The sequence below is a fragment of the Telopea speciosissima genome, chromosome 11, assembly GCF_018873765.1.
Source record: "Telopea speciosissima isolate NSW1024214 ecotype Mountain lineage chromosome 11, Tspe_v1, whole genome shotgun sequence".
Classification (NCBI taxonomy): Eukaryota; Viridiplantae; Streptophyta; class Magnoliopsida; order Proteales; family Proteaceae; genus Telopea; species Telopea speciosissima.
This window is the reverse complement of record NC_057926.1, coordinates 13,903,100-13,975,188: the sequence shown is the minus strand read 5'-3', so window position 1 is coordinate 13,975,188 and position 72,089 is coordinate 13,903,100. Positions and strand designations below refer to the sequence as shown.

General features: G+C 40.6%; 3 protein-coding genes and 1 pseudogene across 5 annotated transcripts; 2 read left to right on the top strand and 2 right to left on the bottom strand.

The window, feature by feature from the left end:
- Positions 1-20,748: 20,748 nt before the first annotated feature.
- Positions 20,749-23,988, top strand: LOC122646553 (probable alpha,alpha-trehalose-phosphate synthase [UDP-forming] 9). Its single transcript, XM_043840124.1, has 3 exons — positions 20,749-23,150; positions 23,265-23,538; positions 23,634-23,988. Exons 1-3 carry the CDS (start codon positions 21,139-21,141, stop codon positions 23,952-23,954), a joined length of 2,607 nt encoding a protein of 868 aa, XP_043696059.1. The 5' UTR covers positions 20,749-21,138; the 3' UTR covers positions 23,955-23,988.
- Positions 23,989-30,375: 6,387 nt separating this feature from the next.
- Positions 30,376-31,830, bottom strand: LOC122644796 (annotated as a pseudogene).
- A 7,536-nt stretch (positions 31,831-39,366) lies between these two features.
- Positions 39,367-40,333, top strand: LOC122644795 (ankyrin repeat-containing protein At5g02620-like). The gene is made up of 4 exons (XM_043838180.1): positions 39,367-39,523; positions 39,644-39,789; positions 39,900-40,238; positions 40,328-40,333. Exons 1-4 carry the CDS (start codon positions 39,367-39,369, stop codon positions 40,331-40,333), a joined length of 648 nt encoding a protein of 215 aa, XP_043694115.1.
- Positions 40,334-40,749: 416 nt separating this feature from the next.
- On the bottom strand, positions 40,750-69,859 carry LOC122646187 (cyclic nucleotide-gated ion channel 17-like). Of its 3 annotated transcripts, none has more exons than XM_043839683.1 (8): positions 69,689-69,859; positions 69,046-69,175; positions 68,327-68,942; positions 64,673-64,885; positions 64,188-64,492; positions 48,519-48,630; positions 46,547-46,783; positions 40,750-41,930 (listed from the first exon to the last, which is right to left on the bottom strand). In XM_043839683.1, exons 2-8 carry the CDS (start codon positions 69,072-69,074, stop codon positions 41,193-41,195), a joined length of 2,250 nt encoding a protein of 749 aa, XP_043695618.1. In that variant the 5' UTR covers positions 69,075-69,175; positions 69,689-69,859; the 3' UTR covers positions 40,750-41,192. The 3 variants fall into 3 exon arrangements, with proteins under 3 accessions (XP_043695618.1, XP_043695620.1, XP_043695619.1); XM_043839685.1 differs by having other exon boundaries at positions 69,046-69,079; positions 69,690-69,859; XM_043839684.1 differs by having other exon boundaries at positions 69,046-69,173; positions 69,692-69,859.
- Positions 69,860-72,089: the final 2,230 nt, after the last annotated feature.

Here is a 72,089-nt window from a genome sequence, read left to right as displayed (position 1 = left end):
TGTCCATAAAACACATAGAGGAATCTAGCCATCAAACAAAATAGTGCTCATATTTTCCAACTCAATTCCTCTCACCGGATACATACCAATTACCGTCCTTGAAAAGAGATTTTTTTATTATTTCGCATGCTAGGGCACCTAATTCCCTCTTTCTCTTACTTTGTAATCAAAGAAACGTATGCACAAAACCAAACTACCGCCATAATCAAAATTCACCAATTAAGCCCAATACCCCCCCACACACACTTAATTCATGTAGTGTCCTCAATGCACGCAAAAAATAAAGAAGAAGAAAAAGGGAGGAGATGAGGGGGCTTACCAGATATAACCAACAAAGAGGATCATTAAGAGTTATGAGCTCTACAAAAAATACTAGAGACAACAATAGAAATCTCAATCCATGGCCGGTAAATATAAAAAGAGCTTTAGAACCAGAAAATACTCAACCATGAATTTTAGTAAAGCGAGAAATGATATGGAAGTTAAGTACAAATGATAAATACCTAACAGGAAAATCTGTCCTCATGCGACAGTGAAAAATGAAGACAGTGAAAAATAGTCCATGTAGACAAGTCCTCCTATTCCCTCCCATAGTCAATGCAGAATGCATGTCATTATCGCATAAACCAACCAAGAATGGATCGTAGTAAGCATCAAAGGGATCATAAATATCAGTAACCTCATCAAGATAATCATAAAAAATGGGAGATTTACTCAAATCAATCCTAGCAATAAAACTATCCACCCATTGAAGAACTTGGTTAGCCAAATAAGGATCACGATAATATGTTTAAAGAGCACCATGACTAACATTGTCCTCCTCAATAAAATCATCAAACCTAGGAGGTTTGGACCAATCAACATATGGGACAGTTGAATCCTCAAAATGACAATCATCTGGGTTTTTCAAAGAGAGAGAGGGAGATCGAATTTCCTAGGTTTCTATGCTATCATAAAAATCTGATTCTAAATCAGTAGAAACACTAGGCTCACTAAGATCAGAAATTTCAGAAAAAAGTTGGACTTCCCTAGATGGCTCATCAAACTTCGCTCCACTAACATCTTCAGGAAACTCAATCTCAACAGATAAATCATCTTGAAAATCATCTTGTTGGGGGTGACTCTCATTAACTTCAAACTGGGGTGGTGGACTTTCAACATCATTAAACTGGGGATGGGCGGTTCATTCTGAACTGGAATTTGGTAACATGGATTAGGTTCAGGCTGACTAGGTAATGTACCCATTTCTTCTTCCTGTATCATGGTGATCAGTTGAGAGATTTGCTTCTCCATGTTGTTACTACTTTCTATGAAAAGGGTAATTTTTCTCTTAAGCTCACTCATTCTGGCCTCCTCACCCATTTTCTGAAACTCAAGGGGTTGGTGATATGGTTCAAGGAGAAGTGGTTCGTTGAGATTCAATGGAGGGTTGGGCATTGGAAGACCAAACTGACCATGATATTAGAAATTGGGTGGTCCAGCTTGGTTATTCCATTGATCCCACGAGAAATTGGGATGATCACTCCACCCCTGATTGTAAGTTCTAAAAGAATTGTACTAAAATAGAGGACTCACATTCTCATCACCATAGATACCCCCATAAAGATTAGGGCATTGTTCCATAACATGGATAGCCTAGGGATGTGACCAATTAAAATTTCCTGAAAGCCCATAGTTGGGTTGGGGAACAAAATTATACTGAGGTGGTGCAAAGTGGTTCTCTAACTCACTACTTTTGGCCGCCCTAGCCTATTTAAACGTTTCGCCCAAAATCATGTGTCCTAGCATGGTTCCACCTTTCCCCAAAAGTCATAGGTAGAAGTGTACCTCTCATTATTCCAGACATTCATAAACTAACCACCTATCCAAAATTGAGGTCTCCTTAAAACAATTTTTTTTTTAAAAAAAAAAGAGGAGAAAGAAAATAAATTAAAGCACTTCGAATTACTTAAAAATCAGAAAAATAAAGTGGTTAATAATCTCCCCGGCAACGGCGTCAAAAACTTGTTTGCAAGAAATAATAACTACAAGTGTACGGATCAATCGTAACTACAGGTCGAACTCAAGGAGATGTACGCCACTCTATTTTACTCACTTAAAAGCAATGCAAAGTGAACCAAATTAAAGTATTAGATTGAACTAATTAAATTAACGCATCCTAACTCACAAGCATCTAGCAAAATTATACATCTAAGGAATTGAATTGGGGTCCTAACACATAAGCATCTAACCTATCAAAACTAACGCAGACTGGAAGGAATAAATCGCAACCACACATCACAACTACATAATAAAAAAACAAAAGAAAGAGATTAGAGAGGGAGAATGAGACTAAGATATTAGAGATGTAAAACTCGAAGGTGCTTGAACTGGATTGAAATTGCTTGCTTCTACCACACTTGAAATGGCGCTATCAAATCTGAAATTAAAACAAAAATAATTAAATTAAAATCCTAACATAATGCATGATAATAATAGTGAATAAAAAATAAAAATCCTAAAAGCATGATTGAATTAGAGAGGTAGAGAATGAGAATGATAATAAAAATAATGAAAAATAAAAATTCCTAATAGAATGGAGGGATTAATGGAGATGAGAATACTAATAAAATAAAACTAGTAGAAGAAGAAAGAGGTAGAGAATAAAAAGAAGAAATTAGAAACTAGAAGAATTAAGAGGTTAAGAATAAGAAGAACATAAAAATAAAAATAAGGAATTGATACTCCCTTCTACCAAAGTTGAAAGTGCATGAATTAATTAGGCCTTGCATGAATGTAATTTGATGAAGCTTAAACACTTGATTAATGCTTGCATGGCTTCCTCTTCCAAGTCTTCTAAATCTTCTCACTAGAATTAAAAGCCTAGACTAGAAAGCTTTAAAACTAAACTAGAATTAAAATATTACAACCATATTGAAGACATAAAATTAAAGCATGAATCAAAAAGCATTACAACCATGGAATTGAAATCATGAAATCAAACTAGAACTTAGAAAGCAAAAAACTAGAAGAAGAGAAGAAGAAATTTCACTAATGAATTGAACTAAAAAATGCATAAAAATTGAACTAAAACTGAACTAGAACTAACTAAAAATCAACTAGTTACAATCCAAAGGGTAAGGGGTATTTATAGGGGGAAGGAAAGGAGAAGGAGGAAGAGAGAATAGGTAGGAGAAATATCCCCTTCTCCTTCCTTTACAGTAAAGCTTGAACCCCAAGAAAAAAGAAAAAAATAGAAAGTGAGAGAGATTAAAATCTTAGCTACAAAAACCTTCTATTTTTCAAAAAGTAACTTTCTATTTCTATCTTGTGTTTCTTTATCTTTGTAGGTGTCTTCTCCATGTCAGGTGATCAAGGTATCTTTGACTTTTCAACCTTCCATGGATGAGAGAATATTTTCCAAAAGAAATCTATCCATAGCACAATTCCAAAAGTGCTTTTGGAAAGTTGGAGGAAAGAGAGAGTGAGGGTGATGACTAGGATTCCCTTCAAGAATTAATTAAATTTCCATTTTGTCCTTCAAAAAACGTGGAGCATGGGATGCTTATATAGGCCTCACTTTTGTATTCCTTGTGAAAAATCACCCAAAATAGACCCAAATTTATTCCAATTTGGAGTTCGGGAGCCTAAGATATCTCAAGTTGAAGTTAGACTGCTCCAGAGCCTTCCAAATGGAATCTTTCAGCTAACAGAAAAGATAACTTTTGATAATTGCAATATGACCCCTTGAATCCAAACTTCCGCTTTACTTTGTCCCAGGCCTATTTTTGATAAGGGAGAAAGTTCTCTGTCCGAGAGTGTGGCCTACACCAGCACTCCCACGAGTCTATCTCTCTCCTCCCCATATGAAAAGACACCTTTGCCCCCTTGTTTTGAGGAGGAGAGAGATAGACACATGGGAATGCTGGCGTAGGCCACACTCCTAGACAAAAACTACTCCCCTTTTGATAATTACAAACAAACCCATGCATGCCATTTTCGCGCGTCATTATGGAAACGGCCATAACTTCTTCGTTTCAACTCAGAATCAAGTGTCATTTGAACCGTAGCGAAGCTGACTCGATGGACTACGCATCCATACTATTAACACCTCAAAATTATGCTAAGGGGCCCACTGTGCTCGTGTTCAAATTTGATTAATTGACGTGATTCTTTCAGTGCTCAATACAAACTTGATTTTCTTGACTATTGGGCGCTTCCGACTACTGCCAAACACCACTAAATAACTTAAAAATGGCTCTTTAGCATCATTTGCTCCATTTTCATAAGAATTCACCTAAGACCTGAAAACACAAACAAAAACCTAGAGTAGCTCTGTTCCAAGTATAAAAATGCATGCTTTATGGCCCTAAGATTTCGCACATAAATGTGCTCATCAAATCTTATGACCTTTCCATCCGCACCCTTCTTCTTCTTTAAGATCCATTTACATCCAATCGGCTTAACGCCAAGTGGTGGATCGACTAGAGTCCAGACCTTGTTAGAATGCATCGAATTGATTTCAGAGCGCATTGCCTCCACCCACCTAGTGGCATCAACATCCTTAAGATCCTCAGAGTAAGTTATCGGATCATTATCTGATTCAATCGACACCATGTGGAACTCTTCCACTGTTTGCTGCTCTTCAGTTAGAAGAGTAAGTCTGGTGGATGGTCTAATAGTCCTCCCACTGCATCGAGGTTCTTGAGGCGTTGGTATTTCAGTGGGTATGTCAATTGGTCTCACTTCTGGAAGTGAAGTTCCTGAGTTATCCAATAATTCTTTAATGATTATAGGTTCGGACCTCTAGGCCAACATTTCTTCCTCCAGAATTGTGACGTGTTTACTTAAAATGACCTTTTAGTTAACCGGGTCATAAAAGTAGTAACCTATCGTGCCTTTGGGGTAGCCTAAGAAAAAACATCTTGAAGTCCTAGATTCCAACTTGTCTGTCTGTTGCTTTCGCACATGTGCTATACAACCCCATACCCTAAGGTGTTGAATGCTGGGCTTACGCCCTTTCCACAACTCAAATGGTGTCTTAGCTACAAACTTGGATGGAACCCTATTCAAGATATAAATAGCCGTTTCTAAAGAGTACCCCTAGAAAGAGAGAGGTAGCTCACTATAAATAAGCATCCGGACCATATCCAATAGAGTCTGATTGGGTCATTCAGATACACCATTTTGTTGTGGTATTCCTGGATTAGTTAATTGACTAATTATCCCTTGCGATATGAGATATTCCTTAAATTCATTCGATAGATAGTCCCCTAAACTACAACACCACTGTCTCCTCTCAACATCAAGAAACTAATGGAGAAACTAGTGACCAAACTTGCCCCAGACCGAGTCAAAGTGTTACATCTGCACCCGGAATTGCTATTTAATTGTAATTTCTCTCTCTTGTGATGTGTAGATACTGCTGCCGTGTACGTTGGTGAGCTATTTTCACTTGTGGTCAAACCTAGCCACAAGATTGTTGATTAGTTCACAGACCTGCCTGTGGAAGAGAGGTTCCTCAATCGACAGTGGGAAAGATTTATTGATGGTGATTTTGTCGACCATCCTCCTAGCACAAGTCCCTGGAGTGAAGAGTATAGGAAGGCGTTTCCTATGTCCCCACACTTAGACACCTCCCTCAACGATGAGCTTAGCATTACAGTTGAAAAACTCTTCGGGATCACGAGAGACACGTCATGACAGTCGAGGGGTAAGATACTGCCCTTATGAATGTTAGTATACCCTCCCCTTGTTGGCCTTGAAATGTGGGCGAAAGCCCAATAAATTTCCTTAGGGTTCTATCCTTTACAACAGCGACAGAGTCACGAATGGACTCACAAGAGTGCTTTCGTCTGTGAGTCCGTCCATACTGTTTGAGGCTTTTGGGTGTTTTTCCTAGTGTGGGACCCGCAATTGTGTGTGCTATATAGGTGGACCCACTTGCCTATGGAGGCATTTAATTGAGTTTTGACTCTTAAAGGCCCAAGCCAAACAGGCCCTAAGTGGGAGCTTAGCTATAAAAGCACAGCCCAGCCATTTATGGCTTTTTCACTCTCTCTACCTACCCAAACCGTGAGAGCTTAGAGGGCATTGAAGCTGAAGGAGAAGGTGATTGGAGGGAGCTGTGGGGTGGAGGCCATTTATTGGTTCATCAAAGCTGGTTAGTACTCTCGCCTTCTCCCTCTCTTTCCATTTTCAAACCTGGAAATCCCTTGGGATCGATCCCAGCTTAGGGTTTCCTCTTAGAAACCCAATACCCCTCTTTAGTTCCCTAATTTGAGACCTACCTTTCCTCTCCCTTGATGCCTTCATGGCTTTAATGGCTTGAGCTGCTGCTCAATGCCTTAAGACCTAAATCTAGGGTTTGGGAAACCCTGAAGATGGTTCCAAACCCCATGAAATCCTCTAAGGCCCATGTAGGGCTAGGTGCTTGGGACCCTAACGAAACTTGGGACTCACCTCCCTAACCCTAAGAACCCTATGGTCTCATAAATGAAAGGATGGAGATGGAATTCCTCCCAAAACTCAAAGTGAGGTTCGACAGATGCACGAATAGATCCATCATTGTGGTTTCGTCCGTAGGTCCGTCCGGTATAACCTAGTTGACTGGTTGGGATGAAGCAAGGAACATATTCACTCAAGTGGTTCTGTCCGTAGCTCCGTTTGCTCTCGGGAAAGTCTCAGGGTCCGGATGGATGCACGAACGGATTCACTTGGAAGTTTCGTCCGTGAATCAGTCCCATCTATTTCCACTGAATGCTTAGACGGAGCTAGGAACGGACTCACCTAGTTGCCTCCATCTCTGCGTTCGTTCTTGCCGTCTTGACTTCAACTTCAAACTAACTATTGGGACCCCTCATGGGACCCCCTATACACTTGTAACTTTATCCTTATGCATCCTCAGACTTCATAACTTGTGTGGGAGTGCATTCATCGAGGCAAACTTTAGCAAACACCCCGAGCAATAAGAAAGCAAACTGTGAGTAGGTTTTGGGTGATGTTTGAGCTTGTATATATATATATATAAATCACTTGACTACTCTTATGCTTGCATCCATTCTTAACATGTTGCATTCTTGCATATAAACTATGTTGAATACGAATTTATGCAATGTGGATATATTTACTTTACGTTATTGTATCGAGTTACGATGCCGATATGCCGGTGCCAGAACCCCAGAAATGATTATGAGAATTATTGATTATCATCCTGCCCTGTATGCCCCGTGTCGTGCTGGTACCCGGGTACTAGATGGAATGGGATGTTGATGCATCCAGAGTACCTCTCCAGATGATAGGACTTGTATGTAATATATCTGTGGCTAGGATTTACTTTCCCATGCTACGACCCTTACCAACAGAGGTTTAGGTGTTGGGTGGTCGGGGCTCCTTATTGCTTGTGGGGGAGAGAGGCCAGGTCAAGGATAACTACTGATCATCGGGGTCTACCACTGGGTGGTCAGATGGCTTCTACTGGCATAGGCTCCCTGATGATAACTGAGGTTTCATTATGACGATAAGTTAAGTGACCCACAGTGTCTCCCGAGTTATCATAGTAGCATATACCCTGACTTAGATTGGTTGTTAGGTGAAAAATCTATTTAACATTACATTCATTATGGACTATGTGTGATTGTGTGTTTGTGCATTCCCCTTCCCCTCACTGCCTCAGTGGAGCTAACCCCATGTGTACACATTCTTTTAGATATTGATGCAGATGGTGGATATCTGGCCGATCTAGAGGCCTAGCCAGTGGACTACGATGGTATTGGGCACGGAGGGACCTGAGGCTATGCCGAAAGAAAACAGCCACAGCTGCCCCTATGATGATTGCGCCTACGGGCCGTGATATTGTTGGGGACAAATCCCCTTTTTGACTCTTTTGAGGCAATGTGCCCGTTATGAACAATTATCTATAATAACTTATTATTCTTTTGAGTAGTTACGTCATGGTCAGTAGGCAAACATTGTTAGACTATTATTGTATCACCTAGCCAGCGGAACATATAGTAACTGCTATTTATATCGCCTCCGCTCGTATTTGCTCTATTTTTTAATGGAATATTCCTTCCTTTCTATAATTTGTGATTTTTTTTTATGTATGTCCTTGACTGTTGACTATGGATTGGGACATTGTGTCATTGATTCTAGTAGGAAAGAGGATGATGCATGTCATCCTAGTCACCCCTTGACTGTGTTTCATTCCTAACTTTGGGATGAGGGCGTGACACAAAGCCCCCGAAGGTTTTACTAGCAATGCCCTCCTGGAGAGTTTTTAATCATCCCCCTCTTTCTAATAGTCCATTTAGTTTCAATAAAGACAAGCCCGTAGCTCAAAAACTCACCAACTTATCCTTACCCCAACATATTCACCAATGCCAGTAAAGTAAACGACAAAATAACAATCAAGGGTTTCCTTATAATTTAAAGCTATACATCCAAGTTCAGAATTTAGGAATCATGACTCCCCAATTCCACCCTAACACATGTTATTGAAAAGAATGAAACTAAAGTGTGAAAATAATAACTTTCATCAACATATCAATGCATAAAGTGAAGAATAATAGGGAAGATTGGACAAAATCTTCGCAATCACTTATCCAAGAATAATATCAATGAAAATTCAAGGTAAACTCTAAACAAAATCAGATTTTTATGCATCATCCAAAAGCATCATGCATTAGGTTATAATCATGAAGAATCATTCATAGACCTTCCTCATACTATCAACAAATAAGCATTGGATTCATTAGTCTATAAACATGACATTATTAAAATTTCTACACACACATATGTGAATTAAATCATAAGGAAATCATCATTCCTTGCAAGCAATCATGTGTGAACAATTTAATTGAGTCAAAATCATGAATGAAATATGTTTTTGGCATGATAAATCTCAATCTAAAACTAAATTCTAGATTTAAAACAATGTTTCAAAATAAATTTTATATGTAAGAAAAATATCAAGTATAATGGTTGAAGATGTACTCACCTTATGTGAAGCAACTAGGGTTTCTATAGGTAATATCAAATCAATGCTTCAATGGTGTTGATCTACCTCTTCCTAGTTCAAAATTACTTTAATGGAGTCCTATGAGTAAGGTAATGATGAAATAAACTTCAATATACTGCTTAGACTCGGATTTGGAAAACATAGATTTTTTACAAAAAGACCTATCTTCAGTAAATTAACAATATCTCTCTGCTCAGATTTTCAATTGGGCTGATTTAAGTTGGGTTACGAAGATAAAAGATGAGGCTATGTTTTATCATGAAATAAGATTTTTTCAATTCGGCTCCAAAAATGGTCAAAATTGGCCTTCAAGTGACTGTTTCTGCATAGTTTGGATCCCCTTCGTCTCCTTCCTTCTTCTTCTTCCTCTCTATAGTCCACGAATTTTTCTCTCTCCGTCTCTCTCTCTCTCTCACATTTATGATAAAGGGAATGGGGTTTGGAATTTGATTATGAGAATTTATTCCTAACAAGAGAGAAGGAGATGGGAAGAATTCGATTTAGTCTCTAACTAGATCTCTTCACTTTCCCTCCAACGAAAATATTTTAAAAGGAATCTTGACTTAAGGTTTCGAAAAGATTTAGATTTAGTAGTTTAATTTTAGTTAAATTCCTTCTCATTTTATTATTATTATTTTGTTCTTAGTTGCTTAGAACCGAAATCCTCCAATCCCTCTCATACATGGAACCTTCCTTGCTATCCCACATTCTCTTCTCTCTATTTTTCTTCTTTCACTCCAACTCCTTCTTTTTCTTTCCTTTTATATATATATATATATATATATTATTATTATTTAAATGTGGGAGAGTTCTCACATCTCCACGGTTTCCTAGTTAGCTAGCTGTGATGTGGGGCCCACCACAAGGTAAATTCGTTAAAATAAAACTTCTTAAATTCATCCAAAATGTCAGTAGTGGAAATTGAACCTAAGACCTAATAACTTGTTGAACTAAGGGTCCAACTATAGACTAGATTATTAGATGTGTATTACTTCCCAAATAAAATCATATATTCTTTTAACAAACCCTAATTCTACTCTTAGGCAAGGAATAATTCAAATTAAGGGTGCTACACTAGGGCACAGTACTTACCATGCATATATGTGTACACCTCCAACTAGTCCAAGCTCCTACATATCAACTTGCCCTAATCTTGTATTAGGTAAAAAGACCAAATTACCCCTAGTCCAAAATCATGGTATTATAACTACCCTTTGCCTCATATTGATTTACTAATAGATGCAACGGCCGGCCATGAAATGTTAAGTTTCATGGATGCCTATTCTGGATATAACTAGATTAGAATGTACAACCCTGATATCTTGAAGACTTCCTTCATTGCCAGAAGGGATACATACTGTTATACCCACATGCCCTTTGGGTTGTAAAACACAGAAGCCACCTATCAACGATTGGTGAACCACATCTTCAAAGGTCAAATAGGGCACAATATGGAAGTTTATGTAGATGATACGCTGATAAAAAGTTTGAAGGTAGCACACCATGTCACCGACCTAGAGGAGGCATTCCAAGTCTTGAGGGAAAGTAAAACGAAATTGAACCCAGTCAAATGCGCCTTTGGGGTTACCTCGGGAAAATTCCTCGATTTTATGGTATCAAGAAGGGGAATAGAGGCTAATCCGGCCAAAATCAAGGCTATACTAGAAATGCGCCCACCGGTCAGAGTCAATGACCTACAAGAACTACCAGGAAGAGTGGCGGCACTAGGGAGGTTTGTCTCGGCTTCTAGTGACCTGTGCCTTCCTTTCTTTAAGGCATTGAAAACAAAGTCCGGGAGAGACAGGCAAAGGGAACTACGTTAACTTTCGAGTGGACTGAGGAATGTCAGACAACGTTTTTGGATTTGAAAAAGTATCTGACCAACCCACCTCTCTTGACCAAACTGGAACCAGGGGACACTCTTCAACTCTATTTAGCAACTACCGCGGTAGCAGTGAGCGCAGTGTTAATTCTAGGAGATAGTCAGGTGCAAAGACCAATCTACTATGTCAGCAAGGTGCTCTTAGGTGCAGAAACCAGATACAACAATGTCGAGAAGTATGCTTATGCTCTGATAATGGGCGCACGGAAGTTAAGACCCTACTTTCAAGCCTATACCATAGAGGTAGTAACAAACCAGCCTTTGAAGAAAATTCTGCCCAAACACGACCATTTTGGACGACTGGTAGCCTGGTCGATAAAACTTGGAGAATTTGACATCCTCTACAAACCTCACGTCGCCATCAAGGCTCAAGCCCATACAGATTTTGTTGTCGAATGCACTTTTCCAGACGATGAGGGAACACTAAAGGACGGTGCTAGGGAGTTAGCAGAATCCTGGACCCTGTATCTGGATGGTTCATCCAGTAACAACGGATGTGGCGCAGGCCTAATATTGACAAGTCCGGGGGGATTCTTGGTACATTACATGCTAATATTTAAGTTCCAGACCACGATTAACGGAGCAGAGTATAAGGCTCTAATTGCTAGTTTGAATCTGGTAAAGAGTCTGATGATAAAGAACATCACTTTGCGAGGTGATTCTCAGTTAGTGGTTAATCAAGTGAACAGAGAATATGAAGCGAAGGAACCGCGCATGGCGCAATATCTAGGAAAGGTACCCAACCTAATTGATAGGTTTACTTGCTTTCAAATATTACAAGTGCCCCGAGCATAGAACACCTCTGTAGATGCGTTCTCTAGGCTAGCCACCTAGGAGTTTCAGGACCTAGGCCGAACAGTGTACATAGACATTCTCGGTACGCCGAGTATAGAAGAAACCGAGGACATACTACCCATTGAAGTCAACCTTGCTGGATGGATCCCCTCAAAGCCCATCTCTAAGGGGGCATACTCTCAACAAATAAAGAAGAAGCCAAAAAGACAAGAATGAGAGCAGTGTGGTACACAATGATCGGAGGAGTGCTATACAAGAAGGTGTACGCCATGCCCTACTTGAAGTGCCTCAGGCCATCCGAAGCAGAGTACGTTCTAAGGGAAATCCACACAGGCATTTGCAAATAACACTTGGGGGGCAAAGCATTGGCTCACAAGGTCGTCAGACAAGGATACTTTTGGCCATATCTACGAAAGGAAGCAATGAGTTTTGTACGCAAATGCATCAAATGCCAAACCTTTGCATCGATCATGTGACCATGGAGCTCACTTCCATCTCTAGTCTGTTACCTTTCGTACAGTGGGGGATGGACATTCTAGGCCCATTCCCAAAGGTGTCGGGAGGTAGGCAATTTGTAGTACTGGTAGTTGATTACTTTACCAAATGGGTGGAGGCAGAGGCCTTGGCATTCATTTCAGCTGCGAAAAGTATGAAGGTTCTTCCTCCATTCCATCATATACAGATATGGCATTCCAAGAATCTTTATCACGGATAATGGAAAGCAATTTGAGCAAAAGTATAAGGAGTTCAGTGACCAGTATGAGATTCATCTACGTAAGACCTCGGTGGCACATCCCCAATCTAACGATTTGGAAGAAGCCATGAACAAAATCCTACTGGATGGGATAAAAAAGAAGCTAGAGACAGCCAAAAGGTCATAGGCCGAGGAGCTCCCGAGCATTTTATGGATGTACCAAACAACCACAAGACTCGCAATAGATGAAACGTCATTTATGTTGACATATGGAGCCAAGGCAGTGATCCCTGTGGAAATAGGAGAAACTTCACTAAGGGTACAACCCTATGATCAACAAGCTAATGTTGAAGAAGTAAGAGCAAATTTGGACCTGTTGGAGGAAATTTGAGAGACAGCACGGGTAAGGAATGCTGCGCACCAACAACGGACAGCACACCATTATAATGCAAAGGTGAAACCAAGAATGTTTCACCAAGGAGACCTTGTACTTCGCAAAGTATAACCCTCTGATCTAAGAGCCATGGAAAAGTTAGCACCCAATTAGAAAGGACCATACAGAATCTCCAAACAAGTGGCACCAAGAGCTTACCATTTGGAAACTTTGGAGGGGATACCCATACCACGGTCTCCGAATTCAGAAAATTTGAGAAAATTCTATCAATAAAGGTCAGTCCTCATTTGTTTTAGATCAACTTGGGATTGTTTCAAAATGCTCATATTACCACATGCTTGTATTACTATAATCAATAAACGTATCTATATTTGTTCGTCATTTTTAAGGAGCAATGATTCATTTTTAGCAAACCTTACATGATATTATTTTTGATGTGCAAAATAATCCATGGTCATCCGACTATAATGGTGAGTTGCACTATAGTGGCGTTCCACAAAAATAATTCATGGTCATCCAACCATAATGGTGAGTTGCACCATAGTGACGTTCCACAAAAATAAATCATGGTCATCCAACGATAATGGTGAGTTACACCATAGTGGCGTTCCACAAAAATAATCCATGATCATTCGACCATAATGGTGAGTTGCACCATAGTGGTGTTCTACAAAAATAATCCATGATCATCCGACCATAATGGTGAGTTGCACCATAGTGGCGTTCCACAAAAATAATCCATGGTCATCCGACCATAAGGGTGAGTTGCACTATAGTGACGTTCTACAAAAATAAATCATGATCATCCGACCATAATGGTGACTTGCACCATAGTAGCGTTCCACAAAAATAATCTATGGTTATCCGACCATAATGGTGAGTTGCACCATAGTGGCGTTCCACAAAATTAATCCATGGTCATCCAACCATAATGGTGAGTTGCACCATAGTAGCGTTCCAAAAAAATAAATCGTGATCATCCGACCATAATGGTGAGTTGCACCATAGTGGCATTCCACAAAAATAATCTATGGTCATCCGGCCATAATGGTGAGTTGCACCATAGTGGCATTCCACAAACAATAAGTGACTTTCCAATCACAAATTGCAAGTTACACCACGGTGGAGCTTCAAAGTTAACAAATGTGTATCACTAGTATGGATGATATAATTGGTAGACCACGCCAAGAAGTTACGACAAAAGGAACCAAAGCAAAAGAAAAATAGAAGCGACAAGTCAAGTAACAAGAAGTTTTTTATTGACAAATACCAAGTTGTACAACAAATACATGATTATTTTTACAATAAGATGTATAAAATATAGAGCGTGGTCGACTATAGATTAACGGTTCTCTTATGCAACGAAAATGAAACAAGAGCGAGGTGCGCCTAAACCACAAACACGAAGAGCACCGATTTGACTCGCCAGAGAGGAGATCTGGAGGATAAGGGGAGTAGGGGCCAAGAAGCGAGAGACAAGTGTAGCTATAACATGAATGTCAGGCCGATTAAGATCAACCCTGACATTTATGATGCAATACACCGTGGCCCAAAGCGTTCCTGAGAAGCCTTGCAGGATTGCTTCGCCAAATGGGAATTACCATACCACCATCTTTGAGCTCCTCTAAAGACGGAATGAATCCCATGGGCGGCCCCTAACCCAACAAGAAATAAGGAGGTTGAAGACGATAAGGAAGAGGCCAGTTTAGGTCCTCCAGCACACTGCTTGTTCAAAATCTTCAGTCCTCAATCTTTGAGGAGTTTAGGGAAGGCAGGAAATAGCTCCCTCAAAACTCCCATCCTCTCTGTGATAACATGACTCTACTATGCATTGGTAAGGGCACACCATATAGAAAGGTAGCCCAATAGCTTGGAACACCAAAAAACACTATGTGTCGATTGAGAATCGAAGTTGTAAGGGCCAATGTCGATTGAAGATCAGAGCCAAAAACAACTTCACATAGCAGAGAATCAACATCCAAAGATAGGCATCCGGTGTAGCTATAGAGGCAATGGCAGTCGAAACACCAATGAAGTAAGAGTGCTTCAAGGGAAGTGCAGGACAAACACCAACAGAAGAGGTCCATGGCTTCCCTCCAAACGAAAAAAGCATAGAATGGTAAGGAAAGAGGAGGGAAGGAGTACTATTTAAGGAGGAACCGATGGCCCAGATCAAAAGGGAACCCCAAAAGGAGATACACGGATTTAAGGGGAATAATTGTTGAGATCCACGCGGCAAGCCCCTATTGCACCTACAATTTTCAAAAACTACGAAAGGGTTCGAAAAGGGAGGCGACGGTCTAGCTTCTACTTAAGTCCCATTAATGACGCAGTAAATGAAGCGTCGAAAGGGTTCGAGTGGGGAGACGACAGTTCAGCTTCTACATAAGTCCCATTAATGGTTCAGTAAGCAAAGCGTTAAGAAAGGCGCAAGCAATAAATGTCCGGCATTGAAAATTACAAACAGGATCATCTAAAAAAGATCTCCTAACCATAAAGGCAACTTTCACCAAAAATAAAGACGAACACCACAAGAAGAAATGATTTCCACCTAGCTAAGGCGAAGTATTAAGTATTATGAGCCAGACAAGTATTAAGCATCAAAAGGGATAAAAATTCCATAAATAAAACATGCCAGTTATTATTGCCAGGCCAGATACAATGAGTCAGTTACAAGTACAGACGCTTGAGACGTGGGGGATTAGGGGGCAATGGTCCTGGAACATGCTTAGGTGGGGGAAAGAAAGGCACCGAGACAAAAGTGGGGTCCAACCTCATCTCCTGCACGGGAATTCTGGGATCAAAGCCCAACTTGAACTTTGCCCACTTAAAGTGGGGGGCGGCTTTCCTTACCTTATCATATAGGCGCTGGGCACCTTCTAGAGCCTTATCTTCACAGAAGCGTTGGAAGACCGCCGATCTCACAAGATATTCGATGGTGAGGTTTTCCATGCATACTTTTCCACCCAGAGATAGTCAGCAATGTTATCTACAATATCTCGAGCGAAATTCAATCTTTCTAGAAAATCTTTCTCCCAACTTTCAAGTGACTTGTTGTAGTCTAGTTCATTCTCAAGGCGAGAGTTGAGCCTCCGTAGGGTAGCATTTACATTCGCATACATCGCTATCCGAGCCTAGAACTCCTTCTTTCGCTCTACAGCACCAGATTGTATGATACCAGGCAAGGAAAAATAACCCTATAGGCAAAACGCAAAGGTCATGATCGGATGATATGAAACTGAAGACGAGCATAGGATAACAAGGCCAAAAAATAATTGTTCTTCATTAAAAGCATATGAGGCAAATTACACTTGTAGATTAAACAAAAGAACATGCACAAAAAGCTAGAAACAGAAAGGAAAAGAGCTAAACTAAAGTGGAGTCCTTCGGATCCTAAGCATCCAAAGTAGGCACTGCTTCATCGGAGGTTAACAACGATGAGCTCCCATCTACCAGGTTGGTGCCCTGCTCGGTACCTTGCTCGAGAATTTTCTCTACCGCCTTGGTTTGTTCAGTAGCTTTAGTCTCGGTCTCCTCAACCACCACTGTCGAAGTAGAGCCCCCAACCTCGGTACTAGTCACTTGGGGAGTCATAGAAGGAGGATGCGACAGTGGGATCACCAATTGATCCCTAGTTGAAGTAGGGACATAGGCCTCCGACTTCAACCGGGGAAGCATTATTGCACCTCGGGTATGCTATCAAAATCAAAATCAAGCTGCTTCTCCTTCACTTGCTCCCAGATAGAGTGGGACACTTACAGATAAATCTTTGAGGCTGCCTTCAGATGCTCCCTGGGGTTGGCATCCGAGCTGAGATAAGCCTCCACTGCCTTAGCACTAGAGTCCTCCAATTTGGACTTCATGCTTACAATCTCCTTTTTCTGGTTCTTAACCAACTAATCCTTCTTACTTAGTTCTTCTTCAGTCCTCTTATTGGATAGAAGGAGAGCCTCCACTCGTTCCTCGGCGGTAGCAAGGTTTCCATCCGCCTCAGCATGAGCCTTCTCCATGACATTCTTTCCCTCCATCAATTCTTTCACCTCTGTAGCCAGAATATGGATCTGGTCGTTCCTATCAAGGCAGGTTCACTTCATCTCCCTACACTCCTTCTCCAGTTGGCTATACACTGAGGCAATCTTTCTCTTATGCTCCACCAACCTAAAAGCGAAAGCCAAAGCCTGGAATAGGGGAAAGTCAACAATAATCACCTAAAAGCCCCAATATCTCTAATAAGAGAAAGTGTTACCTCGTAAACCTCCACAAGGGGGGTATTCTTTACCGTATCATCATCCATATCCGAGAGTAAGTCCCGATCAACTGGAGGAATGCAAGTTAGCGCTAGATGCTCGGCAGACACAGCATCCCTAATCACCTTCTGGTCAATACGAACCAACCACTTGGGGACAAACAAATCCAAGCTCACCTTCTCCTTGCCCTTATCTTTCCCAGCAACTTCCAATAAGGGGGCATCCTCAAAGACTGTGTGAGAGTCTTGCTCCCATGCAGTATGGTCAGAGGAGGAAGGTACTTTCTTCTTGCTCGAGTGTTGATTCTGATTCTTGTGACCCCCAGAAGGCAGGGGGAGGACATTCTTCTTGGGTTATTTTCTGGGAAGATCCTTCTTCTGTTTGGTTGGAGCTTCCTTTCTTTTCTTCTTCTTGTCCAAAGGGGAAAGGATTATATCCCTGGTAACCTAGAGATCCTCTGTCTCCATGAAATTGGTAAGAGAACTCAAATCAAACTCCACTACACCGAACATTAAAGAAAGGGTTAGCACAACATAAAAACCAACAAGAAGAAGACAGTAAAAGGAGACGAATTTCAGGGGCGCTCACCCCTCTCCAACTCGAACATGTCTAGAGCATCAATAGTGTCCAGTTCCACAGGTGCCTGATTGCTCACCATCATTTCCAAAGTGGATAGGTCTCGGCATCAAGGATGAGGATCCTGTTTCGAGCAGAGGTGCTCGGATAACCCCATGAATTAGGAAACTTGGGTCCCACATACAAAGCCCAAAAGAATCTCTGCTTCCAACCATGTACGGAGATGGGGATTCTACCCATAATAGGAATGTCATGCTGACGAAAGTAATACCACCCGAGATGACCACTATTTGAATTCAATAAGAAACACCTAATGAACAGAGCTGGAGAGGGATGTTTGCCTAACCGGGTGCACCTAACGATGAAGGCTCCGACACATCTCCAACAGTTCGAAACCAATTGGCTAGGAGCAACCCCGTAATGCATAAGGAGATAAGAAACGAATATAGGAAGAGGATAATGGAGCCTGACCTCAAAAGAATCTAAGATGAGGCCAACCTCGTTAGGATGCTCAGTATTCAACCTATCCTCGGGAGAGGCGATCCTAAGGTCAACAGACTCCGGGATGGAATAAACTTCTCAGATCTCCACGGGGTCAAACACCGACAATGCTGAAGGAATCTCATCTACCCCTTTCCTTATGGTAGGATCAAGTTGGGCTTGGCGGATACGAAAAGCCTTTTTCCCCCGAGGAGCCGAGGGTTTCTTGGGAGAGGCACGGTTGGAAGTACCGACGGAAGCACTAGATGTACTCCACTGGACTAATACAGAAGCCCTAGCAACCATGGCACCCTCCATAGATGGCTAGGAGGAACCCCCTGGTTCTTCTCACACCTTCCCTATAATACAACTCCTCAGCCTCTTTAACAGGGAATCTACCTCTCGATTGGGCTCAGGAACCAGGGTTTTCTCAGATTTTGTCATCTCTAAAAATAAAAGGAAAAAAAGAGAGAGGAGAAAAAGATCAACTGAAGAAGTAAAGGGAAAGGAACTTACTTGAGCAAGAGAGATGCAGTTGGAGAAAGAAGAGACACAGAGCGGGATACCTTCAGAGATGAAGTGAAGTCAGAAAGTCGAGTGAAGTCAGGAAGTCGAGAGATCTTCAAGCAAGGAAACTCAAAGAGGAAGAAGAAGAAAAGCCACGGAAAGTTAGAACACTTTATACCTTAGGGGAAAAGAACCAAGGTTCTTAATCCAACCAACAATTTTGTTTGGACGGTCGAGATGTAAAGAAAAGATGGAACAAAGCACGTGTTTCGAGAATGAGGTAAGTTATCTCGACAAGGAAAATACCGGGAAAGCCAAAAATTTTAATTTGAACTTTATGACATCCCCTCAATTTTCCTCAAAAGGCGTAAAATCCGAAAGATATTTTAGACCCACGTGTGAACAGCGGCGAATGGCGGTGCAATTATAAAACAGTCCCAGGAGTGAAGTAGTCCCAAATGAGAAATACAAAAAGGAAAATGGATCTTATTCGGTACCCGGCTTCGCCAAGTATTAAAACTGATCATCATCAGAACATAATAAACAGGCAAAGACTGCAAATGACCGAGCATACAAGCCAAGGTGTCTCTGCGCGTGATGATCGGATAATTCTCCCCATACCTCACTCTAGGTAAGCGGAGTAGGGGGCAAATGATACACCACGTTTTATCTATCCAATCCCTGCTTGACACGTGGACCGACTTGGGTTACAAGTAACCGGCTTTCGGCCAAAAAAGCGAGGGCTACGGACGAGGCAGTTTTGCAGGACTAGACACGTCAGCAAAGTCAGTTGAGAACTTCCAAGTGGGTAAAAGCTGATAACCGTAATTCACGTGCAAGAAGATGGAAAATCCCGAGATCCGAGGGGAGAATCCCCCTTCTTGCAAGGGTTTCCTAATCCGAGCATACGGGGACCACCTTACCAGAAAGAAAAGCCCTCTGGCGGATCCAAGAAGTATCATAGGAAAGGAATTGGGAATGAACCTGTATAAATCGGGGTCCTTGCACCCATGTAATTCTTTCTTTGATCGATAATGAAATCAAGCAACCTTACATAATAGTCTTCGTTTTTCATAATCTTTTGTAGCCCAGACTAGCTCGAGAGTTGCAATGTTTGGGGATCTCTCCACGGACATTATTCTCTGTGCAACAGGTAGATAGATATATTGCTTTTAATTAGAAACGCGTCAAATGTTACTGTTATTGCTTGTATCGCACGTACAAGTACTTTGAAGAAATAACGAAACAGGAGAAGACGTGTGCATTCATGAATCCCCGCATGGAGCTAAACCAGAAAGAACAACCTTAGGTGGGGTGGGCTCCACGTGGCACGTATATATTGGAAAATACCTCCTCCGATAGAACCCCTATGAAAATATAAAAATAAAATTCTATGGATAAAGTGGGTCCCAGTGCGCCTTTGCACAGCCCTTTCGTCGCACGTCACTACGTGGCCCCAACTAGGGATGTTTGGATAACTATGTACCTAACGGTATCCAAATTCTTTAGTTTTTTTTTCTTATTTCTCTCCCTGGGTTCCCACGTGACTCCATTGCATGCGGTCCACGTCATCTTATCTGCCGAATTAATCCTACGTGGCACCCAACGTCCAATGTAACGTGTCTCTCTTTAACTCAAGTGCCACGAACTGGACCAACCACTCCCGCCGACCGAGAATGCGAGATTACGATCCAAAACTGACACGTGTCTATACTCCACACGCCACTGTAATTTTTTATTTTTTATCTTTCTTTCTTTCTTTTTTTTTTTTTTTTTTGGTGGAAGTAATTTTTGTCATTCTATTCTATTTTAATTGTCTCTGAAAATAAAGAAGGAAACAGCGTCTCGGAGAGGAAAGTAAATATATACAATCGTTATCCCTTATGTGCCAGCTGGAGTTTATCCAGGCGCTTGACCGGCGCGGCATCTACAGCTGTAGTTACCAATCCCGACACGTGTCCACTTCTACAATTTTTGACGATGTTCATCTCCTTCAAATTACCAAACCACCCCCACTCCGTGCTTTCATTGCATTTAATCGTTGCCGAGGACAATTCGTCATTCCAGAAATGTGAGACGGGTTATTACCGGTGACGGGTGACTAAACCAGCTTAGGTTTTCCTTGAATTTACGATGTTACCTCAGATAAGAAAGAGAGAGAGACAGAGCAGAGAAAGAAAAGATCAAGAAAAGCAGGTCTGGATGTATAGAAAGATCAGAAGAATCGGTAACAGATATAGTAGATGAGCGAGGACTTGCATTGATGATGATGGCGTCCTTTCGTTAAATTGGCACATAAAATAAACTTTCCTTGTTGATCAGGTTCTGTTCTTCTTTTGGTCTCCTCTGCCCATAGAACGGTTTTTTTATGGGTTTCTATCCTTGTCTGATGATTCTGATTCTTCTTTGGCCCATGGAAGTTTCGCTTCTTATCTGTAATACCCGTTTATAAGACACCCACGAAATTCTCAAACCCTAAAAAACCTAGACTACCCAGATTTCATTTTGGTCAGAAAGTTGGTCTTTTGGGTCTAGTTCTGTGTTTTTTGGAAGGAAAAGAAAGAGATGTTCTCTAGATCGTGCGCGAATTTGTTGAATTTGGTCTCTTCCCGGGAGGATTTCCCCAATATCGGCAGAAAAATGAACCGGCTTCCAAGGGTTATGACAGTTCCTGGGATAATCTCTGATTTTGACGACGATTATGACGATGAGGGTCTCAGTGATTGCGGGGGTTCGGATGTAGTCTCCTCTGTTTCGCAGGAACGGAGGATTATTGTTGCAAATCAGCTTCCCTTGAAAGCTCAGCGTGATTCGGAGAGAAAAAAATGGTCTTTTGAATGGGACAAGGACGCGCTTGTGTTGCAGCTCAAAGATGGGTTCTCGCCTGATGTCGAAGTTGTTTATGTTGGTTGCTTGAAGGTTGAGATCGATGTTTCAGAGCAAGACGAGGTAGCCCAGTTGCTTCTCGACAAGTTTCGGTGCGTCCCTACCTTTTTGCCTCCCGATATTCAGAATAAGTTCTATCATGGCTTCTGTAAGCAGCACTTATGGCCTCTGTTCCATTACATGTTGCCTATATCGCCTAGTCATGGAGCTCGTTTTGATCGGGTTCTGTGGCAGGCCTATGTATCTGCCAACAAGATTTTTGCGGACAAAGTAATGGAAGTGATAAACCCAGATGAGGATTATGTGTGGATTCATGATTATCATCTGATGGTGTTGCCCACCTTCTTGAGGAAACGCTTCCACCGAGTAAAGCTTGGGTTTTTCCTTCACAGCCCTTTTCCCTCTTCAGAGATATATAGAACTTTGCCTGTGAGGGATGAGATCCTTCGGGCTTTACTGAATTCTGATCTTATAGGTTTCCATACGTTTGATTATGCAAGGCATTTCTTGTCCTGCTGTAGTAGGATGTTGGGTCTAGATTATGAATCTAAGAGGGGTTACATTGGGCTCGAGTATTATGGCCGTACTGTGAGCATTAAGATTTTACCAGTTGGGATACACATGGGTCAGCTTGAGTCTGTTCTGTCACTCTCAGAGACTGCCGAGAAGGCTCGAGAGCTGAAAGAACGATTTGAAGGGAAGATTGTAATGTTGGGTGTGGATGATATGGATATGTTCAAGGGTATTAGTTTTAAGTTTCTTGCAATGGGGCAGCTCCTAGAACAGCACCCTGAACTGAAAGAGAAGGTGGTTTTGGTTCAGATTGCGAATCCTGCGAGGACTCAGGGTAAGGATGTTGAGGAAGTTCAAGATGAGACACATCTCATTGCAAAATCAATCAATGAGAAGTATGGAATACCCGGGTATGAGCCGATTGTCTTCATCAATGGTCCTGTTCCTACACTTGAGAAGGCTGCATATTATGCTATTTCTGAATGTTGTGTGGTGAATGCTGTAAGGGATGGAATGAATTTGGTCCCTTACAAGTACACCGTTTGCAGACAAGGTAGCCATGTTTTGGACAAGGCTTTGGGTATTGATGGATCAAACACCCCAAGGAAGAGCATTATTGTCGTGTCTGAGTTCATTGGATGCTCGCCCTCCCTTAGTGGTGCCATTCGGGTCAATCCATGGAATATTAGTGCGGTCTCTGAAGCCATGAATTTGGCAATCACCCTGCCAGAGGCTGAAAAGCATATGCGGCATGAGAAACACTATAAGTATATTAGCTCTCATGATGTTGGCTATTGGGCTCGGAGTTTCGATCAAGACTTAGAGAGAGCTTGCAGAGAGCATTTCCTCAGGAGGTGTTGGGGCATTGGGTTTGGTTTGGGCTTCAGGGTGGTTGCTTTGGGCCCTAATTTCAGGAAGCTTTCGGTTGAGCACATTGTCTCTGCATATAAGAGGACAAATAGCCGAGTGATCCTTTTGGACTATGATGGCACCATGATGCCACAAGCATCTATTGACAAGACTCCTAGCAATGAAGTCATTTCAGTCTTGAATAGCTTATGCTGTGATCCAAAGAATATTGTCTTCATTGTGAGTGGCAGAGGAAAGGATTCTCTAAGCAAATGGTTTTCTCCCTGTGAGAAGCTGGGTATTGCTGCTGAGCATGGCTACTTCACTAGGTAACTGCTAAATTTCTTTTCTTTTGAGGAGAGTAGATAAGGTCTAATAACTTAACTTCGCTTGCATGTTTTTCTTTTGTGACCCCAGAAAGTTTTCTGTTTCTCTTGTTGTAGATGGAGTAGGGATTCTGAATGGGAGTCTCCTTTATTAGTCACAGATTTTGATTGGAAAAAGATTGCTGAGCCTGTGATGGAACCCTACACGGAGACAACCGATGGATCTTATATTGAGCATAAGGACAGTGCACTGGTCTGGCACCATCAAGAAGCTGACCCTGATTTTGGTTCTTGCCAAGCAAAGGAGCTGCTCGATCACCTGGAGAGTGTGCTTGCAAATGAGCCTGTTGTCGTTAAAAGAGGTCAACATATTGTAGAAGTGAAACCTCAGGTAAGCATTAGTAACCTCCATCTCCTTGCCCACAAAGTGAAAATATTGATTTTTAATGAATAATTATAATGAAAGCTCCTCTCTGATAATTGCAGGGTGTAAGCAAGGGTATAGTTGTTGAGAACCTTATATCAACAATGTTGAGTCAGACGAAGCCACCAGATTTCGTGCTGTGCATAGGAGATGATCGGTCAGATGAAGACATGTTCGAGAGCATTGCGAGATCTGTCTCAAATCCATCCTTGCCTGCCATTGCCGAAGTGTTTGCCTGCACTGTCGGTCAGAAGCCGAGTAAGGCAAAATACTACCTCGATGATACTGTTGATGTCATCAAGCTGCTTCAAGGTCTTGCCACAGCAGCAGTGCAGCCACCAAAGTCTGCACATTTTCAGGTGTCCTTTGAAGGGTCTCTTTGAATTGTGATGGATTTGGTATCATCTGTTGTTTCAAGATGAGGGATGGGCTTCAAAGTTCAAAACAGAAGTCTACAGACTGACTTCTCTGTTGGAAGTAAAGGAATTGGTCTGATCAATTAACAAAGTTTCAATAGCTGCCTCCTTTGTACAGATAAGCATACATGATGAACAGGTCATTTGAAACCCAATACTGGAATTGAAGAACAGCAATGTTGGATAGAGGTTGACCTCTCAAATACCCTTATTTGAGATAGAATCTTTGAGCCATAAGCTCTGTTCTTCTTGTCGAGATTTGTGGTATGTCTTCAACCGAAGGTAAAACAGAGGATTGAGCAGACGTGTGACATCATGACTCCAGAGTTGGCAACTATAGATAATATCTAACCATCTGGTCTTCTTTTATATTCTTTTTCTTCTTTCATTACAATTACAATTTTTGAATTCTTATTACTCTCCCACCAATGGAAGTAGTGGATTCAACCCTTCACCACCCCTTCCCTAAAGAAAAGAAATCTGTAGGCAGAGGACAAAGCAAAACAAGATTATGCAATCAAAATAAAATGCAAGCATCTAGATCTGTATAGGGATATAAGATTTTTCAAACCACTCATATTTTTCTGTGACCTGGCATTTTGAATTTATAATGGTCAAATGTAGGGATATAAGATTTTTCAAACTACTCATACTTTTCTATGATCTGGCATTTTGAATTTATAATGGTTAAATCTTGCTGTAACGGTTCAGTTGTGCTATTGCAACCAGGCTTCAAAAGTTAGAAACAGCCTCTTCTGCTAAGTAGGTGGGTAAGCCTTGTGCACTGGATCATTTTTTTCTTTTTTAAAATCTTGGTGCAAGTCGGTGAAAATGAAATTGTAGTTTTATTATTTTTCCATGTTTAATATAAAACACTTCTTTGTATAGGGTGAATTTGTATCATTTCATACTTTCATACTTGTTCAAAAACATGTGAAACAATGATAAGTTTAGAACATAATGGTATGTCACTTTCAAATTATTTTGAATATTTTTTTAACCATTGTGTTAAAAGCTTTTGAGAATAAGACGATAATCAAGAAGTCTCTCTTCGCTCCTGCCCTGTGCGTGTGTTTTACCACTTTAGTGTAATCTGTGTTCTCTTTCTCTAGTTCTGTTGCTGAGCTAATCTCTTTTGCATTGCCTTAACACTATGGATGCCCCTTACAATGAACTCTTCATCAAAACACCCCCCGACTGTAGTACCTTTGCAAAAATTTTCAGTCCCATAACCATTTACCCAGTGCCTCGTCTCTCCCCTCTTCCACTCCACAGCTTGAACACCCTAATTCTCCCCCAGCCCTAGTGTCGGATGATGAGGATGATCCCTTTGTGGTTAGTGAAGAGGCTGAGAAAGAACTTGACCACAAATGGGAGTTCTGTCTGATAGGGCAAATTATTGTCTGCAAGCCATACCGTCATCAAGCAGTGACGGATGGACTCCTAAAGGCATGGAACCTGAAGTTGTTCCTCTGCATGGTGATCGTTTTCTGTTTCAATTTCGACATCTCCTGGATATGGCTAAAATCTTGATAGAAGGACCGTGGTTAGTTGGGGGTAACTTGATCGTTTTGGAGAAATGGAAGTCATCTAAAGACTAGGACTTCCGTCATACCCAGTTGCTAGTTTTGGATTTAGCTACATGATGTTTCACGTCAACTATTTACTCTTGAGTTGGCCTCTCAGTTAGGGACTAAGCTAGCTTCTCCTCTTCAGGTCATGTTATTCCAAGGAGACGGTGCACGAGTTCAATATCTCTCTTGTCTGGTTGTCATCAACATCACCAGGAAACTCAAAAATGTTATCAAGGTGAAAAGGGGGTCGGGTTTGGAGACAATAGTGCTGGTTAAATATGAACATTTGCCAAACTTCTACTATTTTTGTGGTCATATGGATCATGAGGTGAAGTGTTGTGTTTCTCTCTTCGATGGGGAGGTTTCTTATCGCACAGTACAATGGTTGTAATGATGCATCGTCATGTTTGCAATTTTCAATTTATCGGTTTGGCCCTAATCTACGTGGAATGACGCCTGACCCGCGACAACTGGAGAGAATGCCGTCGCTAGTTTTATCATCGATGGGGTGACCTCCAACAACAATGCTACGATTCAACCTGTGCATCCTACTGATAGTATGGCAATCACGACGCTACCATCTCTGAATGGAACTTCTCCATATTCCCGTAACTCCTCCGACACTAGTGACGGTTATGGTGCATCTCACAACCCATCTAGTTTGACTATACACGTGCCTCCAGGTCAGCTAGTCTTGACAAAAACCGTGAAGACGTCCATGCATCCCACTCCTTTGGCAGTTATGTCCTACCCCATGACTCCTACCATATTCAAACACCATCAAACCCCGGCACCCATCCTCATCCGCCCACTCTAAATAATCACGTAACTATGGATTTTTCCAACGTGGATATCCCTACCCTACTCCAAAACCCATATATATCCTCCCTCTTAGCCACTCTCCTTCCACATCTATCGGATTTTTCTCTAACTCCATCTTTCCTCCTCCACGTGGAATGCTAATACACACTCACCAATAACTTATCCAACAACCTCACTTCCCATGTTAACCACGGCCCTTCCTCTCTTGTGTTAGCAATCAAAGTGTAATCCAGCGGAAGCGAAAACAAGATCAAGGTATCGATGGGAGATGTCATTCAATAACAGAACAATACAGGGATTGATCATTACCTAGAGCCTCACAGATGCAAGACCTCCAGCCGATGATAGCCCTTTCTCGATCGTTGTAACAGCAGACTACAATCATGCTGGTGCTAAGGCTGACGGTCTTGCTACCAGTCTTTAATCGAAGGTCGTAACAACAGCTTCCTTACTCATCTGTTGGCTAGTTTCTCCACGAACTGCCTTTCCAACCTCGCCCTTGGTTGTCGTTGAGGTTCACCTGACCGATTTGGATCAAATCCAGGAGCATGATGCCTCGGTCTGACTTGCCTTGCAGGCCCTGAAGCCTGTGCAAACTTCGCTTCTGTACCACCTGGTTGATCATCCAACGAGGGGGCGTTGGCCTCTGCTTGAGGTTATTTTCAAATAGCTTCTTACAATGCACACAAACCCCCGATCACAACTGTTGGTTTGGCAGTTGCTCAATGGCTTCAAAGTCCACCCCTTTTTTCTTCTCTTTGGCCAAGTGTTGGAGATGCTTTAGCGTGACTAGCCGGTTCCTTCCTCTTAAGCAAGCGCAAGTTTGACAGGTTTGCATCTACCATGTTGACTGGCGGAAAAGGGTTCTCGGCCTTTTCCCTTGTCCGGAAACTTCAAGCGTCCGTCATCAATAGCTTTCTGCAATGCCATTCGAAGAACAATACATCCATTAGTGTTATGGGTAAACAAATTGTGCCATTCACAATACCTTTTGCCCTTGATCTCTTCGATCGAAGGTATATGATGTCCCTCGGACAGCTATTTATTTGTCTTTGAGGAGGTGATCGAAGATTGATTCAGCCTTGAATATGTCATAGGAATACCTAGTCCTACTATCTGAATTCCTGGCTGGAGTCGGCTTTGGCAGTGGGCTGGGACTCATCCGTTCACCAATCGGAGATAGAGCGTTGCACACATAAGGTTTTCCCGAAACGATTTCGACAATGCTAACCTCACATTCTTCATCGGCCTCAAAATCCGAAAGGTTGACAGAACTGGGATTAGCAGCCCCTAAAATCGCCAAAGCCGGCTGTTTGTAATAAGTCCATAGAGACGAGGCTCTTCAGTCTTCCTCTTCTCTGAGGAGTAACTCATAGCTAATTGCTTGGGCCATGAGTTGGCCGAGGTCTAGAAATTCCTGTCCAGCGAAGCGCTTTTACAGTTCAAAGGAAAACCCTCCCAGAGCCATTTTAGCGTACTCTGGCTCTTGCAAAACGATTGGGCACTTATATCGTGCCAGCTTGAACCTATTCACAAACTTGGCGACTGACTCGTTAGGCAATTGGCACATGCGTGTCAAGTCTGCTATTGTGACCGTAGGTTCAGTCCGGTAAAATTGAGCGTGGAATTGGTCTTCCATCTCGCACCAAGTTTGGAAGAATCGGCCGATAAGTTAATGTAGCAAGTGAATGCCGATCCGGTCATTGAGTTTGGGGACTACCTAAGCTTCATGACTTTGTTAGCCCCGAGGTTTTCACATTGGACAACAAACCTTGCTATGTGTTCGACAGTGGACATGTTGTCCTCTCCAGAGAACTTGGTGAACTCTGAAATTTTCAGATTGTGTCCAAAGTCCAACTGGTTATAATGCTCGGGGTATGGCTTTTTATACACCGGCTGGGTGATGGGCCGAAACAAGGGGTTGATCTGTTCTTGGATCAAGCGGGTCAAATCTACTTGGTTTACAAGTAACTGATTTGCTTGATCTGAAACAAACGGCTATCTTTGTTGGACTTCTGCTTGCCCCTCATTGGGGGATGGTGGGAAATGGCCGACATACGACCATTCAAGCTTTGGCAGGTTAATCCTAGGTACTGCCGGCCTTTGGTAAGAACTTGAATTTGCATGCCCAACACACTCTCCTCCCGCAGCTTGGGGGCTTGTTATGGGACTTGACATGGTGACCGGCACAGTTGGATTCCCAACTTGCACTGCCGATATAGGGACTCCATTCTTCTAAGGTGTGATCCTTGCTGCATCATTGAACGTACTGGCTGGCTGGACGAAGTAGCACAACCGGCTTGACTATAGGTGCCAGGATACCCAGTCTGAGCAGATGGCAAACCGTTTTTGGCCCCTGCCGTACTAGCCATCTGTACCACCGAGGTCTGGCCTATACGAAATTGGCTGGCCTGCAACGATCGTTGTTGGGCCAGAAACATCAAGATCAATTCTTCAAAACGAGCCTGGGTGCCGTTATAGACTTGAGCCATGGAAGCAACACTTGCTTTCATGTCCTCCATTCCGGTTTGTAGGTACCCTTGCGTTTCGGCGGTCGTACGGGCCTCCCCTACAGCAGCACAACCACATAAGGGGTAACAACATTGTCCAGCTATTCCTCTCCCTGTTCGACCAATTGATCAGCATTTCCACCATCAAATTTATCGGTTTCGCTATCTTTGTTACATAGACTGGCTCTGGTATCCACCATTGCTGTCGAGTGTCCCACCGGATATGCCAAAATTTTTGTGTTAGATTCTCTCGACCAACAAGTATGGCCGGAATGAAGATAGAACACCCTATTGCGTCACACCAATCTTGAGCTCTATTCGCGCTCCGGCAATCCGAGGACTTCTCAAAGACAGCAGAACAAAGAGAACTGGAAATAGATTGTAACTGCACTTTAAATCACTCGAAGTGAACAGTCTACAGTGCAAAGCATAAGAGTGCATAAAGCAACAAAAAATAAAACCTTAAGTTCACACCATTGTGAAGGAAAAGTAAAACAGTGCAAGAAAGTAAAGATAAGTAAATGCAGGTTTGATGTGTTTGATTGATCTTCTTCTTTCGCTTCTCCTGTTTATTTATATGGTAGAGGTAACTGTGAGAACGGTCTCATTACTTGTTAGCCACAATCCCAACCACGTTCAAGTTAGTGTATCACCCATGTCTTAATTGCTGAAAAACCGTCGTTGATGCTAACCTACCGCTTCTTGGCTGATGAATCCAACCTTGACCAGAAGGCGCAATGGTGTCCCGGTCATAGCCCCTTGGTCGAGTCCCAATATGGCCGAGTACTTCCGTTCGGCCTTGAAGGGGTTGAGCAAAATCTAGGTGTAAACACCAACATAGTTCAAGATATTCAAGCTCTTGTTGAATGCTTCTTCATTTCATTACATTCCAAGAGAGATTAACGTGGCTGACTCTCTCACTAGGAAGGCTTTGTTTTTAGTATGTGAGACAATGTGGCCATCTTCCACTCCATGAATTTCGGATTTATGTACCTCAGATTCCATGCGTTGGACTCGCCTTAATAAATAAGTTCACTTCTTAACCAAAAAACAAAAAAGATCAATAATCAAATTTTGGTGCATGCATTTTCCGGATAACTTCCATTCGTTTGTTAAGAGGTCTAAAAAGTGAGACATGGTTGTATTCCATGAACTCATTTAAATTCGAGCAAAAGCCTGAATCCTCACTCCAGAATTATATTACATCCATATTGATATCACCATCCTATGCTCCCGCCCCCCTTTTTTTATGGGAAACTTCAAACATATTTCCTTAAAAATATTATTTATTATGAGATATATTCCTTAAAAATATTATTTATGAGTATTAGTTCCTCTGCAATACGTAAAACACAATAAGGGATCATGCTCCAAATCCACTAAGAGGGTAAGCAAATGTTCTAATGTAGACTTGCTATCATAGGCAATTTAAAGCCACAAGCTTCAATATTTTTACAAACTTGACTTGCTATAAATTAGTACAAGGAAATAAATTTTATTAAAACTATATGACCTGTGAAAAATGAAAAAAAAAATAGAAATATGAGTACAATAGAGTATAGGCATTCATAAGTATTATGCCAACATCTCAATGAAGTGGTACCCGTGTATCCATCTTACTTGATGAAATAATAGATTTTATGGCCAGAGTTTGAAGTTCTAACCTCTGTAGTAAGATGGATACACAGGCAAATTGTACAGCCCTAATTAAAGGAGTCACTCATGAAGCATTACATATATTAGCATCTGCAAACCCAAAGGCAGAACAGGCTTCCATTTCCCTAACATCTTTCTTTTTCCCCTAGGTGGTTTTCAATTGGGGAGTTGGGGGGAAAGGGGGTGGGGAGCTCAAATGAGATTCATCCTGGACATCTATTTCTATGGTTGGAATTTTACCATTTGCAGAGTAAGTTAATCATCATCAACTTCGGTAAAGAAGTCGGGATCTTCAGGCTTCCGTATGGGAATCTCAACACCTTTGATTTTCTGACCTCCCCTCCTCATGTTTGCAGCAAACCTTAAAGCCAATATTGTTACAGCAAGGTTTGGTACTGTCTTAGATGGACTCTCCAAAGCAGCAGTAGAGCCTTCTCCCTCTTGTCCTGTCTCAACAAATGCTTGCGCATCTGATAAATATGAGAAAGACGAGGACTCCTGCATGTAGAGATCCTTTCCCATCTTCCTCCTTTTGAATTGACGCCAAGCAGCCTGTATGAAGCAAGCTGCCCATGTCCTCCAATGGTGAGAGTAAAAGAGGAAAGTGTGCTGCAACTTCTTACTGTGTAATCTCCTAAACTGGTTGGCTACAAACTTGAGATCTTCTGCTTGCAAGGCAAAAGCTTCCACTTCAGTAAGGGCTTTGACTGTCCTTGTGGAAGTAGGCAAGTTAACAGTGGATTTTGGAAGCAAAGCCCATGCAAGCAACTCCTCTCCACAAAAATTGCCGGGTCTTAAAGTCTTCGAATTAAAGAACCCTGTTCTCCCCCCATTGGTGGTAGAGCTTTCCAGTTTTCCCCGGATTATAAAGAGCATCTCACTTACAGGGTCACCTTCACGAACAATGTAAGTGCCTTCAGTACTTAGGGAAGATACAAGGCGCTCACATATGGCATCTAGTAATTGGTCGTCCATCTATGAGAAAAAGGGGACCTGCATACAGGAAATAAACAGGTTAAATTAGCAATTAAGGAAACAAGTTTAATTGATTCTTCCCATCTTCTCTATCACATCCTATTTCTTGTGGTTAGAAAGGAATCTCTATTGGGTGGAACAGTCCAATCCAAATCCCAACTCCATTAAAAATATCTCTCACTGGATTACTGATCTCAAGCAATACTATACCCCCATACCCGATTTCATCCACATACCCAATCCCCTTCATACCCCCTTAACTACCACTGATATACTTAACCGTGTCCCTGCTGAATCAGTAACCATAATGTGTGACGGAAGTTGCATTCAAGAAACTGGAGATGTAGGATGGGCAGTAGTCATTTTTATTAACAAACACTTTTTGTGTGCTTGTGCTGGTTTAGGTCGTCCAGGGTCAGCTCAGGAAACAGAAGCGCAAGGACTTCTAATCAGCCTTCAGCAGCTTCGAGAAGAACATGGCCCTACACTCAACATCTGGACTGACTGCAGTAATTTGATCTAGTGGCTCGCTCTCAACACAATGCAATGGTCATGGGAAATTTTTACTATTTTGTGGGACATTAAAAATCTTTTGACTGTATTCCCTGATATATGTATTATTAAACAGAATAGGGATTTTGTTCAGCTGGCTAATGATTTGGCTATTAAGGCCAGATCAACTAGGACCAATATGTACTTATCTAATATTTCTCTTCTCCAGTCGTTATAAAGTATCTCTCTCTACCAACAAAAAAGAAAAGGAGAAGTCATCCCCATATGAGACATGCACGTATGCTGCACATGCAGTGAACTTGAGATAAATATTATGATTGATCATCCAATACTAAAGTAAGGTCATAGCCATCACAAGAAAGATATAAAAGGACATATCTTGGGTATCCAATTGAATAGGAAAGATCCAAGCACAACTTCGGTATGCCAAATGCAAACAATCAGGTGGAAAAGTAAGCAAATGCATCTCAAGGAGCCAAACAGCTTCTTCCTATTTTCACATGTTGAGCAGGCATCGTTTGTTAAAAGGACTGTGAACAATCGGGGAAAGGTTCAACTACTCCAAACTAAAGTAAAATGGAACTTTTAGATGACACATTTACGTTGTCCAAGTCTATATTTGGTCAGCACATGTACTTGAGAAAAGTAAAATTATACTACAAACGGAAGCAGAATACAAGGCTGGCAGAAGAAATCTTCCAGTCCAACTGAACAAACCCAAGCTCCAGACAATATGCTAATCTCATTCTTTTGGACAGTAAAAGGAAACCCAAAAAATACACAAACAAAAATGATGGCACAACAGGTGAATGTCTTACGAATCAGTACGTTCCATCCCAAATACTGAAGGGGGTAAAACTGCACTTGGATATATTACAAACCAATAGGGTAACAACCCAAAGTAGCTGACAATAAGAGCCCATTTGGTAACACTTCGAAAGAACGTTTTTGGTGTTTTCTATGCTATTGGCATAGAAAAATGGAATCTACCGTTTGGTACGTCCAGTCTGTTTTTCTGTTTTATAAAATCAAACTGGGCAAAAAAAACAACCGAAAAACCTTTTTGAGTGTTGAAGTATTACCATTAGGGGCATTTTGGTATTTTCCTTTATTTATTATCAGTTCTGTAGTCTTTGTAGTGTCGTTTAGTTGTAAGGGCATTATTGTCCTTCTCTCAATATTATTTTTATTATAAATATAAGAGGGACAGACCTGCGGTAGAACATTCTATTCTAGCCGCAGGTTCTCTTCCACACTTTGAGACTTGCGTGTCTCTTCTCCTCTCTTCTTCTTTCTTTGGTTATTCTAGTATGGTTATAAGATTCTGATGTTCTAACATGGTATCAGAGCTTTTATAATCAGATTAGAAGTCCCTCCCACAATTTTCTGTTGATCTCCCTTTCACAATTTTCCCTTGTGGTGTGCAGCCACCTATTACTGCTTTTGCTATGAGTTAAAACCACTCCTTTCAATATTAACGGAGTGTTTTATCCCTGCCTACACTAATGGTGATTGCTGATTTGAAGATTCCATCATCTACAACCAAGGATTGCTGAAATTGATTTCAGGCAAAACCCTAAAAAAAATCGATCTCCTTTGTATGGCTGTTTTTGGAGTTATGCTGGTTGAAGATTGTGGAGCTATGGTTCCTAATTACTAAGTGCAATCGATTGCACTTCAAATTTCCTACCTATGCTGCATAATTGAAGTTGGTGCTATTCTTCCCAACACCCTCTTTTTGACCTCCCCTTGGTGTCCCTTCAAGGTTTGCCTTCTGGTTGTGCTACTGATTTGGTTCTTCTTGACTTTGTTGAAGACTCAAATATTATTGGAGTCAGTGGTTGGTGCTGGTCCTATCGATTGTTGCTGCCCTTATCGATTTTTTACGTAATCTTCTTATTATGGCTGATGCAAAGAATCCCACAGATAATGTAATGTTCAGATTACATCCATTAAACTTAACTATATTTCTTCTACTCCTCTGGCTCCAGACTCAAAGGACTACAATACCTGGGTGAAGGAGAATGCAATTATTTTAATTTGGTTGTGGAACAGCATGGAACCTGATAATGCTGCCAATGTCATGTTTCACACGACTACTAAGGGAGTGTGGGATGACTTGAAGGAGACATATTCTCAAGAAAAGAGTATGACACGTATTTTTTATCTTTATGAGAAGTTGTTCCAATTCCAACAGGCTGACAAATCTCTTCAGGAGTACTACAGTGCTTTTAAGGGAATTGTTGAAGAGCTGAATGTTTTTCAGTCCCTTACCACTAATATTGAAAAATTGAAGGCTCAACGTAATGAGTTTTTTGTCTCAAATTTTTTGGCTGGGTTGAGTCCTAATTTGAAGGTTGTGAAGGGTCACTTACTTGCTGGTGAATCGATTCCCACACTAAATGATACTCACTCTAGGCTGCAGCGCATTATACCTCCTAGTTCCAAACCAGACACTACTCCCAAGGAAAACTCAGCATTCACTACTAGTAGAGGCCGTGGCAGAGGTCGTGGTTCAAGGGGAAGTCATGGTGCTGGTGTTCGTGGCTCAGGTGGGCAACATATTGACAAAGCTGCCCGGCAATGCTCTTATTGTGGTTAATCCAATCACACTGCTGAGACGTGTTGGTCCAAGCATGGGAAACTAGAGTGGGCTCAACACTTGGCCAATCATGTAGCTCCTGAAGATGGTACAGACATGGTTACACCCAGTGATACTAAATCAGGTTCAGCCATGGCAGAATCCTCCACCTCCCTTTGTGATGAGGTTCATCAGCTGATGCGCCGCATAAAGAGTCTAGAGTCATCCACTTCCACTACTGGGGCATATACTTCCGCTGCCACATTGGCTCATGCAAGTACACCTGCTTTTCTTTCCACCACTTCCACACCTTGGATTATTGATTCAGGGGCTTCCACTCACATGACTGGTAAGTCATCTATTTTTAGTTCTATTTTATCCAATTCTCATACTCCACCTTTTATCTTTGCCAATGGCTCTTCTACACCAGTTACTGGGCATGGTACTGTTTGCCTTAACTCTAACCTTGTTCTTTCTTTTTTACTACATGTACCTCAATTTCCCCTAAGCCCACTTTCAGTTAGTCAACTCACTAAAAATTTGAATTGCTCAGTAACATATTTCTCATTTTTTTCAAGATCTTCACATGAGGAAAACGATTGGTGGAGGACGTGAGAAAGATAGCCCATATTATCTCTATGATGTTGCAACTACTATTGATGGAGAGTCGTCATTCCAATGGCATTGGCGGTTAGGACATTTGTCCTTGTCTAGGTTAAAAAATTTATTTCCACAATTTAAGTCTTTAGATATGTTAAAGTGTGAGAGCTGCGAGTTGGGTAAACATCATCGTGCTTCTTATCCATCTCGTATTGTGCCCTGTAGTCCTTCTCTATTTTCTTTGGTGCATTCAGATGTATGGGGTCCTTGTCGTGCAAGTAATAGACATGGTTTTCAGTATTTTGTCACCTTTTGTGGATGACCATTCCAGACTTACATAGTTATATCTTTTAAAGGATCGTTCTGAATTTTTACATGTATTTGCAATGAAATAAAAACCCAATTTAAAGCTTTATTCAAGTGTTTCATTCTGATAATGCCTTTGAATTTATTCAAAACGGAATTTCTTCCTTTTGTGTTGATAATGGCATGATTCACCAAACCAATTGTTCCTATACCCCTCAACAAAATAGGGTAGTGGAACGAAAGAATAGACATTTACTTGAGGTTGCCCGTGCTATTATGATTCATATGCAAGTAGCTAAACATTTTTGGTGTTATGCAGTTCTTATTGTTTGTTTCTTAATTAACCGAATGCCTTCTTTTGTGCTTGCCGATAAGTCTCCCTTCTTTGTTTTATTTACAAACTTAACGATTTTTAACTTACCACCTCGGCTTTTTGGATGTGTCTGTTTTGTTCATAACCTCCATCAACAAGGTGATAAGTTAGACCCTAGATTAACTAAGTGTGTTTTTTTTTGTTACTCCTGTACTCAGAAGGGATACCGGTTTTATGATCCCATTAGTCGGAGATAGCTTGTTAGTGCTGATGTCACCTTCTTTGAAGGTACCTCTTACTTCTCTGATCAGCCCACCTTTTCAGGTGATCCTTTAACTGTCTCTGACCCTCCTCCCATCCCTGTGGTGGTTCCTTTATCTAACCCTTCACTACAGGTGTATCAGTGTAAGAGGCATGTTGGGCAGCACAGTACAGATACTACTGGTCCATCTCCATCTCTTCCTGTACCATCCTCAACCTCTGGTGCGGATCCTAACTTACTTGCTCTTCTTGACTTACCAGCTGAACCAAATGACTTGCCAATTGCTACTCGTAACGGTAAACGGTCATGCACCCAAAAATCCTTAGTTGCATATCCCATTGGTAAGTTTGTGTCTCTCTCCCATCCTCCATCCTGTTACAATAGTTTTGCTCACTCTCTGTCTACTTATACCATTCCTCGCACCCACACTGAGGCCCTTGCTATTCCTGCTTGGAAGAAAGCCATGGATGTACAAATGGATGCCTTATTAACTCGTCATACATGGGAGTTTGTGGAGTTACCTCCTGGTAAAGACCTGGTGAAGTGTAGGTGGGTGTATTCTATTAAATATCATTTTGATGGTTCTGTTGAGCGGCTTAAAGCTCACCTCGTAGCTAAGGGATACACCCAGACTTATGGTGTTAACTACTTTGAGACTTTCTCTCCTGTGGCTTGTTTGAATTTAGTTCGCCTTCTTATTTCTATGGCTATAAACTTTGATTGGCCCTTGTTTCAACTAAACATACTTCCTCCAGGGTATGTTGCTCAGGGGCAGAATGGTGGATGTGTGTGTAGGTTGCACAAGGTTATTTATGGGCTGAAATAGTCCCCTCGGGTGTGGTTCAAAAGTTTAGTGCTATTGTGACTGGTTATGGTTATGGTTTTTCTCAGTGTTTTTCAGACCATTCTGTGTTTGGTCATCACCAAGGAGAGAAATTGGTTGTTCTTGTTGTCTATGTGGATGACATCATTGTCTCGAAAAATGATGAGAATGGTATTAAGGAGATAAATGATTATTTATGGCAGCATTTTCAGACTAAAGACTTGGGCCATCTTCACTTACTTTCTTGGGATTGAGGTTATTAGAAGCAAAAAGGGGATTAGCCTGTCTCAAAGAAGTCTATTTTAGATCTCTTGACTGATACTAGTATGCTTGCTGCAAAACCTGTGAATATTCCTATGGATCCAAATAAAAAATTTGGGATTAATGATGGTTAACCTCCTCAAAAGGTGCACTCCTACAGAAGCTTGATTGGAAAGTTAATATACTTGACTGTTACTAGACTAGACATATCATTTATTGTTGGTGTTCTCAGTCAATACATACAAATTTCCTTGTAAGTCTCATTGGGATGCAGTGATTCAGGTTTGTCGATATTTGAAGGGTGCTCCTGGAAAGGGGCTTATTTATCGTCCTAATAGACATATGGAGTTAGTTGCATACTCTGATGCAGATTAGGCAGGTTCTGCTATTGATCATCGGTCTATCACAGGGTATTGTACTTTTGTTGGCGGGAACCTGGTTACGTGGCAAAGCAAGAAACAGATCACGGTTGCCAGTCTAGTGCTAAAGCAGAGTATAGAGCTATGGCGCATACTACTGCTGAGTTGATGTGGATTCGGTCGTTGCTCCTTGAGATGGGTTTTCCAATCCCGATTCCTATGAAGATGTATTGTGACAATCACTCAGCCATACAATGCTAGTAATTTGGTCTTTCATGAGAGGACCAAAAATATTGAAGTGGATTGTCACTTCGTTCATAATGCTGTTTTGAAGAAGTTGATCAAGACACCATTTATTTCTTCGTCTGATCAGCTAGCTGATGTGTTTACCAAGCCCCTGTTTGCTCCTAGTTTTCATTCTTGTTGCAACAATCTACGCATGGGTGATGTATATACTTCAGCTTGAGGGGGAGTGTTGAAGTTTTAGCATTAGGGTATTTTGGTATTTTCCTTTATTTATTGTCAGTTCTGGAGTCTTTTGTAGTGTCTTTTAGTTGTAGGGGCATTATTATCCTTCTCTCAATATTATTTTTATTGTAAATATAAGAGGGACAGACCTATGGTAGAACATTCTGTTCTAGCCAAAGGTTCTCTCCCACACTTTGAGACTGGTGTGCCTCTTCTCCTCTATTCTTCTTTTCTATTTCTTCTTCTTTTCTTTGGTTATTCTAATCTGGTTATAAGATTCTGATGTTCTAACATTGAGAAACATCAAAAACTTTGTTTCTCAATTTTTAAAACGTTTTCATTGAAACAAAAAGGGATTCTCAGAAAATTGTGCCCGATAATTTCAGCTCCCTCATCTCCAAAAACTCACAGCCATCGTCTTCCCTACTGAAACCCAGCGAATGCATCACCTAGGTAGATCGAAGCTCCATTGATGCTTCCTATGTTTCTGTGAGATCCTTCGGCGAACTCAGGTAAGCCCTATGTCTTCTTCTTCTGCTGCTCATTCTTCTTTTTATTACTTTTTTTTTTCTTGCGATTTAGGTCTAACTTATGCTTAAATTTTGTATTTTGATTTTGTATAAACCCTAAATCCAAGAGATTGATCGTCTTCCCCAATGATAAAGTCCATAGACCTCATCTCCAAGACCGATCCAAGCTCGAGTTCACATCTTCTTACCACTCATAGGCCAATCGAAGCTCCACAGGTAAAAGCCCTCTCAGTTTACTCATGCTTCCTCATCTTTGTCTTCTTCTTCCTCTGCTTCTTCCTTTTTTTTTCCCTTTTTTTTCTTTCGATTTAGGTATGTGCTAATCAAATTTCCTCTAAAAAATCTTCTTTTTTCTGCTTTTTTTCTTCCAATCTGGGTCTCTGTTTGTTTGCGAAATGGTCCTTGTTGCTGACCCAGGTCAGCTTTCTTCTTCTTCCCAACCCAATTTCTATCTTTTGAATTATAATGTATGGAAGGAAAGCAAAATGCCAAAATCTTTCTTAGTTTTTTGGTTTCAGAATCAATAATCTGTTTTCTTAATACCAAACTCCGTCTTTGTTGTTCCGTACGTCCTTTTTCCTCCTGTTTCTGTTTGATGATGATAATCATCAAGGAGAAAATGGAAGAACTCAAGTGGGTAGTTAGTTATTTACCATTAAAACCCTTATCGTTGTTGTGACCAGGAGAAGATTGATTTTGTTTGCAGTGGTTGCCCCAACTGGAAAACGATTACAGGAATTGAAGGAATAGAATCCCTGGTATCCCATGTTCTCAGTTTCTGAAATGTTATGAACTATCTGTTCCGGGTGGATATAGAAATGATATAATGGATGCAGCAGAGTTTCTGTTTATCTGGGTTTTCCATGAAGTAGAGATTCTGGTATATAGAGGTCAAATATTAACAGAAGATAGTAATTCTTCTGCAATTGGGTCAATGGAGATGCCACACAGGAAGAAAATGACAAAACAATTGACTGGGAAACGTGAGAATACTCCCCTGCATTCGGCAGCACGGGCAGGGAACCTACCCGTGGTTATGGAAATTCTCACCGGGACCGGATAGGAAGCCCTGAACGAGTTGTTGTTCAAACAAAATCAATCAGGAGAAACAGCCCTTTATGTGGCTGCTGAATATGGTTATGCTGAAGTGGTGGAGATGATGATCAAGTACTATGATATTGTATCTGCAAGCATCAAGCCAGGAATGGTTATGATGCCTTTCACATTGCATCCAAGCAAGGGGACCTGGGTATATTCATCATTCAATTCTATATTATTTTCTTCTACTTTACTCTGATCTTGTTTTTCACTTATTGGGTATAAATATTTTCCTTTTCAACATATCACAATGTTGTGAAGGTTCTGTTTAAAGCCCTATCAGAGCTGTCTATGACTGTTGATCTATCAAATACCACAGCTTTGCATTCAGCTGCAGCACAAGGCCATATTGAGATGGTAAATTTCTTCTTGGAGGAAAGTAGTAACCTAGCCACCATAGCAAAAAGCAATGGGAAAATCCCCCTGCATTCTGCGGCAAGGAATGGGTATTTGGAGGTATTGAAGGCATTTCTAAGCAAAGAACCGGAGATTGCTGGAAGGAATGACAAGGGGCAAACAGCACTCCATATGGCAGTGAAAGGACTCAAACTTGAGCTGGTGGAGGAGCTTATCAAGACAGACCCTTCTTTGATCAACATGGTTGACACCAAGGGCAAATGCATGATTTTTATTTATTATTTATTATTTTTCTTTTTTTTTTCTTTTTTTTTTTTTTTTTTTTGCATTAGGTTTAAATTTAGTGTGAGATGGTATCCCGGATATTGTCATTATTTTTGGATGGTTATACATGATCATAGTGAATGTTTTATCTTTATTTTAAGTTTAGTCAAGTAATGGTATTATTGTAATGATCCATTAATTTGGTAAGAAGTGTTTCAGAACAGGTTTTACCAAACGAAATTGTGTTGTTTTTTTGTTCTAAAAACGTTTCTGGAACAAGTTTATCAAACACCATTGTAGAGGCCAAAAATGTGTTTTGAAAACAGAAATAAGGGATATATACTTGTGAGTATTAGTTCATCTGCAATACGTAAAACATAATAAGGGATCATGCTCCAAATCCGCTTAGAGGGTAAGCAAATGTTCTAAACTAGACTTGCTATCATAGGCAATTTAAAGCCACAAGCTTCAATATTTTTACAAACTTCACTTGCTATAAATTAGAAGGAAATAAATTTTATTAAAACTATATGACCTATGAAAAATGAAAAAAAATAGAAATATCAGTACAATAGAGTATAGGCATTCATAAGTATTATGCCAACATCTCAAGGAAGTGGTACCCGTGTATCCATCTTACTTGATGAAATAATAGATTTTATGGCCAGAGTTTGAAGTTCTAACCTGTGTAGTAAGATGGATACACAGGCAAATTGTACAACCCTTAATAAAGGCGAGTCACTCATGAAGCATTACATATATTAGCATCTGCAAACCCAAAGGCAAAACAGGCTTCCATCTCCCAAACATCTTTCTTTTTCCCCTAGATGGTTTTGAACTGGGGCGTTGGGGGGGAAGGGGGGGGGGGGCTCAAATGAGATTCATCCTGGACATCTATTTCTATGGTTGGAATTTTACCATTTGCAGAGTAAGTTAATCATCATCAGCTTCGGTAAAGAAGTCGGGATCTTCAGGCTTTCGTATGGGAATCTCAACACCCTTGATTTTCTGACCTCCCCTCCTCGTGTTTGCAGCAAACCTTGAAGCCAATATTGTTACAGCAAGGTTTGGTACTGTCTTGGAGGGACTCTCCAAAGCAACAGTAGAGCCTTCTCCCTCTTGTCCTGTCTCAACAAATGCTTGCGCATCTGATAAATATGAGAAAGACGAGGACTCCTGCATGTAGAGATCCTTTCCCATCTTCCTCCTTTTGAATTGACGCCAAGCAGCCTGTATGAAGCAGGCTGCCCATGTCCTCCAATGGTGAGAGTAAAAGCGAAAAGTGTGCTGCAACTTCTTACTGTGTAATCTCCTAAACTGGTTGGCTACAAACTTGAGATCTTCTGCTTGCAAGGCAAAAGCTTCCACTTCAGTAAGGGCTCTGACTGTCCTTGTGGAAGTAGGCAAGTTAACAGTGGATTTTGGAAGCAAAGCCCATGCAAGCAGCTCCTCGCCACAAAAATCACCGGGTCTTAAAGTAATCGAATTAAAGAACCCTGTTCTCCCCCCATTGGTGGTAGAGCTTTCCAGTTTTCCCCGGATTATAAAGAGCATCTCACTTACAGGGTCACCTTCACGAACAATGTAAGTGCCTTCAGTACTTAGGGAAGATACAAGGCGCTCACATATGGCATCTAGTAATTGGTCGTCCATCTGTGAGAAAAAGGGGACCTGCAAACAGGAAATAAACAGGTTAAATTAGCAATTACGGAAACAAGTTTAATTGATTCTTTCCATCTTCTCTATCACATGCTACTTCTTGTGGTTAGAAAGGAATCTCTGTTGGGTGGAACAGTCCAATCCAAATCCCAACTCCATTAAAAGTATCTCTCACTGGATTACTGATCCCAAGCAATACTATACCCCCATACCCGATTTCAGCCACATACCCAATCCCCTTCATACCCCCCTTAACTACCACTGATATACTTAACCGTGTCCCTTCTGAATCAGTAACCATAATGTGTGACAGAAGTTACATTCAAGAAACTGGGGATGCAGGATGGGCAGCAGTCATTTTTATTAACAAACACTTTTTCTGTGCTTGTGCTGGTTTAGGTCGTGCAGGGTCAGCTCAGGAAACAGAAGCGCAAGGACTTCTAATCGGCCTTCAACAACTTCGAGAAGAACATGGCCCTACACTCAACGTCTGGACTGACTGTAGTAATTTGATCCAGTGGCTCTCTCTCAACACAATGCAATGGCCATGGGAGATTTTTACTATTTTGTGAGACATTAAAAATCTTTTGACTTATTCCCTGATATATGTATTATTAAACAGAATAGGGATTTTGTTCATCTGGCTAATGATTTGGCTATTAAGGCCAGATCAACTAGGACCAATATGTACTTATCTGATATTTCTCTTCTCCAGTCATTATAAAGTATCTCTTTCTACCAACAAAAAAAAAAGAAAGAGAAGTCATCCCCATATGAGACATGCACATATGCTACACATGCAATGAACTTGAGATAAATATTATGATTGATCATCCAATACTAAAGTAAGGTCATAGCCATCACAAGAAAGATATAACCAAAGACATATCCTGGGTATCCAATTGAATAGGAAAGATCCAAGCACAACTTCAGTATGCCAAATGCAAACAATCAGGTGGAAAAGTAAACAAATGCATCTCAAGGAGCCAAACAGCTTCTTCCTATTTTCTTATGTTGAGCAGGCATTGTTTGTTAAAAGGACAGTGAACAACCAGGGAAAGGTTCAACTGCTCCAAACTAAAGTAAAATGGAACTTTTAGACGACACATTTACATTGTCCAAGTCTATATTTGGTTAGCACATGTACTTGAGAAAAGTAAAATTATACTACAAACGGAAGCAGAATACAAGGCTGGCAGAAGAAATCTTCTAGTCTAACTGAACAAACCCAAGCTCCAGACAATATGCTAATCTCATTCTTTTGGACAGTAAAAGGAAACCCGGAAAATACACAAACAAAAATGATGGCACAACAGGTGAACGTCTTACAAATCAGTACGATCCATCCCAGATACTGAAGGGGGTAAAACTGCACTTTGATATATTACAAACCAATAGGATAACAACCCAAAGTAGCTGACAATAAGAACCCGTTTGGTAACACTTCGGAAGAACGTTTCTGGTGTTTTCTATGCTACTGGCATAGAAAAACGGAATCTACCATTTGGTATGTCCAGTATGTTTTTCTGTTTAATGAAATCAAACCGGGCAAAAAAAAACAACCGAAAAACCTTTTTGAGTGTTGAAGTATTAGCATTAGGGGTATTTTGGTATTTTCCTTTATTTATTGTCAGTTCTGGAGTCTTTGTAGTGTTGTTTAGTTGTAGGGGCATTATTGTCCTTCTCTCAATATTATTTTTATTATAAATATAAGAGGAACAAACCTGCAGTTAAACATTCTGTTCTACCCGCAGGTTCCCTCCCACACTTTGAGACTTGCGTGTCTCTTCTCCTCTATTCTCCTTTTTCTATTTCTTCTTCTTTTCTTTGGTTATTCTAATCTGGTTATAAGATTCTGATGTTCTAACATTGAGAAACATCAAAAATTTTGTTTCTGACTTTTTAAAACGTTTTCATTGAAACAAAAAGAGGGATTCTCAGAAAATTGTGCCTGATAATTTCAGCTCCCTCATCTCCAAAAACTCACAGCCATCGTCTTCCCTACCGAAACCCAGCTAAGGCATCGCCTAGGTAGATCGAAGCTCCATTGATGCTTCCTATGTTTCTGTGAGATCCTTCGGCGAACTCAAGTAAGCCCTATGTCTTCTTCTTCTGCTGCTCATTCTTCTTTTTATTACTTTTTTTTTTTCTTGCGATTTAGGTCTGACTTATGCTTAAATTTTGTATTTTGATTTTGTAGAAACCCTAAATCAAAGAGATTGATCGTCTTCCCCAACGATAAAGTCCATAGACCTCATCTCCAAGACCGATCCAAGCTCGAGTTCACATCTTCTTACCACTCATAGGCCCATCGAAGCTCCACAGGTAAAAGCCCTCTCGGTTTACTCATGCTTCCTCATCTTCGTCTTCTTCCTCTGCTTCTTCCTTTTTCTTTCCCTTTTTTTCTTCCGATTTAGGTATGTGCTAATCAAATTTCCTCTAAAAAATCTTCTTTTTTTTGCTTTTTTCTTCCAATCTGGGTCTCTGTTTGTTTTGTGAAATGGTCCTTGTTGCTGACCCAGGTCAGCATTCTTCTTCTTCCCAACCCAATTTCTATCTTTTGAATTATAATGTATGAAAGGAAAGCAAAATGCCAAAATCTTTCTTAGTTTTTTTGTTTCAGAATCAATAATCTGTTTTTTTAATACCAAACTCCATCTTTGTTGTTCCTTACGTCCTTTTTCCTCCTGTTTCTGTTTGATGATGATAATCATCAAGGAGAAAATGGAAGAACTCAAGTGGATAGTTAGTTATTTACCATTAAAACCCTTATCGTTGTTGTGACCAGGAGAAGATTGATTTTGTTTGCAGTGGTTGCCCCAACTGGAAAACGATTACAGGAATTGAAGGAATAGAATCCCTGGTATCCCATGTTCTCAGTTTCTGAAATGTTATGAACTATCTGTTCCGGGTGGATATAGAAATGATATAATGGATGCAGCAGAGTTTCTGTTTATCTGGGTTTTCCATGAAGTAGAGATTCTGGTATATAGAGGTCAAATATTAACAGAAGATAGTAATTCTTCTGCAATTGGGTCAATGGAGATGCCACACAGGAAGAAAATGACAAAACAATTGACTGGGAAACGTGAGAATACTCCCCTGCATTCGGCAGCACGGGCAGGGAACCTATCCGTGGTTATGGAAATTCTCACCGGGACCGGATAGGAAGCCCTGAAGGAATTGTTGTTCAAACAAAATCAATCAGGAGAAACAGCCCTTTATGTGGCTGCTGAATATGGTTATGCTGATGTGGTGGAGATGATGATCAAGTACTATGATATTGTATCTACAAGCATCAAGCCAGGAATGGTTATGATGCCTTTCACATTGCAGCCAAGCAAGGGGACCTGGGTATATTCATCATTCAATTCTATATTATTTTCTTCTACTTTACTCTGATCTTGTTTTTCACTTATTGGGTATAAATATTTTTTCCTTTTCAGCATATCACAGATGTTGTGAAGGTTCTGTTTAAAGCCCTATCAGAGCTGTCTATGACTGTTGATCTATCAAATACCACAGCTTTGCATTCAGCTGCAGCATAAGGCCATATTGAGATGGTAAATTTCCTCTTGGAGGAAAGTAGTAACCTAGCCACCATAGCAAAAAGCAATGGGAAAATCACCCTGCATTCTGCGGCAAGGAATGGGCATTTGGAGGTATTGAAGGCACTTCTAAGCAAAGAACCTGAGATTGCTGGAAGGAATGACAAGGGGCAAACAGCACTCCATATGGCAGTGAAAGGACTCAAACTTGAGCTGGTGGAGGAGCTTATCAAGACAGACCCTTCTTTGATCAACATGGTTGACACCAAGGGCAAATGCATGATTTTTATTTTTTATTTTTTATTTTTTTTTGGCATTAGGTTTAAATTTTGTGTGAGATGGTATTCCGGATATTGTCATTAATTTTGGATGGTTATACATGATCATAGTGGATGTTTTATCTTAATTTCAAGTTTAGTCAAGTAATGGCATTTTTGTAATAATCCATTAATTTAGTAAGAAGTGTTTCAGAACAGGTTTTACCAAACGGAATTGTGTTGTTTTTTTGTTCTAAAAACGTTTCTGGAACAAGTTTACCAAACACCATTGTAGAGGCCAAAAACGTGTTTTCAAAACAGATATAGAAAATGATGAAGGTAAAAAACAAAGTATCTGAAACAGAAGAGTTACCAAACGGGATCTAAGTTATCTTATTCTTTTGAACATTTGACACCCACGATAGTTACAGTGCAGATGGTAACATTCAGCAAGCTGAACGGTACTGGTCGACAAGCACTCTGACGTATTCCATGAGTTTGAAATATGAAAAGAGCTCTCTAAGTATTGTTTTCATGTTTACCATGACTGGTGTTCCCTTTAAATATGGAGAACATCAGATGGATCCTGGTAAAGTTACAGATTTATAGAACTAGATAGTGAACCAGGGAAAGTGAATGGCAACAGGAGAGGTTCAGCAAGAGATTTAGCTAACCAAAACCTGGCCCACAGACAATTTAGGGGTTCGCAAGACAGAGTGGGGGACATACAGGAGATATCGTGAAGAAATTCATATGAAAAAGTATTTAAAGAAAAAGAGGTATACGATACAGGCTATAAATTAAGACCAGAGAATGATCATACCCGCCGAACAAGGTCCAAACATAGGTGGCGCTGGATGTCCCGACGAAGATCAGTTGGTAAAGCACAAAGGATAGCTTCTTCATCAACTCCTCGCGTTGCAAGCCACTTATATTGAATAAATTTCCGCACACGTTCTTGCAAATCTGGAGGGAGTTGGCGATGCCTCATCCACTCTTCAGTGTCCCGCCGTTTAAGTCTCCACTCCTCAAGCCTTGCCGTGATGGATTGCAAGTAGGTCTAGAATAGAAATGACAAGTCAAAGCACGTACAATATATAAGACCATAACAAATAAAAAAGTGGCAAGAAAAAAAGGAAAGGATTGATCATGCATTGCCAAGACCACTATTCAGTTGAATATAGATGTACCTAAGAACCTGTAAGAAGATCATACTGTACCAGTTTTCCCAGCAGAAATGAAAACACATTTAGCAGTGAAAACAAATAACTGAAGGAGATAGGACCATGGTTTAAAGTATCAGTCCGTAACGTATCATATCGGCCGATACGTATCGGTATCAGTTGGTATTGATACGTCTCTTTTTTTTTTTAAAACGTATTGTATCGAATGTATCGATATGTATCGACCGAATCGATACGTGTCGATACAATACGATACGGTCGATGTGTATCGATACGTATTGATACACTCGATACATACTAATATTACCGTTTGTTTGGGTTTTTAAATGTATCGATATGTATCGGTACATATCGATATATATCAGCCCATATTGATACGTATCGATACACATGCCTTTTTTCACATTTTACAGCAAACACGAACCAGAACCTCCAAAGGGTCGCACCACAAAATATGTCGGGTTGGGTCGGATCCACATCGCACTTGAATCCTTGGAATACAAGACATAATCAACACTTGAAGGGAAAGGTAGCTTTTTTTCAAAAAACTTGATCTTTTGCTTCAAATCTTACATTTAGTTCTTTTTTTCACTATGATTCAAGGAGAATAGGTTCAACTAACTATTAGATGCATGCTTTGTATACATTTGCAAAGAATTGAACTCAAATCCACCATTTTTCACCCAAAACCAAAAATGGCTTCCTTAAGGATCAGTATTATGCATATGTTCAATCAGTACATAACATCATCCTAGTTGTTCTTATTCTTGAAGACCCTTACAGACATGAGTTTGATCCACTCCGACATTCTTCTTGGCACTAGAGTGACTCTGCATGTAAGAAATCTCATCTTTTATAACATTTTCAAAGTGTCGCACTTGTCTGGCTATACATTATTCACAATTCTTAGTGTATATGCATGATATATGACATATATTGCTTGTTTATATTGTTTTTTGAGTCCAAAAGTGTATTTTCATGTGTATTTTAATCATTTTCATGCGTTTTTTAACCGATCGATACGTATCTCCGATACGTTACAATACGATATGATACGTCTCTTAAAATCGCCCGACCGATATGATACCTGATACCGATACTTTAAACCTTGGATAGGACTCCATTGTCTCAGTTCAGCATACAGCCAACTAAAGAAAGATGTGGAAGTTATTTTACTGAGATTTCAATCTTTCAAAACAACATTAGCAATCTTATAATTAATTAATTTTTTATACAAAGGGTAGTTTTATCAATTAAACAGTAAGATAGAATAGACAATATGGTTCATCATGAGCCTGCTTCCCACCCCCCAACTTCTTGGCTTCTGGTGCTGGGGGTGGTGATTATTTGACAACATTTATCGGTCCCACCATCCAAAAGCCAGCTTCTGGGTATTCAGAAGCAGAAGCTCCAGAAGCCCCAAAAGCTGTCCCAGACATGCACCAAGAATACATCTGTGCCACAATTCTAGCGATGACACAAATGCCCTTAATTAAACATGGAGAGCTACTGACATACAACCCCAGGAATCACAGAAGAGCTAAAAGATCTTAATTAAATAGTCACTTGAAATTTTAAATAGGAGCGAGAATATCACGCCTTATCGAATACCTGCATGTTCCCAATCAAATGGGCAAATAAGACCAGACCCACAATGACAATGAGTATAGCAAACGAATTCTCCCCAATAAACATGCTTGTAGACAAAGTCTGCCCATATGAACTGAAAAATAAGAAAGCAAATCAGATATATCACAATTCTAAATGAATATAAGTTAACCAAGTGGATTTCTTTTCTCCAGTGAGGATATACAAGCAGTTTTAAATTGGATAGAATGAAACTATCTATTTGACAGGACATGTGCTTCACTGGTCAACTCAAACCCTGACTCCAACCACTTGGGGTCAATTGGGGTCTATTCCACCACCCCACTTTATCTAGGGCATTCTTCTAAGAATCAGGATTCAGGACTGGATTGATCGCAGCTGATCCCAATCAGATTCACTGCATAAGTGTAAGGCCGACCAACTGTGTAGAATATGATAAAATGTGGACCCAGATAGACCTATACTTGAAACCATCATGATTCTAGGGCCATAACTACCAATAAAGATTCAAGTGGCAACAGGGTGGATTGGGGACAGTGGTCTCCAATGCCAAATCCAGCCCAATAAGATAGTTTGCTGTTGCATGCAAGGGACTTGCCAATTCCATTAAATAGCCAGGGTGGGGCCTTTGGGGCAAGGAGGGGTCAGTGGCAACTGGAGTTTCTCACATACCAAACCCGACCCAACGTGTAGAAGCCATGGCAAACCCAACAAATAGGAATGGGAGAAGGCAACTCTAGGATTTGAACCTCCCCATTGCCATCCCATTTATGTATACCTACTTAAACCATACACGTTTCACTAGTCAAACAAAATGCAGAAACATCAGAAAACTGCTTTTTAATTAGTGGCACAGCAGGGAACAATATCAAGATACATACCCTTTTATCCACATTGCAATAAAGTACCTACTATCAGTTATCATAAGTTTTATAGCAGACTCATTTCCAGTTGCACAGGCAAAGCAAAAGACGGTTCATACTTGAACTAGGAGTCCAAACTGAATGATGAAAATGGTATCTCAAACCTGTTCACTACATCTGACAATCAATATCCTAATCCCCCCCCCCCCCACAGAACAATTTAAGTTATAATAGATTTCAAGGAATAATAAATGGTATTAGATTTTTTCAGAACTTGGCATTTAGCCTCCAACAACCATTATCAAGATGTCCTACCTGTTTTGAATGCAAACGGAAATAAAAGTATGTAGTTGCTCTGTTTAGTCGAACAGAACTGATATAAAAAGCATTAGAAACTATCAGAACATCATGGTCTGTTGATGCATTTTATAGTGCCACAGGGGTATTTTTGTAATTACGTCCAGAACAGGTAATAAAATAAACAGATAAGATTGAGTAGTTACGCTTTTTAGTACTGATCTAATAATGTTACATGCTACCACAACATTACCAACAGTGTTCTTTCTTTCTTTTTCCAACCACTGCAATCGATTTATTCAGATTGGAGATCTGTGTTGGTATTGATTGGAAGGAACATCAAATCCAATCAGCTCTGGTTACAGTTCAGAGCAACCAATGATGGTCGCAAGGTGTTTGGTGAGTGCATGCTACTGAAGTTATACTGATGTAGTATTTCAACTGATAGAAGGAAGAGTGTTAAACCGTGGGATGGTTTTATGTGTGACACAACAGTGGGTGTCCCTCTATCGTGGATTGCTTTTGTTTTCTTTATTTCCTCTTTTTTAGTTAATCTAGGATTCTATGTTTAGTTGTTTATTTCTTATTTACTTGCTATTCTGATTTCCCAGTCGGAATAGGAAAGTTTCTGATGATTTGGGGAATTGTGACGTGTCAATGAGACACAGCCCACTCTTTATTTTTATAATAATAATATGTGAAGTATAAAGACACTAAAGCCCCTAGAGCAACACAAGATAAAACCTATGGACAATTATACCCTTGAACCCCATATTACAACACCCCCCCCTCAAGTTGGTGCATGGATGTCACACATGCCCAACTTGCACACAAGAGGACAAAACACTTAATTACTAAATCCCTTAGTAAAAACGTCAAAAAGTTGGTCTCCAGACTTGACAAACGGAATGCAAATCAGTCCTTGTTCCAGCTTCTCTTTGATGAAATGGCGATCACTCTAAACATGTTTGGTGCAATCATGCTGAATCGGATTGTGAGCAATACTAATTACTAATAGCAGATTTGTTGTCACAATAAAGCATCATAGGTAAAGATGTAGAAACAGCCAGGTCCTTCAATAATCCTTGGAACCACATTAACTTGCAAATGTCATGGGACATGGCACGGAAATCAGCTTTAGCACTTGACCTTACAACAACAGTTTGTTTCTTACTTCGTCAAATAACCAGGTTACCTCCAACAAAAGTGCAGTAACCGGATGTAGACCATCGATCATCAGGAGAGCTGGCCCGATCAGAGTCGGTAAAGGCTTTCCCCCCGCAGGTGATCATGAGGAGAGAAAAGAATTCCCTCTCCTGGGCAGACTTTAAGTACCGTAATATACGCATTACCGCTTTCCAATGTGATGTGTAAGGGTCATGCATGTATTGGCTAGCCATGCTAACCGCAAAAGCGATTTCTAATCGGGTATGGGAGAGATAGATCAACTTCCCAACCAACCATTGATACTACCCTTTATCCACAAGATCACCAGTCTTGCTAGAGAGTCAAACATTTGCTTCCAGAAGAGAATCTGAAGGTTTACACCCTAACATACCCGTTTCAGATAACAAATCCAAGGTGTATTTCCGTTGAGAGAGAAACACCCCTTTAGTAGAATGGGCAATCTCAATACCAAGAAAGTACCTCAATTGGCCAAGGTCCTTGATCTTAAATTCCTTCCCAAGATGCGATTTGAGATGAGTAATTTCCTCAGTGTCGCTGCAAATCACCACAATATCGTCCATATAAACAATAAGAACTGCAATCTTGGATCCAGATCGCTTGATGAAGAGAGTGTGATCAGGATTTCTTTGGGTGTAACCAAAAGATATCATTGCACCATGAAATCTCCCAAACCAAGCTCGAGGAGACTGCTTTAAACCGTACAAGACACGTTTCAACTTGCATACCTTCCCATGAGCCTTCTGAGTAGCAAAACCAGGAGGAACATCCAGGTATACCTCTTCTTCCAATTCACCATAGAGGAATGCATTTTTCACGTCCAGTTGTTGCAATTCCCATCCAAGGTTAATTGTATATGACAAGATCACACGGATAGTGTTCATCTTCACAACTGGGGCAAATGTTTCCTAGTAATCAAGCCATAGGTCTGCGTGAATCCCCTAGCAACCAACCTTGCCTTGTATCGATCCACAGTGTCATCTACATTTTGTTTTATTGCAAATACCCACTTACAACTCACAGTCTTCTTCTGAGGAGGAATATCAACTAAGTCCCAAGTACCATTCTTTTTCAAAGCCTGCATTTCTTCAACCATAGCTGCCTTCCACCGTGGGTCTTGAAGTGCCTCTTGCCAATTCCTAAGAAGAGAGACAGAGGACAAAGAAGATAAAAAGCACCGTATAATGGGGAAAGAGACTCATACGAAACCACCTGAGAAATAGGGTGTTGCGTACAAGTTCTAACCCCTTTGCGAACAGCAATGGGAAGATCGAGAGGATTATCTGAAATAATGGGAGAAGGAGACTTAGGAGAGGAATTACCAGGAGATGGTGGATCTGATGCAAGAGAATTTGGTTAACTAGGTAGGGTCGGTGCAGCTATGGTGGTGTCTATTTGCTTCTCATAAGCTCGGCAAGTATAAACAATAGGAGTTGGAACCACTACAATAGATTGAGGCTCCCCCTGGATAGAAGAGTACTCATTACTAACAAGAGGATACATATCATGCATATCAAGCATATCGTCACCAACCCATGCCCCTTGACGAGATGTCAGAGAGAAATAAGGTGCAACTTCATAAAAAATTACATCCATAGTCACATACATGTGCCGGGACGAACGATGGTAACATCGGTAGCCCTTCTAGGTAGGAGAATATCCCACGAACACACACTTTAATCCACGCAGTTCCAATTTATTGGGATTTTGGTGGTTCCTTGCATAGCACACACAGCCAAAATACCTTTAGTGGAATAGGTATTGGACCCCTGGAGAGCCTAACAGGAGACTGAAAGTCCAAAACACGAGTAGCCATTCGGTTGATCAGATAAGCAACAGTCAAGACAGCCTCACTCCAATATTGAGGTAGGATGCTCATTGCAAACAGGAGGGATCGAGCCACCTCTAGTAAATGACGGTTCTTACGTTCGCCAACCCATTCTAAACAGGAGTGTCTACATAACTCGTCTGGTGGATGATGCCCTGAGTTGTAAGATATGCCTAGAATGCACCATCCTTATACTCCAGCCCATTATCACTACTGAGAATTTTAATCTGGGCATTGAACTGGGTGCGAACAAGATTGTGAAATAATTGAAAGAACGAAAAAACTTCATTCTTGTGATGCAACAGGTAATTCCAAGTAACACAGGTGTGACAGTCGTTAAAGGAAACAAACCAGTTTTAACCAAAACAGAGATACAATGGGTAGGGCCCCACACATCCGAATGGATTAACATAAACGGAGAAACATTTCAAACATTTAAACTGGGATAAGAAGAACTGGTTTGTTTGGCTAAAATGCAAGCATCACAAAAAAGTTCCTTCGAATTACATTTAAAAAATAATGTGGGAAAAGCCATAACTAAAGTACCCACTAGGGAGTGACCTAAACGCCTATGACAAAAGAGCAAGTCAAGAGAAGCATCCAGAACTGAAGTGGAAACGGTCTGATGAGCTGTTGGAATATGTAATCCAGAATACCGTGGGGGTATTCTGGATTTCTGGTCCTTTTGGGGGTAGTTTAATTCTTATGTCATTCGTTTAAGTTGCTGCTCTGATAGAGTCAGCTAGTTAGGGATAATTATGTCTATTTCAGTCCCTTTGTAACTTTTTCCTCTATTATAAATAGAGGGGCTTACCTATCAATGAATCTAAGTCATTATTTTCTCTCATTCTCTTTTTCTAACCCATGGTTCTGCTAACATGGTATCAGAGCAGGCCTGATCTAGGTTAGAGAACAAGGAAAAACCCTCCTCCTTCTCTTCAATCGACTTCTCCCTCCTCTCTCTCTTTCTCGGCTTCTCCTTCTGTTTTTTTCTTCTTCTCATCCTTGTAAGGAGGCAGCACTAATGAGGTAATCAAAGCATCCAATGATTTAGTTGCTGCCCTCCTCCCATACTACCTTTTTCTATTAAAAAATTATGTTCGAAATCTGTTGGAACCATACCTGTGATATTGGAGCTTTCCAGAATTTTTTGGAGATCTGATTTCTATCACTAATGAGGGTTGATCCTCCATTGTTGGAGACTCCTATGCACCCTTTTCCAGCACCTTTCTACCCTATTCCATTGTCCTCCTTCCTTTTTTCTTTTTTCTCCATCTTTAATTAATCTTTCCAGCCTTGATACCCTAATCGATCTCAATTTGTCAAGGTTTTTCAAAACCCTGACTCCAATCAATTTTAGCATTTCTCTTTTCAGATGCAGCTAATTTTTTAGGGGTGATTCCCTACTATTATAAGCCCCACTCAACCTAAGTTTGGACCTTTTCTGATGGCTGGATTAGTTTTTACAGCAAAGCTTCCTTAACCTTCTAAGTTTACCTACTAAAAACCCTGACAAAACCCTAACTCCAATCGAATTTAGGGTTATAGATCTTAGCTTTTGCTGATTTTTAGAGGGCTGATTACTTCCATTACTAGGACCACTCAACCTCAATCTTGCACCTATCCAAGTTTTCTAGAAAACCCCTACCCCAATCGATCTCTATCTTTCAGGGTTTTCCAAAACCCTGACATTAATCGATTTTTTGGGTTAAGGTTACTTGCAGCTTCTGGAGTTTTTTGGAGGTGTTTTTACCATCAAGAGAGGCAATTTACTTCAATTATTCATGGCTTGAAGAACTTTTATACAAGATAGTTGCTGCCCTATTTTTTCTACACTTTTTGGTGTTTCTCCCACTTGAAGATCAAGTCTCAAACCCTACAAGAGATTGGGTGTTCGTATTGGAGATCCATTCAAGCAGTTGTGGACAGCATCTATGCCAAGACATCATCACTTTGACAAGTCATCATCAGTTTTTTGAAGCCCCCTACCCTCCAATCGATCTCAAGTTTCAGGGTTTTTTACAAAACCCTAACTATAATCGATCTAAGGGTTAGGGCAGTCCTCTCTTACTGATTTTTTTAGGAGTGTTTTATCACCATCAGAGGAGTACTCGACCCAAGTTTTAGCATCACTCATGGAGTTTTTAACAAAACTCAGGTTTCAACCTTATGGTCACCTTCTACATCAATCAACCTATTTATTTTCTAGTTCCTATAAGGCTGGCTGCATCACTTACTATTAGATCTGCTGAGTTATTATCTTATACTTGCTGGTTCTATTGAGCTTTACCACATACCTTGCTAGTTCTATTGATTGGCTTCTGTAAGCATAACTGGTTAACCTCTAACTGCTGCCTTTATGTGGAATACTGCTGCCCTGTTCTTGAGACTGAGTATCCTACTATTGGAGATCGAATTTCTTTCACATTATTGAAGAGTCGGATCTACTACCTTGGAGATTGGTTTCTATTTGGGATTACAACAGTGTGTTCCATGGTTATTGGTTGCGACTACGAATCTATTCAGTTGTGTGAAGCTTTTCTACAAGTTTATATCCAGTTTACTTTGAGAGCTTGATCCTAGCATTGTTCACTAATTAAGATCTGATCCAAGTTTTTTTGAAGTTTATTACATCAATTCTGCCCAGATATCTTCGTTAGTTCTATTTAGCATGTCGGAGTTTACAAATTGGAGATTAGCACATTGGTTCTTCCTTGTGAAGATCGATCAAGTTTTGAAGAATGGTGCCTTCTCCTTATAACAAATCAGACCTGTTTTTTTTATTTAATTCAGATCTGATCATTGGAGATTGATGTTTCGGAGTTAGTTTGATCGATTGAAGAAGGTTAAAGATTACTGTGTGTTGTTTTTTTGTCCATGGTTCTTTATCTCACTGCCCTTTTTCCTTACACATCTCCCATACCAAACCTTTGGCATTTACCAATAACCACTTTGGAAGTTTATGGTATAAACTACTTTGCCATTACTTCCTCATTTCCATTTAGCAACTTTGGAGAACTTTGGAAGGTTATCCTTTTACACTATCTCATTCATCATCTCTGTTATGCTCACGTGTACTACTACACGTGAGGGGGAGATTATGTACAATACACCTGCAGACATTGCAAAAGCAGAACTTGTAGGAACACTTGGTGCAAAACATAGAAGATCAGTGTTTCCACCATTTTCATTGGGTATCCTTTGTTATTGGGTTGAGTTTGCCTAAGGAGGAGATTGAAGTATTAAAGTATTGAAGATATTTGGTTGTTGCCTGCCTATTTGAGGATTTACAGTTGGGTTGATTATTTCCACTGCCTAATTCAGTTTATTCCGTTGCTTACTGCCCTAGTTCTACACTTCAAGATTTTATGTCACTATGACAATCTGAGATTCATCACTGGACAGCTATTGAAGATTGGTGAAAGTTTGTTGATCAAGTCTACCTAGTTTTTTTAAGATCAATTACTTCAAAGTTCTTGAAGGTTTATTTGGGAGCTTCATTCATCTGTCAAGCTGGACTCTACTGCAACTTAGTTTCTTCCCATTTTGTTCAAGTTGGGCATTAGTACCTTATATGCGCCAACTTGAGGGGGAGTATCAGCATTATTATGAAGTTTTTTTCTTATTAGTTCAAGCTGGAGCTTTTTTTTACTTATATGTATAATCCAGCTTGAAGGGGAGTGTTGGAATATGTAATCCAAAATACCACCATGGTATTCTGGTCCTTTTGGGGGTAGTTTAATTCTTATGTCATTAGTTTAAGTTGATGCTCTTATAGAGTCAGCTAGTTAGGGGTAATTATGTCTATTTCAGTCCCTTTGTAACTTTCCCCTCTATTTTATAATAGAGGGGCTTACCTGTCAATGAATCTAAGTCATTATTTTCTCCCATTCTCTCTTTCTAACCCACGGTTCTGCCAACATGAGCATGACGGTGAGATGGAGTAGCTTCGTCAAGCAAATAGAGACCACCATGAGCCCTACCAGAGCCAATCGTTTCCCTCGTTACCAAATCCTGAAAAAGACAAGAAGACGGGAAAAAAGACACTTTACAGTTAAGATCGGAAGTGAGACGACTAATGGAAATAAGATTGGTAATAAAATTAGGAACATGTAATACCAAATTTAATGGTATGGTAGGAGCACATGTGATGGATCCCTTCCCAGAGAGAGGAAAGAGAGCCATCAACAATGTGAAACTTGTCTTTACCAGAACAAGGGGAATATTTCAAGAAAAGACTGGCATTGCTAGTCACAAGATCAGAGGCCCTAGAGTCAATAATCCATGGACGGGCGGTAGTGGATGCACAATGACCAAAAAAATGTGTACCTGGAGATGCAGAATCCGAAGGTACAAACATGGAGGAAGAAGCGGAACCATTATTGGCAGAGGCAAAAGAATCCAATTTGGTTACCAAATGACGGAGAAGTTTAGTAAGTTCATCCTGAGAAGTGGCAGGGGCAGCACCAAGTGGAGGATCAATAACAGAAGTTTCAGTGTGATTTGTAGAAGGTTTCCCACGACCACGTCCTTTGTTAGAAGGGGCAGGGGGACACCCATGAAGCTTCCAACAAAATTCCTCAGTATGCCTCTCCTTCCCACAATAATCACATCTAGTTGGTTCTCGATGAGTACCAGAATGATCATTGGGAGGCTACAAGGGGGAACCAGAAAGAAGAGCCGATCGGTCCTAGGAAGGAGACGGAAGCATTGCAGCCCTACGGCAGTCCTCGAGCTTGAATTAGAGAGTAAGCCTATTCCAGAGTGGGAAAAGGATCTCTTCTAAGAACCTGGGCACGGAGTAGATCATACTCCACATTAAGTCTAGCATGGAAGTCATACACCCTGAACTTATCTTCACATTTCTTGAACTTGATCACATCTTCAGGGGTAGAGGTCTGGAAGGTATCATAGAAATCTAATTCCTGCCACAAACTAAGTAGCTTAGAGTAGTATTGGGACAGGCTGAGTTCCTTCTGCTTGGTCTCATGAAGTCTCTTGGGCGGTTCATAGACCTAAGCATCATTCCCAACCTGCGAATAAGTCTCTTGAGCAGCCTTCCAAATTTTGCAGACGTGTCTAACAGGAGATAACCACGAACAAGTTGAGGTTGCATGCTAGAGAGTAGATAACACATCACCAGGGAGTTAGAAGAACTCCACTTGTCTTATTCAAGACCTGTAGTGGTGGATTTTTTTTTTTTTTGGGTGAATAAGAAATTCATTACCAAGAAGAAAGGAAAATTAAAGGGCCCTCATAAGAAACCCCAGCATCAACTTTGCTGGCTAGGGGAAGAAAAGGAAACAGAGGAGAGACCCCAGGAGACAACACTGCAGTGGTGTATTTCTCCTTCATAACAGTGAGGTAACCCAAATACCCGCGGGAGTCGATGTTGAGATAACAGGATCATGACCACATCAAATAATTGCTTCCATCCAAACGGACGGAGCAAAAAGGGAAGGTAGGGAAGCCGTTATGGGAACCACGAACTTGCCCTTCCAAGTCCAAATGTAGCAGAAGAAAGAAATGAGACTAGATCATCAACAAAACTTAAAAAAATCCACAGGATAAAACACAAGCTTGTTAAATCATGACAACAAGCTGATCGAACAAAAAAAAGGAGGGAAAAAAGCCCTCAGTGGTGAAGAAAATCACTACCGAGGGTGGTGGATGAAAGGAGGCAGTGCTCCCTGCCTCTCAGTGACGTTAGAAGGGAGACCAAGGAGAGGGTGGGGGAAGATGTGGTGGCGGTGGTGAGGTGGTGGCAGTGCTAAGGGAAAATGAGAGAGAAAGAGAGAGGAGAAAGGCAGTGGCGGTGTTTGGGATTCCCTAGGTCGATTCTTCCTAGAGCTCTGGTAGCATGATGATTTGGGGAATTGTGACTTGTGTCAATGAGACACAGCACACTCTTTATTGGTAATAATAAGCTATGAAGTACAAAGACACTAAAGCCCCTAGGACAACACAAGATAAACCCTATGGACAATTATACCCTTGAACCCCATATTACAACAGTTTCTAATGTAATCAGCAACACTATGAATATAATGATAAGAGGGGGAGGCTAGCTATCAGTTGTTAGACTCTCTAGCAGCCTGCCCACTCTACTTTCTCAGTCTTCTTCTTCCTCATTGCTGGTTCTATACTCTGATATTATCACAAGGTATCAGAGCGATACAACTAGTAATCTCTCTCATTAAAATCCTGGTTTGACAGTCTATTCTCAGATTATTCTCGGTTCCTGATTGCAGCAACCATATGCTGCCTATCTGCTACAGATTGCCCTAGTCACTGATGATATGGAATTAAACAAGGGCACCTCTCTACCTATATACTGCTTTTTATGGAGATTCTGGATTTTAGACATCAAAATACACATTTACAAAGACTGCAGCTGGTGATTCCAAAGTTTATAAGTTCTATAATTACTCTCTGTCTAGTAATCAATTGAATGCACTTGTCTTGTCATCCTTTGTTCTCTTATACATTATATATTTTACATATTGCTTATTTATAGTGATTTATGCTTCAAAACTTTATTTTGCATATATTCTAAGCATTTCCATATGTTTCCCGAGTCCCTGACCATTTCCACATATATCTAGCGTATCTTGCGTCTCTCTGATATGATACATTATCTCTTAAATTCACACTTCCGATTAGATACCTGATATCAATACTTTAAACCTTGACTGAACTGCCATTCTTTTCAATTGTCGATCCGTGTGTTGCTTGGGTGGGTCCACAAGCGAACCCAACAGGATTATTTTGACCCAGGTTCTGCATCACATAGTCAGTTTGAACTCCTTCAACTAGGCTGTTCGATTGAGAGGAGGCTTTTTATGCCAGATAAAACACAGAACTGGACTTATTTTAGTGAAAATAAGCCTTGGGTTGAGTTATATTATATATATGTTGGGCTTTTAGTTCAATGGGTTTTCTTTGTAATAGGCCACTTTAATAGGCCTAAATTATGGGTAGGAGGTAAGAATACGGGATTTATTGTATTAGCTTAGTTTAAGTGTTTTATTTCATCAAGTAATTGTTATTTCCTTGGATGTTAAGGATAAGATAAAGTCTTGTATGAATAGAACTCCTATTCTTAAATTGGATAGAGTTTAATCATGTGGGACACTTATTCTAACTAGTCAAATAGAGTTTTATTATGGATAGAGTTTCCTATTTTTCAAGTACACTACCCTTTCTTATTGTAAGTTTACTTTTAGTTTCTATATATTGATGTAAGAACCATCGAGCTCCATATGATTTTGATGAATAAAGAGATGGCTTTCGCTGTTCATGGTCTGTGTGTGCTTCAACTACCCTATTGATGAGATTCTAATTCTGGTGGGTTTCCAGCAAGGCTCTATGAGAAGTCTGATCATATCCTCTTCCAAACCCTTTTCTTCACTGTTTAAGCTCCATCAATCAGGTCAGTATTTAATTTTCTGTTCTTCAGTTTCCAGCATAACTTTCTAAATTTGAAATTGTTATTTTCTGAAGGTTATAGATCTGAGAACACAAGTTTGCCTTCAGATTTAGACTTCAGACCTCATTCTAGACCATCCTACGGTTTAAAATTTTGATTTTGGTATTGACTTCTTAAAGTCCTACTTCAAGTGGGATACTTCATTTTACTTGGTTTGAAGATCAGATTCAATTTTCTATTTCAGATTTATAGTCACATAGTAAATCTAACATCTAATCATTGTTCTGCTCTTTTGTTGACTATCAAATCAGACCTTTTAAGTTTCTGATTTCATTGTTATGCTGAAACCCTAAACTCTTGTATTGTCAATAGGATTAGTCCATAATTCAATGTCTGAAATCAATCATATTTTGAGGAGTTATTCGAGACTATTAAAGTGACATTCGACCAGAATTTCATTCCCATTTGAGCCATCGATTGTTACTCATTGAATTTCTTCCAAATCTGGTCTTTTCCCTTCACTGCAATTCTGGTTTGCAAATAAGTTTACAAACCTAATCCCTTATGCTTCTAGAAACCCATCAGTTTCCTTTTTCAGTTTGGGTCTAGTTTATTAGTGTGCTTCAGTTCAGGACACTCCTTCGTAACCTGCAAGTGGGAGTTTCATAGGGCCCACTTGATAACCTTACTGTTGTTTCTGTGCTGAAACTGTCCTGAGAAACAGCAGAACAATTTTTTCCGTTTCTGTGCTGAGAAACTGCTTTTGACCCGCTTGGTAAACCTGTTCTGAAAACGTTTCCAGAAGACAATTGAAACACCACTGGTGCTAGATAAAGTCAGGTACTCCCGTAGATCAGAAAACGCAATAAAATTGATGTTGGAGAGAATTTCCTTCTCTCCCTATCATAGGACAATGGAATGGATTAATCCAGGGAAGAATAGTAAATGCTTTACATCGTTCATTCTGATGATTAATGCTTAGTCATGTGAGTCTCCTGCATCAAACTTCATAACAAAACTAAAAAACAATGTTGCTCTAATGGTGAAATACCCTTTTTATCAAATGATTAAAGGTGCACAAGTCCATCATTGAAATTAAAATTATCCAACATCACATGAACAGCTTGAATACAATGCATCAATTGATTCTTCCTGAATCAAACCAGAGCTCAGTGAATTAGTATTACAAGATAAAAATAAGCATTTCATTAGGGAAAAGCTCTCAATCTAAGTAATGTCAACAAATCACAAGATTTAAGCTCTACACAAAAGAAAAAAGTATACAACAGCAATTAGGAATTAAGAATGATGATGACTGTGTGTCTGTACTCTTTTCAGGGCTTCTTCCCTAACCTCAAAGTATGAATACGAAAGAAGAAAAGAAAAATGATACAGTTGACAGTTGACACATGAAAAATATAGGATCAGTATGTGTATCTTGATAATGGATGTTTTCCTCTGCCACGTTCTGGCAAAGACGCCCCAGAGCTATCCTCTACCTATGCTTTCAAGAAGCTTCTTAGCACCATCAATCTCCATCTCAGTAAGCTTCTGCAAGTACGCAGAGGCACCTGCAGCTACCATCAGTTTGCGGTAGCTGTTGGATTGAACAATAGAAGCCAAGCCAAGATTGCATATCTTTTATCCAAGTCGATGATGGAAGGGTCAAGGAGCTGAACTGTGTTCAATATCCCCCTCTCATCCTTGCAGAAAACCCTTGTGTTACCCACATACAGCATTAGCCAAGACAGTACCTTGGCAGCAGCTTCTTTTTCTTCCACCGCCTTGGCTTCCAACATCTTCACCAGAGGAGGAATACACCCTGATTCTCCCAATTCCTTCCTTTTTTTGTTGCAGAACCCCAGCTTGTAAACAGCTCTGGCCGCTGCGATTCTCACCCCTGAAACCCCACAACTCAAAACCGCCACAAGCCGAGGGATGAAGCCCTCGGATACAAGAGCTTCGGCTATAGGCCTCGGATCTGGAGCTTGTACCAAATCTGATGGCATTGGAGGTGATCTTGACGCTTTGTTCGTGAGAACTGGGTAGGTTGGAGGACGAAGAAGTGGGAGTGGTTAGGTCAAGTGGGAGGGATTTTCATAAAAATTATCGGGCACAGTTTTTAAAACTTCAGCCAGAAACGACAGAACATGTCCAACATGTTCTATCAAACTCTTCCATGGCACAGAAATTATCGATTTATGCTCCCAAGAACATGTTCTAAGAAACACATTTACCAAGTGCTTTTTCTGGTGTTTTCCCATTTCTCAGAATGGAAAAACACCAAAAACTGTTTCTCGTAAGGTTATCAAGCGGGTTCATAGTTTATTCCTGTTTTGTTTCTTTTCTTTTTCGTTTTTTTTAATAAAAACATCTAAGGGGTTATTCCCCACCCATGATTTGTTTAATGAAAGGAAGATTATGTTGTATCAGTCTGTGGATTTCAGGTGTGGCTCAGTGGATTCTGGGTGTTCTCTGCTGTGGACTCATCAAGGGTTCTGGTGGATTCCAGATCCCAAATAGGTGGATTCCTGTTAATCCATCTTTCTCTATCCTTCTACAATCGCAAATCAGGTCCGATTCTGCACATTTCTATCCCTTGCTCATGCTTTATTTCTTCTTTCTTAAGTTTCTGATTTGATTCCTGATTCATCAATCTATCAGTTAGGTTACTGTTGTCATTGAATCCAGTTTCTGTTCTGATTTCTAATTTGTTTCATATCTGTTCAAAAATCAGAAATTGCCCATCGATTTCAGCAGTCCTACTACTAGTCTCAACTCTGCCTTATCCCAACTACTCCTACTACTAGTCTACTTCTTTCCAATTTCTGATTTGTTAGTCCAGAACTGAGTTATGTTTATTGTTAAGGATATCAGAGTGCTGTTTATTCCTAATTAGTCAATCATTTGATTCAGTTCTGAGGATATAAAACCCTGCTGTCAATTTGCTTTATCTCTTTGGGTTTTCAAAAATCCAACTTCAAGGAGTCTTCCAGTTTATTGAAATCTGACCCTTCGATCAGTCTCATATTTAACTATTCTGTTCTCCCTGTAAAGCTGGCTATTCCACCAGAATATCTGCGCTATCAAACCAGTCTTTATTGTATAATAATATTTCTTCTTTTGCTGGTTAGGGTTCCTGCTCCTTGCAATTCTGGTTTATTGGGATTTCTGATCCTTAAACCTTAGGTGACCCTAGAAACCCCATCATGTACCCTTGGTTATCCAAACTATCAAAACAACGGTTTTACCTTGTGAAGTTGAGTTCAGATCTGGTTTATGGATTATACAGTTATCAGACCTGCTGTTTTCATGTCATATAGCTGGTAAGTGCCAATAATTGTGACTGAGGATGTGTATTGGCCTTTTTTTTTAATGGATTGAGATATGCTATCAGTGTTGCTGTTTCCTGTGAATTGCGATCTGCAGTACTGGATCCATTGTTTTATTGGCTTTGTTTTCTGTCTTCTGTACCCCACATGTTAAGTGCACCTGGTAGTATTGCAGTGTTGCGATCCTTAAGACTTCGCGCGCTCTCTCTCTCTCAAAACTATAGAAAATCTTGGGTTCATGTTACAAGACCTGTACATGGATTCTATGGCATCCACATTTGGATTATACTGGTCCCCAAAAATGTTATATAGTGCTCCAAATTTTGCTAAGGTTAAAAACTAGAAAAACCAAAGAGGTGTTCCATGTTACTAATAACCAAAGTTTTCTGAACTAATAATTGTTCAAGCATGTTCTGGTAATAAATACCATTCTGTTGAGTTTTTATAATGCAATTTTTATTGAAGCAAAACCAAAGAGGCCATACCAGTGAGAAATGGTTGATCAATACAAAGAGTTACTGATATTTCTATTGATATTCCAGTATATATTCATATGCTTATGTATCACTTTTATACATATTTCATATCTTACAATATATTAGGAATTATGTACACCACAGAGGACAGACTACATAAAATATGTGCAAGTCAGAAAACGTAGCTTTGGAAAATTAAGTGTTCCTTGTTCGCTTCCAAAAAAAAGTATATTACAGCAGAGAAAATTCTATAGAATGTTACCTTAAGACTTGTAACCCCCACCACAAACAATAGAAGTATCTCTCGAGGAAATTTGAGGAGACCACATGATTACTCATTGCATTCGCAAACATGCCATAATTGAAAGTCATATTTGAATTGGTAATATCACAGCTAGCAAACACAAGTGTATTGTTTGCCCAACTCATGCGATCATTATCCTGCAAAGATTCACAGTCTAAATAACTAAGGCTGCACTTTAAAGGGGCAAGCTCATTTCTGCATGCTGTTTTCCAACATGTTGTATACCGCTCAATTGACAACAAGTACCATGATGCCCCTAAAACCTACAAAGTAGAAATAGCACCACTAATCAGGAACCTCATCTTTGAAAAAACCAATAAGAAATGTCTAAGAATTGCCACAAAAAAAAAGCATCATACTACACCCCCTCCTTCAAAGCATATTGAAATTAAAAGTAAAACTGAACAAGGAAACCAAAATAAAAAGAAACAGAAATTACATACATGACTAGCTATCATGTACAGCAGTAGATTATATGCCGCCCCAGCCCAGGCAGTCTTTGTGATAACTCCATTAGCCTTAATAATTTCGGCACTCAGAGGAAATATTTGATATAATCTTGGAACATATTGGAGCAGAACGATGAGTGCAAGGGCATTGTTAGTATGATCAGTGTGGGAGCTTCTAATTGCCGGTATTATAAACCAGATGACAAACTGCACAAAAAAGTCTGCAGTTAGCTTTCATCAATTCTCATAATTAACTAAATTGAGGATCAAACAAATGCCATTAACAGAAGAAGAGTATAGACTTCCAGTATCATCCATATCAGAACAAAAGGAATTTATATGTTCTTGTACTACAGGACAATTAGAAGGGTCTGGATCTGGCAGCATAACTCACCATATGACATGATCATCAGAGGGTCACAACCCATCAGTGACCAGGTCCAACCTGGCAGATAAATAGGCTCAAACATTGGCATGAGCATATTATTGCAATTATTTAGCACATGGTATTCATTTGGGCAGTCAAAAAAAAAAAGGGGGGGGGGGGGCGGGGGGAAGGCATATCAAGGCACATGATGTTCATTATTCTCTCCAAAACCATATCCTCCATGTACACCTCATAGCCTCTACGATCTCTCCCAACATGTCCATTCAAATCACCCCATATAATAATCTTTTCTCATTGACTAAAACCTTGCACTAATCTATCACGTGTGCATAAAATTGTAACTAGCTACTTTCATCCAATCCTACTTGGGGGTGTGCAAGCGCTAATTATATTGACAACTCTTTCTCCAACACAAGCTTGATGGATATAATCCTATCTCCAAATCTTTTAACATCCATCATGTCATTCTTTAAAGGGTAAAATACACGTACCCCCCTAAAATGCACCCAATATTCCTCATACCCCCTTAAGGTTCTGACAAGTCCACGTAACACCCTGCAAATTCCACGTACCACCCTATTTTACCCCCCTAAAGCCATTTAAGTCCACAAAGTTTAGGCGTTAAGTGCTAAAAACTTGACCAAACTACCCTTTCTTCTATCTTTTCTAAATTTGAAAAGACCTAATTGCCCTGACCTATTTATTCATAATATGAAAAGACCTTTTTGCCCTAAACTAATTTGAAAAGGCCCTTTTACCCCTATTATTTGTTCTTAAGAACCTAACCCAAAAATGTCCTTGCTAAGGCATAATTACCAAAATGCCCTCATCTTCTCCAAATCTCATCTTCCCCAAATCATTTCCCCAAAATCCATCTTCCATTTCTGAAACTTCTCTCAAAAGGCTCAACAACCCTTAATTTTCCGGCAAATCCTATTCTGTGAAGGGTCATCCATAAGAGATGTGATTTCCCACATGAGAAAGCATAGATCTTTCGATCCAGATCGGCCCAGAATCTATGTTTTAATGCCCTTTAGGGTTTCTCTGTACAAATTCCTTCTGATCTGGCCAATCCCATCCCGATTCTTGAAAATTGAAACCCTGTTCTAACAGTCTCTCTTAATTTTGGCTCTTCACCATAGCCAATGACTATCATTGCGCTTGATTGAACATCAGAACAGTACTGGAATAAATTTCAGAAAATTTTCTCAGAAAAAATAAGCAAATTCACATTCATTACGATATAGGAACCTAGTTCATCTGTGTTTATTTGCATTTGAACATATTCAGCAACTTTCAGAGTTTCAGATGATGATGATGATGATACTTGAAAAGCAGGACAATCCAATTAACAATCAAAACCGTGACAGTACTCTTTCATGTCAAAATAAAAAATTCAAAAGAAACCTTTTTTACATCTCTTTACAGAGCAAGACTTGCAGGTTTTGGAAGAAAAGTAAAAGAAGAAGAAGAAGCACAAAAAAGGAGATGGGCACCAAGCGATGGATCAAATATATGAACAGTTATTTGCTCTGAGCTTACTTGCAGCTGGGCTTTCCCTCAACATTCCAAATTAATTAATTAATAATGGGTTAATCTAGTAGTGGCGGGAGAGAACAGGTCACTTTGTGACAGTAGTGCAGCTTCTGCTTCTTGGGTAGAAGAGATTGGTAGTTGAGGCTGTTGTTATCTTCTGCGAAGTCGAAAGGCTTGTCCTCGTCAATCCTGGCGATGCCGACGGTATGAGAGCGACTCCTGGGCACCATTCGCATTCCGTCGGACAGCTCTGCGGCCATGCTGGCGGGAGAGAACCGCTGTTGCTGCTGCTGCCGCTGCTGTGGTGACTCATGTGGAAAGATCTATGCCTTCTCATGTGGTAAATCACATCTCCCAATGATGACCCTTCACAAAATAGGATTTGCCGGAAAATTAAGGGTTGTTGAGCCTTTTGAGAGAAGTTTCAGAATTGGAAGATGAGGGCATTTTGGTAATTAGGTTGGGTTAGGTTAAGAACAAACACTGGGGGTAAAAGGGTCTTTTCAAATTAGGTTAGGGCAAAAAGATCTTTTCATATTATGAACACAGGTCTTTTCAAATTTAGAAAAGATAGAAGAAAGGGTAGTTTGGTCAAGTTTTTAGCACTTAACACCTAAACTTAACGGTGTGGACTTAAATGGCTTTTTGGGGGGTAAAGTAGGGGTGGTACATGGAATTTGCAGGGGTGATACGTGGACTTGTCAAAGCCTTAGGGGGGTATGAGGAATATTGGGTGCATTTAGGGGGGTACGTGTATTTTACCCTTCTTTAAACCTTATCCACTACTATGCCCACTCCACTTCTATTATCCCCTGTATACCACAATTTAAAGTAGTCTAATTTCTTAGTTTTTTTACCCATCCATCTAGTCTCTTGGATAAAGGCTATGTTAATCCTTCTTCTCCTCATAACATCTATTAATTCTAAACTCTTACCCGTTAAAGATCCAATGTTCCAAGATGCTAATCTAATCCTATGCTTTTGAACTAGCTTCTTTAACCGCACTCGTCCATGCTGCGAGAACCCTTGCCTACTTGTCACCGCATCCGAGTGCCGACACGGCATGTTGCTTACAAGGGACACCTAGCTAACCCTTGATCACTTTTCATTACACTCGTGTCATACTGTAGCATTTCGTTTATTCTAGCTGGGAATGCTCTAGCATAACATTGATAATATAAGGTTCTAGAATCCATGTAAAATATTCATGGTTATATATATATATATATATATATATATATATAACATCAGCATAAAAATATTGTTTTTTTTTCTTTTTTTTAATTTGTTTACATTATACTGAAGCTCAAAAATATTTATCAGCTTCAACCACTTCCTGACTCTTTTCTATTATCTCCCCCACTCCCCAACCCTTAAAAAAAATTTTAAAGAAATTGTTTCAACTTCCTTTAGTGAGAGACTGTTAGCATTAGCTATTTTTCACTCATCAGAGCTCCAGCAGAATATAAGATCTGGGTCTTAACAGATGGACCTTTTAAATTGCAACATTTGCACATGCTTGGTTCCACCTGTTCACTGAAGAGGACAATAAATAGAAGTTCCCATGAACTCTGTTAAGCGAAATCCTAAACATACAAACTCCTGATGGGCTAAATTTCCGCTACTAGCCTACTACAACATTGAAAGAATCGAGATGGCAATCTGTGTTCTCTCTGTACATAAATAACTAACTATGAAACTTTGTCAAAAGAAGTGAAACAAACCTGTGGGAGAGGTAATGTAGCCGCCAGATCGATGAAGAAATCTGTTCTTAAATATCTCTTTGCAATCTTCCTAGGATCCATTACAAGCTCACCCCTCCCAAACACCCGGGAGATAGGTGCTACATATGCTGTCCGGAACTTTATGAGGACGTGCAACAGATAGAACAGATCGGCAACCGTTCGGAAACACGTCACGATAATTCCCAGAGTCAAATCCGTCTCCATACACGTTGTGGTTACAGTCGCGTCACCCGATAACAAAGGCAGGTAGAAAAATAGAGGGTCTAAAATCAGAGCCACCAAGGACGAGTACAGGAAAACCCGGTTCCATCGCAAAACAATATCACTGCCTGGGTCAAGTATCTTCTTCCTCCATGGCTCAATGTCCTCTGGAAAGACTTTAGATCTTCCAAATTTGAAGCTCCCAGTAATTTTACTTCCGAAACCACCTCCACCTAAAACTCGATCATGGACAAGGCCATGGTCATCAGATTTTAGGCCATCAGATTTCAGCAGAGGAGCTGAAACCTTGTATAGGGGTGAGGGTGTTCGAAGGTGCAGCGGTTCAGTTCTTTCCCACATCACATCAGACACTTGGTTTTCATCAGGATAAAACCTAGTAAAAACAAACCCATTACATCGATTACCTAAAACTAACACTAACAAGCGAATAATACAGAAAAAATACCAGAACAAAGCAAAACCCTAATCATAGTTACCTCACCATCTTCTCTTTCTTGACCTCCATACCTTCCCCAGAAGGACCAGACAATTAAACCAGAACAGAACTACTGTTAAGACAAATTCAAAGAGTAGAAGCACATTCTCCACAATCCAGCGAGCACAGCTGAATTAATCAGCAAAAAATATCTTTCAATAAACTCAAAACTCGGGAAGAGGAATCCACTTTTGGCACAGAATTCCCATTGCCTTGCTTCTACCTCGGATTTTTTCAAGATACAATTGGGTTCTCAAAAGGGAACCCAAAATACTTTTGAGATTACAGGGGAAAAAATTTCTCCACCTCCTCCTATCTGAAACAAATACAACTCAGAAAGAAGAACCCAAATCCTGATCTTGCGATTCTGAAGTTTGAAGGGAGAGACCCGTTCAAGGTGGATTCCTCCCTGGATGATGTGCGTTGACGACATTAATAAATGGGAAACGAAGGTATCCCCCGAAAAAATTTATAATAAACAAAGGAGATGACAACCGGCTAGCTGCTACTACACTTTTGCAATTTTATAAGACGTAACAGTAGAGAGAGTTCCTGAAATGCGTTGACTGTGGGACGTGAAGGCAACAAGGCCATGACACTCGATAAAAGGAAAAAATAAAAATGAAAGAGAAATCAAGAGATAGTACGATCAAAGGATATCTGATTCATTTACCAATCTAGACTTTGGAGAATGTTTAAGCCATTTCAGTGACTTGCAGAGAGCTAAACTTGTTGCTGTTGACTGTTGAGGACTGAAACTCTGAGACCCACTTCACCATCTGAAAGCTACAGTTGTAGTGGACCTAATGGCCGCAAATTACTCTAAAAAAAGTTAAAAACCATGGAAGATTTACTATTCTCCTTGTTGCATCAAGAAATCTCGGGTAGGTCATTCGGGTGCTGCAACCTGTAAAAGGACGTCAGGGACAAGGGAGAACCGATATGGTTCCGGCCTAGGACTCTCCGATGCCTAAGTTAGATCTCTCTTAGCAACAAATGAATTACTGGCATTTAAGATGAATAATGGATTAGAATACATGAGTATTTATAGTTGAGTATGGCGGTGTGGAGAGTCCCTGTTGGTGATAAGTATTCTTCGTGAAAAAGTCTATCACGTAGTAGGGTGTCTCTTTATGAGACTTAGAGTCCGAATAGGGAAGAGGTTCCCTATTAGGTAGATATGTGTGTTCCTCACGTGTTGGATAAGATCCTTGAGGGTTGAGTATGGATAAGGTCACATCTCTTTGGGATAAGATCCCTCTAGTGATAAGGTGATGTAAACCCCGGTGGTGACGTCATGGTTGGCCCGTGCGGGGGTCTTGATCCTTGAGTGACTTGCTGGGTCTCTTCCTTCTGGATTAATCGGATGAGTCTTGACATAGCTAGGCCTGAGTCATCCTTCTCTTTATGCCAGGCCACGTGGCAAATCGGGATTGGCCCCGTGTATTCTTGGTTTATCACATGCCCCCCACTCTCTTGGAATAAAGTGCTCAAGAGAGTAGCCTCTTAATCTGGTGAGGGGCTCGTTACAAATAAGTCTTCTTGGGGGGAGCTTCATGACAAACGTTTCTTGACCGTCGGATGAATTTTGATGTTTAAGGTAGATGGCTTGTTCTTCTTCCTGGTGAGTGGGAGAGGTGAGGGGTTCAAACCCTCCCTACTACACTTTTCTCTTCTTTTCCTTTCTTTTTGGCCCATTTTTCCTGTTTCTTCTTTTACTCTCCCCCCTCATTCTTCACTCACTTCTACTTTTCACTTTTTCTTTACTCTCTCTCATCTTTGGAGTTATGTCAATCTTTCTTGCCCCCCAAGTATTTGTCTTCTTTCTTCTTCGGGAGACTTTGCTTTTTGCTTCTTCTCTCTTTCATCTTGTCTTCTCCTCATGGTCTCGCCCATGTGGTCTTACCCTTGTGGTCTCGCCCATACTTTTGTTTCACCCTCATAGCGTAGGGGTCTCGTCTGCGTCCTTGCGCCAGCCTCATAGTCTTGCCCTCTCTTGCATCTCCCGTGACCTTTCTAGCCCACAACCTCTCTTGTTTGCAACCTGCTCGCCCACTACCGGTGTCTCACCCGCGACCTCTAGCCCTCAACCTTTCGCCTATGACGTCTCGCCCGCAACTGCGACATCTCTCCCATGACCTTTTGCCTGCGACGTCTCACCCATGACCTCTCTCGTTCGTAACCTCTCTCGTCTGTGATCAGTGTCTCGCCCACAATCGGCGTCTTGCCTACGACCTCTAGCTCGTGATCTCTTCGCCCGCGACCTTTCGCCTGCAACGTCTCGCTCGCGACCACGACATCTCGCCCGCGACCTCTCTCGCCCTTCAGGTATGGCCACGGCCAATAATAATAAATTTTTTTTTGGTACTGATCGAACCTTGTCTTCCTTTGTAGACGTATCTGATCTTTGGTCTTGGCTCTCACGGTGTCTTCCATTTGGTCTTTGCCCTTTGCTTGGTGTGCCTAGTATGTTCCTCTTTGTTTGTCATTATGTTCTTTCTTTTTTATTGCAAAAAGTCTTTATGGTTTTGTTTCTGAGATTCTCTCTTGGATGCTTGCTTGTGCATGTTGCAGTTCTCTGCTCTTTTGGGGTGCTTGGCTTGCCATTGGGGAGCTTCACCCAAGTAAGTCCTCTCTACCTGTGGCCATGTCAAGCGACTCTGACCTTGAAGCTATACATGAGGGATACGACACTAATGGGCCTATTTCAGGCTCATTTTCGTCTGAGTCTGATGTGGACACCCTCCCTCCATTGCCTTCCCCTAGACCTCTACTTAGTGACGATGGGGAGGGTGCCACTGGTCTTGTCCGCACTGATGAGAGCCCAGGTTTAGATGGTTGTTTTGATGGAGATGACTCTGAGGTGTCTCCCCCATATGACTAGTAGGATGGGACAGTACCAGAGTATCTTGACCACCTCTGACCTAGCGACCTTACATCAGTTATATCACGTTCCTGCTGAGATCATCCTCCGTGCCTTTGAGGAAGGTGATCGTGTTTTCTCCCACCGGGCGGATGAGATATGCCTTTATGAGGTTTCGTTCT

Coding starts and splice junctions, on each gene's coding strand:
- LOC122646553 (XM_043840124.1), top strand. CDS start 21,139: ATGTTCTCTAGATCGTGCGCGAATTTGTTGAATTTGGTCTCTTCCCGG. Junction 23,151..23,264: donor GAGCATGGCTACTTCACTAG/GTAACTGCTAAA, acceptor CTCTTGTTGTAG/ATGGAGTAGGGATTCTGAAT. Junction 23,539..23,633: donor TTGTAGAAGTGAAACCTCAG/GTAAGCATTAGT, acceptor TGATAATTGCAG/GGTGTAAGCAAGGGTATAGT.
- LOC122644795 (XM_043838180.1), top strand. CDS start 39,367: ATGGATGCAGCAGAGTTTCTGTTTATCTGGGTTTTCCATGAAGTAGAG. Junction 39,524..39,643: donor AAAACAATTGACTGGGAAAC/GTGAGAATACTC, acceptor AAAATCAATCAG/GAGAAACAGCCCTTTATGTG. Junction 39,790..39,899: donor ATCCAAGCAAGGGGACCTGG/GTATATTCATCA, acceptor AATGTTGTGAAG/GTTCTGTTTAAAGCCCTATC.
- LOC122646187 (XM_043839683.1), bottom strand. CDS start 69,074: ATGGAGGTCAAGAAAGAGAAGATGGTGAG. Junction 64,886..68,326: donor CTACATTACCTCTCCCACAG/GTTTGTTTCACT, acceptor TTTTTTGTGCAG/TTTGTCATCTGGTTTATAAT. Junction 46,784..48,518: donor ATTTGATTGGGAACATGCAG/GTATTCGATAAG, acceptor TTTCTATTCTAG/ACCTACTTGCAATCCATCAC.